Source organism: Chenopodium quinoa, unplaced genomic scaffold (genome assembly GCF_001683475.1).
Source record: "Chenopodium quinoa cultivar QQ74 unplaced genomic scaffold, ASM168347v1, whole genome shotgun sequence".
NCBI classification, from domain to species: Eukaryota; Viridiplantae; Streptophyta; class Magnoliopsida; order Caryophyllales; family Amaranthaceae; genus Chenopodium; species Chenopodium quinoa.
The window spans coordinates 5,226,529-5,298,617 of NW_018742738.1; the positions used below are offsets into that span (position 1 = coordinate 5,226,529).

Here is a 72,089-nt window from a genome sequence, read left to right on the forward strand (position 1 = left end):
AAAGGAAAAAAAAAGAAAAATATTATCATAAAGATGGTCAAAAGGTAATTGACAAATTGAAAATTGAGAGATCATTCCATTTATGATATCATTGCAATAGCCAATGAGATAATTTTGATCTAAAATTTTGTTAAAAGAAGGGTTTTCCACTGTATAGAGAAAATATGAAAATTTGGCCTACATGACAACTATTTGAATGTCAAGAGCCACCAATAGATAACGATGAACACTAAAGAGTGAAGCACCATTTACAACGTTTGGTGCTCACCATAAATTTTATCTGTCTCAAAGTTTCAATCAATTAACCGTGGTTAACGTTAATAAGAAAGATAAAGCAAAGGTTGAAAGGCGAGTAAATTAAAGGAGAAAGGTGAGTAAATTAAAGGAAAAAGGGTGTTAATATTTAAGGAGTTAAAACCTCTTTTGTTTATAGCCTGACTTGATTATCACAATGCTACTTGACATCTAAAAATGACAATAGGTCGATCCGAGTGTCATATGGCATACTGACATGTCATAGTGGCACATAGGCTTAACCACTTGAGTCATGTCAAAGTCACTTTTGAATATTTTTGCCACTAGATGAAAAATACCGAGTAGGCTCATCCATGGACTAGGTTTTACTTGTCTCATGGTGTAGACACCTAAAAATGTCTCCCCAAAACCAAACCCGATGATCAACGACCTTTCACCGCCATTATCGGTCGGGTTGAGTATTTAATCTTGGAGTTCTTAAATCCATATTTTCATTTCATAAACCAACTCAATTCCTATCCCATTTCCCCAAAACATAACTTATTTTCCTCTTTTTGTGTCTTTAAACCCAAACTAATTCATTTCGTGTCCTTTAAAATCATTCATTTCGTGTCCTTTTTATAAAATATTTATTTCAGTTTATTTTGGTCCATAATCTGGGTCCAATTATTAATTATTTGGGTAGGGCTTGAAAAGATCTTTCCAACGGTGTATTATAAGCCCAAATCCGAGTTATAACGAATAAGTTATGGCCAGAATATAAAGCCGAGCTCAAACTGAACCTAAGCCCACCTTAGCTACGACCCAATGATCATGTGGAGGGTCCAAATTATTTAATTTCATTCCTAAACAAATTAGGATTAATTAGATGCTTCTATAAGTTTCTAAAAGATCTTAATTATCCTTTTTGAAAAGATAAGATTAAAGAGTTTGAAATTGAATAAAACTTTTCTTTTTGAAAATCCTATTTCTATCCGAATTGAAAGACGATCAAAGGTATACAGATATTATTTTCGTGCCTCATAGTTTTTATCCAAAATTTATATGGTTGGATAGCCCTTGAAATTATCTTTCCAATGATATATTATAATATCAATTCCAAGCTATAACGGAAAAGATATGAATAAAATATCAAACTCTATACAAAACTGACACTGTCTCACTATTTCGGCCATATCTTTTATTCTACACATTATTTTAATCTGATTCTAATTAGATTAAAAATTAGACTTCAAGATCCCCAACGATATCTTATTTATCTTATTCCAATTTCTAGATCAAAAGATATGATAAAATAAAAACCGCAAAAACTACTGTTCATCGCAAGAGTTTTATCCGATTCGAATTCTTATCTTTTCTTAATTCTTCGACCCCTCTTTTTTCCTTATAAATAGAGGTCATATATTTCCCCTTTTTGAATCATCAAAAAATCTTGATCATAAAATCATTCTATTCTCTCTCTTTAGTCTAATTTCTATCCTTCTTATTCTCTCAAAATACTTCCCCTAAGCACTCGAAGGAGTTCATACAATACCCAAAGTTCTATACTTTAACCAAGGCGTGAAAGGTAGAATTAATTGAAGGTTTGGACCAAATCAACTCTAAATTTATTTAATTTAATTTCCATTTGATTTACTTTTATTGAAGTTACTAACAGTTTATTCATAATGTAGCAATTCAAGGAAACACGGAAAGTGATTAATTAATCACTTACTTACTCTTATTATTTTATATTGCTATTATCATGATTAGGGTTATGATTTGATTTGACTAACGATATTATTGTTGAATTGCTTCCAATATTAATGTTTATTCTATTATATTTATTGATCACAATATTGCATGTTGTTGGACTTAATGATTTTGATGATGACACAACCTCACTTACTTACAAACTAATAAGTGCTTGATTGTTTAAGTGTGTACTCAGTTACAAAGACTAGGAGAATGAAGTGTCTTGTAAAAATACCATGAGGAACAAGAAGGCCAGAAGCAGAGCTAGCCATAAAGAAGAGTTCCCTCACAGGAACTGGTGCTTTAGAAATAAAGACTGGAGAAGAGAAGGTTCCCTCAGGGAACATAAGCTTCAGAGAAGAAGCCTCATCAGAGAAGAGAAGTTCCTCCCAAGGAATAGAAGCCTCGGAGTAGAAGCTTCATCAGAGAACATGAAGACTAAATATATTTTTATATTTTAGGATTTATGTAAGTATAATATATTAAATGGCACTCGAAAAATCTGTGTGGAATTGGTCTAAAAAGATAAAATTGTGCATGCTAGTTTTTAGGAAAACGGTTGCTTTCTAAAACGTTTATCTTTTGAAAGGGATTTTATTCTGAATTTCGAAAATATCTTGTGCAAAAAGATTTTATTTTATTTTCTTATTTTCGAAAATATCTTCTGAAAAAATAAAATCACCATGTTTTCCAAAACTTACGGCCTACTCTCTCATGTTCTTCTTCAGTCATGGGTTTGCACATTAAGGAGTTCATGGTTCCTTAATTATAGGGACATGATCTTCTTAGTGGGTATGAGTAGTGGCGTAATGGTGTTGCTGCACAAAGAGGATTTTCCAAAGCATTTGTTGATCTATAAATAGCCATTGATTTCTGTTGGAAAAACTCACCCTTGCTCACATATGTTTTCAAGCTTCAAATCGAGTTAAGAGTCAATTCCACACAAGTTCATTAGAGTGTTCTTAATGTTCTTATATTAGAGTTTGTTTTTATTTCGAGTTGTAATTTGGGGAATGGGGAAGTTCGAGTGAACGTTTGTGTATGAGAAAGAGAAGTGAGAAAGAGAAGAGAAAGAGAAGAGAGAACTGAGAAGTGAGAAGAGAGAAAGAGAAGAGAGAACTGAGAAGTGAGAAGAGAGAAAGAGAAGAGAAGAGTAACAAGTTGGGTGACTTGTACCTCAGGGTCTCAAGTTCGTAGAGGAACTTGAGTTTGAGTCGTTAGCTTGTAATAGGATCACTTTGCGTATTATAGTGAAGATTCTTTTCTCAAAATCCCAAGTGGTCGTGGTTTTTCTATTTGTTAGGGCCAAGGAGTTTTCCACGTAAAATCTCTCTTGCATTCTTTAGTTCCTTTAGTTAGTCTTTCAGTTCCTTTAGCTAACTTAATTTTAATTCCACAAAAAGTTTGGCTAAATTCTCATACTACAATTCAACCCCCCCCTTCTAGTAGTATTCTTTGAAACAACAATTTGTATCAGAGCCTAACTTCTAGGAAAATCAGGAAACCCTGAAGAAGAAAGGTCTTGGAGAAAATGAATACTCATGAAAAACTCGAGGAAGGATACTCAACTCAGAGGCCCCCTATGTTCAACGGCAAGTTCTATACTTACTGGAAGAACCGCATGGAGATCTTTATCAAGGCAGAGAACTACCAAGTCTGGAGGGTCATCGAGGTTGGTGATTTCGAAGTCACCAAAACAAATGCTCAGAACGAGGTAATCCCTAAGTCTATGTCTTAATATGAAAAAGAGGACTTTGATAAAATGGAAATAAATGCTATGGCTGTGAAATTGCTCCACTGTGGACTTGGACCTCACGAACACAATCGTGTTATGGGGTGCAAGAACGCTAAGGAAATCTAGGATTCGCTGCAGATTACTCACGAAGGAACTAATGAGGTTAAACGCTCAAAAATCGATCTACTTATGTCTAAGTATGAAAGATTTGAAATGCAGCCTAAGGAAACCATTCAAGAGATGCTAACCCGATTTACTAACATCATAAATGAGTTGGTTTCCCTTGGTAGACAGATTCCTACAGATGAGCAGGTTAGGAAGGTTCTTAGAAGTCTTCCACAAGATGAGAGATGGAGAGCTAAGGTGACAGCCCTTCAGGAAACGAAGGACTTTACAAAGTTCAATATTGAACAACTAGCAGGTTCTCTCATGACTCATGAGCTACACCTTGGAGTCAACAATGAACCCATGAGGAACAAGGGATTGGCTCTTAAGGCTGATGAGGAGGAAGACTCAGAAGTGGATGAGGATGAGGCTGCCCTAATTGTGCGAAGATTCAAAAAGATGTTAAAGAAAGGCCGAACCTCAAGGAACTTTGGGAAAAAGACCTCAAATCCAAAGCCTGACTACAGCTGCCACAAGTGTGGATCCCCATATCACTTTATCAGAGACTGTCCCCTTTAGGAAAATGATAAAGGGAAAGGAAAGGCTAAGGAACAGGGGAGAGAAAAATTCAGCAAAGCAAACTATCAAAAGTCAGACATGAGGAAGGCCATGATAGCAGCCTGGGGAGACTCAGAAAGTGAAGAAGAAGATAATAACCAACCAGAAGAGGAGACAGCCAATCTCTGTTTAATGGCCAAATCAGATGATGAAAAGGCTTACCTTGAGGAACTCCAGAAAGAGGTATTTCTTGATCCTAAACAGCTTAAAACTCTCTCTAAAGATATCTTGATAGATATATGTCTAGAAGAAGAAGAATTCTTTAGAGATACATGTGTGAAGTTGAATAAATGTGAAAAAGCTCTTAAGGTTTGCAAAGAACATGGTGCTTGGTTGGAAACAGCCTATGCCAAGTCTCAAAGCAAACTAAGAGAACTTGATTTTAAATACAAACACATAACTGAGATAGCTGATAGAATTAAGAATGAAAGTATTCTTCTAAATGTTGAACTAACTCAGTATAAGATCATGAATTTTGATATCTGTTCTAGAAGTTCCTCAAGCTATCAGTTGCTTAAATTCAATGTTGATTTTGAAAAATGAGCTTTCCACTTTAAAAACCCAAAAGGATCAACTTGAATCGGAACTGAATGCTAGAAAGGATAGAAGTATTGACCCAAAAGTCATACCTAAGTGGATAGCTGAAGCTCAAAAAAAAAGAACTGAAAGCCTTGGTTATATGGCCAAGAAGAAAGGTAAGCAAAAGAAATATGTTGAGCTTCCTAGCATGAAGGTATGCACTTTTTGTGGTAAGACTGGACATCTCTATGGACAGTGTAGGATAAGAGAAGAAGCTGATAAAAGAAATGTAAAACAAATGTGGGTCAAGAAAACTGATATTGCATCCACGTCTAAGGAACCCAAGGAAACCTGGGTTCCTGATCCTAATGCTTAGTTTTCTTGCAGGTCCTAGTGAGAGGGAACAACTCGTGGTATCTTGACAGCGGTTGTTCAAAGCACATGACAGGTGATAAATCAAAATTCCTCTCACTAGAAGACTACCCTGGAGGAACAGTAACCTTTGGGGATAATAAGAAGGGCGAGATCATTGGAAAAGGCAAAATTGGAAGATCTAAATCTCATTCCATTGATAATGTGTTCTTGGTCGAGGGCTTAATGCACAATTTGCTCAGTATATCACAATTCTGTGATAAAGGAAACTCTGTAAGTTTTACTTCTGATTCTTGCAACATCATCAACAACAAGTCAGGAAAGGTTGTTCTAGAAGGAACAAGAAGAGGGAACACTTATACAGTTGACCTCAACTTAATCCCAAGGAACAACCTTACATGTCTGAGTGTTGTTGAAGATGATCCCCTACTATGGCATAAACATTTTGGACATGCTAGCTTTTCATTACTGGACAAGCTGAGGTCAAGGAACTTGGTTGTAGGACTTCCTATTATCAAGTTCCTACAGAACAAAGTTTGTGATGCATGTGTGAAAGGCAAGCATGTTCACTCATCTTTTAAATTGAAGAAAATGGTAAGCACTACAAAGCCTTTGGAATTAATCCATATGGATTTGGGTGGTCCCATGAGAATTCAAAGAAATATGTTTTGGTTATTGTTGATGATTATTCTAGATTCACTTGGGTTATTTTTCTTGCTAGTAAAGATGAAATTTTTAACGAGTTTGTTGCTTTTGCCAAGGAAATACTGAAAATCAGTGGTCACTCCATAGTCCATCTCAGATCAGATCACGGAACTGAATTTGAGAACTCAAGATTCGATGAGTTTTGCAGGGAAAATGGCATGAATCATAACTTCTCAGCTCCAAGGACTCCCCAACAGAATGGAGTTGTAGAAAGGAAAAATCGAACCCTTTGAGGAAATGGCTAGAACGATGCTGATTGCAAGTGGATTGCCAAGGAACTTCTGGGCTGAAGCTGTGAATACAGCATGTTACATCCTTAACAGGGTAACAATCAGAAGTATCATCAACAAGACTCCGTATGAACTTTTCAGGGGAAGGAAGCCAAACATATCTCATCTTAGAGCCTTTGGTTGTAAGTGCTTTGTACATAACAATGGTAAGAAAAACATAGGGAAATTTGATGAAAGAAGTGAAGAGGCCATATTTCTAGGATATGCCTCTAATAGCAAAGCTTATAGAGTTTACAATAAAAGCTCAATGTGTGTTGAGGAAAGCATTCATATAATCTTTGACCAAGTTAACCAATTTGTGAGTGTGCAGGAACTAGAAGATGATAATGATTTTGAAATTGGATTGATAAGAGACAGGGATGAAGAAGAGACTCAAAAGCAAACCAAAGAAAAGCAGCTTGCTCCAGAAGAGGAACATCAAGAAAATGGAAAGGTTCCTCAACCAGATGAACTGGTGAATGAGGAACAAGCAGAAGAAGCAGAAGGAACAGAACCAAAAGCTCCTCAAATTGGAGTTCCAGCAAAGGAATTTCAACCCAGGCCATTCAGGTATCGAGGTTCCCATCCAACTGATCTAATTATCAGTGATATAGGAAAAGGAACTCAAACAAGATCACAAATGAGGAACTACTGCGCATTCCATGCATTTCTTTCCATTCTAGAGCCAAGAAATCATCAAAAAGCCTTGGGAAATGCTGATTGGATAGTTGCCATGCAAGAGAAACTAAATGAGGTCGAAAGGAACAAAGTCTTGCACCTTGAGCCAAAACCTAAGGGAAAGAAAGTAATTGGGCTCAAATGGGTGTTCAGGAACAAGCTTGATGAACATGGCACCATTGTAAGGAACAAGGCTAGATTGGTTGTGAAAGGCTACAACCAACAGGAAGGTATTGATTTCGATGAAACCTTTGCTCCTGTAGCTAGATTAGAAGCTATTAGAATCCTAGTAGCTTTTGCTTCTTTTATGGGTTTCAAACTCTATCAAATGGATGTGAAATGTGCTTTTCTAAATGGCTTCTTAAAAGAGGAGGTTTTTGTTGAACAACCTCCAGGTTTCGAAAATCCTAAATTTCCAAATCATGTTTTTAAGCTTGATAAAGCTCTCTACGGGCTTAAACAAGCTCCAAGAGCCTGGTCTGAAAGGCTTTCAAAGTTCCTACTGAAAAATGATTTCAAAAGAGGAAAAGTAGACAAAACTCTTTTTCTTAAATCTCGAGGAACTGATTTTTTAGTTGTACAGATCTATGTAGGTGATATTATATTTGGTGCTACTAACAATGATTTGTGCAAGTACTTTGCTGAGCTAATGGGTGGTGAATTTGAGATGAGCATGATGGGTGAATTAAATTTCTTCCTTGGACTTCAAATAAAGCAAACAGCTGAAGGAATAATGATTCACCAACAGAAGTATGTCAAGGAACTTCTGAAGAAGTACAACATGGAGAATGCCAAGACAAATCATACACCTATGGGAACAGCAACAAGACTTGATGAGGATCCACAAGGAACAAGTGTGGATCAAACCACTTACAGAGGTATGATTGGTTCATTGCTATATCTAACAGCCAATAGGCCTGACATTTCTTTTAGTGTTGGATTGTGTGCTAGATTTCAGTCTAACCCTAAAGAATCACATCTAACGGCTGTTAAGAGAATTCTGAGATACCTCAAAGGAACAGATGACCTGTGTCTATTCTATCCTAGAAGTGATGACTTTATGCTTAGAGGATTCACATATGCTGACTATGCAGGTGACCTAGTAAATAGGAAAAGCACCTCAGGTATGGTTCAGTTCCCTGGCTCTTGTCTAGTTTCTTGGGGTTCCAAGAAATAAAATACTGTTGCATTGTCTACTGCAGAGGCTGAGTATGTAGCAGCAGCTGCTTGTTGCTCTCAAGTCCTCTGGATTAAATAACAGTTGCGTGACTTTGGTATTAAAGTTAATTGCATTACTATCTACTGTGATAACACTAGTGCAATTTGTATATCTAAAGATCCAGTCCATCATTCAAGAGTTAAGCATATTTATATAAGGCATCATTTCCTTAAGGATAATGTTGAAAAGGGTTTAATTAAATTAGATTTCTGCCAAACTGACAATCAAATCGCAGATATATTGACTAAACCCTTGAATAGAGAAAGGCATGAGAAGATGAGAATGGAACTTGGGATGATTAAGTTATACTGAGAAAAATGCATCAAGTTCCCTCAGGTATGAAACTCAAACTGACGTGCTTAAACTATTGTATATTGTGCACAAGTGTTATATGTTTAATTACATAGTTAAGACAGGTTGTGAGCAGAAGTAATGTTTACTAAGGGCATGTAAATTTGAGAGTCATAGAATATGAAAAGTCCAAAATTGGTTGCATGAGCCTTGTTGATTTGTTCCGTGTATCAAGTTGCATTTGCAAGTGTTCTTTATTGATAATATTCAAAAGATAAAATTGTTGTGTTTACCTATCTTTCAAAATTCAAAATTCTTTTTATCTAAACACAAAATTCGGATGAATGCATCTAATTTCATCATTATCTTTTATTCAAAAAGTATCCCACTTACACTACTCTCTTGAAACACGGTTTGCGTTTCCCTAAGCAATAAATATAAGTGTCAAATCAACTAAATTCTCTTCACCTCCCAAGCGACATCTCACTTATTCACTTCACCAAGTTACCTCCACCATAAAAGCAATGTCAGCCTCCTCAAAACTCACTCCACACAAAAATTACCTTTTCTCTCATCACTCCGATCAAAATTACTCTCCAATGTCTGTCTCACCAAAAACCCAAATTAAAGCCGAAACAAACACAAACCCTACCCAAGACAACACCATGGAAATCATCCCGGAAACACAAAATCCTGAAGCCTCCAAGCATGAATCTCCCACTGATTCTAGCACTTCTCGCAAAAGGAAAGCCGAAGACATGCAAGAAGAAATCGAGAACATTCCGGAGATGGGTGTCAACTATCGAGACAAGCCTGCTTCCATGAAGAGGCTGGAGAAGATCAGTGACCACTTTGTGACAGGTTTGGCACTTAATTTGCCTTGGTGTAGATCTGTTAAGCTCTATGAATTGCTAGATTTGTTTGAGGCTCAAAATTGGGTGAATTTGTTGAGTGAATGTTTTAATCGGAGTCTATATATTGATGCTATGAAGGATTTCTGTAAAATCTTTATGTACTCTAAAGGTGTAATTCGTTGTTGTGTGCTTAAGAAGGATATTGAGTTTGATGCTATGTATTTTGCTGAGTTGTTTGATGTGCCCAATACTGGTTATGATATTTACTTCAAAAATAATGTGATAAGGAACCCTCTTCCTAATGCCAATATTGATGAAATAGTGGAGTATTTAGGTGGTGACCCTGAGGAAACCTACATAAACCACAATAACCTAACCCCTCTCGATAAAATCCTGTTAAAATTTGTGTTCAATGACATAATCCCTCGTTCTCAAAAGAGAGACAGTGCCAACAAGCTTTATTCTATCCTAATCTACTGCCTAGCCAAAAAGATCCAAATCAACTTTCCCTCCATCATGATCCAACACCTTTCCCACTGTGTTCCTAAGGGATGGAAGGTGGGATATGGTAACCTACTCACCTATGTATTTGAAAGCTTTGGTATCTCCTTAACTGTTGTTGAACCTCTGCCACTCAAAAACACTGAGTACATACAGCCTATATTCCTTGAAAACCATAAGTTGAGGGTTGTAGATGGGTGTTTTGAAGCCGTGCAGGAGGAAAAGGAGAAAAGACCTAGGGAAGTGAGTGCACCATCTAAGGGGGAAGATGAAAGGATTGCTGCTGTGGTTGAAGGATTTGTTCAGGAAATTCAGGAACAATAGGAGGAAGAGGAAAAGCAGGTGGAAGAGGTCATTGAGACAGGGGGAAGGAAGAAAAGGAAGAGCTTGAGGTTGATAAAGAAAAAGGAGACCTCTGCCCCCATTTGCATTGATATCTCAGGGGTGCAAGAGGATTTGCAGAAAGTCACAAACTCACCCTTGCTCACATAAGTTTTCAAGCTTCAAATCGAGTCAAGAGTCAATTCCACACAAGTTCATTAGAGTGTTCTTAATGTTCTTATATTAGAGTTTGTTTTTCTTTCGAGTTGTAATTTGGGGAATGGGGAAGTTCGAGTGAACGTTTGTGTATGAGAAAGAGAAGTGAGAAAGAGAAGAGAAAGAGAAAAGAGAACTGAGAAGTGAGAAGAGAGAAAGAGAAGAGAGAACAGAGAAGTGAGAAGAGAGAAAGAGAAGAGAAGAGTAACAAGTTGGGTGACTTGTTCCTCAGGGTCTCAAGTTCGTAGAGGAACTTGAGTTTGAGTCGTTAGCTTGTAATAGGATCATTTTCCCTATTATAGTGAAGATTCTTTTCCCAAAATACCAAGTGGTCGTGGTTTTTCTCCTTGTTAGGGCAAAGGAGTTTTCCACGTAAAATCTCTCTTGCATTCTTTAGTTCCTTTAGTTAATCTTTCAGTTCCTTTAGCTAACTTAATTTTAATTCCGCAAAAAGTTTGGCTAAATTCTCATACTACTTCAACCTCCCCCCCCGTCTTGTAGTATTCTTTGAAACAACACATATTTAATGGGAATATGTAATTGAAAATCACACATAATAAGATAATTTGGACAACCGGTTTAGGTTCCTTTTTAATCTTGTTATTAATTCAAGTGATCACGATATTTTAGAATAATATGTTGCATTAATATTAAACCAATTTAGCTTAATAATAGGTTGAAGCAAATTGAATCTTTGTTTGTATGCATTTGAGATCGCAGGAATCACTTTTCACAATAAGAATCGAGTAGAGGCCAATACGGGCGAATGTGACTCCATGACTCACTTCGTACCATCATCCCCGATCCTCCTTTCGTGGTTCCGAACCATATGGAGTTAGTAATCTCATGGATTATGTATTGGGTGTAACCTTCACGGGTCAATCGTTGTTGCCTATCGTTGTCCCTTTATCGTGGTTGCCTTTTATGATCCGTGAACGGTTTACAAGTTCCTTAAAAAACTTGTTGGCGGCTCCCTACTTTCCTTGTCCGTAATCGTATTATGTCAATTCCACTTCCTATGAGTGCCAAGCATATTCACAACATGCTTAAACGTAGGCGCACTTCGAACGACGCCTACACATGGAAAAAACCTACATCCATCTCTACCAACATCAACACAATATTGACTTTAACCAAAATCTAAACCGGACAATACTCGTTGCAAAACCAACTCCAATAATTGGAGTCTTAGGATGTCAATTCGGGTACTTGGGTGAGGTTTGATCAAAAATGTTTTTTTTAGTCTTTTTTTTTTATTTTTTTTTAAATTTATGCTGGCAATTTATAAGATGCACCATTGTGCATAGAAGATACATGCACCAGTCCCAAAACGACAGTGTTTCATCTATTTTTAATTTCTTTTTTAACGTCACTATTCTATTTCTTGCAAGAGATATTTCCATATTTCCTCTCTCCTTTTTTTCCTTCTTCTTTGATCAAATTATTTCCTTAATTTCTCTCTCCTCTTTTTCTCTTTCATCTATTTTCTCTCTCCTCTTTTTCTCTTTCATCTATTTTCTCTCTCCTCTTTTTTCTGTTTTTGATTTTTTCACTTTATTTCGGTTATTATCAATGGAGATTATTGAAGTACATGATGAACTTGATATTTCAGGTTAGATTATTGATCTATTTTATTATTTTTGCTTCGAAATTAAGTTATATTTCGTTCTTCTTATATTTAAATCTTCTCTTGTGATTGATTTTGCAATAGAAATTGATTGTATTATTTTTTGATTAATTGATGTTGATTTTGCAATTAAATTTTGATTTTATTATGTTGATTAGTTGTTAATATGTTTTGAATTATATGTTTTATTTTTTCTCTCACTTTTTTTTGTTCATACTTTATAATTATAAGTTTAATTTTTCTGCTTTTATTGCTTTTTCAACAATTAATATTGATAATATAAATGTTTTATTAATTGATCATATTTTGTAATTAATTCGGTTCATATGATTACTTACCGCATAATTTATGTGATCAATTTGAAAGATATTCATATATTTTAGTTGATATTTATTAATTATTGATTAATTTGAGATCTAATGTTAATTAAGCTAAAAGTGTGTGTTGAATTTGATTGTTGATTTTAATTGATTATTTTTTTTTGGATGATTTTCAGCTTAATTTATTTTTTAATTGTTGAATTGATGTTTTAATTTGTATTTTATGAATATAATTTGTTTATATCATGTTTTTGAACATTTTGTTCATATAATTCGAGTAACACACTTTCCATTGTATATATTATCAAAATTGTTATTAGCGGTATCATATTATGAATATTGTTTCTATTTTTATGAACATTTAGGTTACATTAATGAACCTTTTCGTTTTACATAAATCTCTGAGTATGTATGTATGCTTTTTAGAAAATAATTGTAAACGTAATTATGAACATTTTTCTCCTGTATTTGAACTTTATTGTTTTATTTTTGAACTCCAGTAATGGTTATTATGAATTGTGTTTGTTTATTGCAGTTATAAAATATGAAGTTATTTATAAGGAAAGTCTAAAGGCGGAGCAGCATTCTGAGCAGTGTTTTCACGTGCAAAAGTCTTTGAATGATGTTCAGTGGTTTGTGGTTGGGTTCAAAAGGTTTTGTAGGGGGTTCAGAGATTTTTGTAGGGTATTCAGTGGCTTGTGGTTGGGGTTCATAAGTTTTTATACGAGGTTCAAATGTTTTTGTAGGGTGTTCAGTGGTTTGTGATTGAGATTCAGAAGTTTTTATAGGGGGTTTAGAGGTTTTTTAGGGTGTTCAATGGTTTGTGGTTGGGGTTCAGAAGTTTTTATAGGGTGTTCAGTGGTTTGTGGTTGGGGTTCAGAATTGTTTGTAGGGTGTTTAGTGGTTTGTGGTTAGGGTTCAGAAGTTTTTGTAGGGTATTCAGTGGTTTGTGGTTGGGGCTTAAAAATACTTGTAGGTGGTTTAGAGGTTTTTGTAGGGTGTTCAGTGGTTTGTGGTTGGGGTTTAGAAGTTTTTGTAGGTTATTTAGTTGTTCGTGGTTGGGGTTCAGAAGTTTTGTAGGGGCTTCATAGGTTTTGATAAGGTGTTAAGTGGTTTGTGGTTGGAGTTCAGAGGTTTTTGAAGGTGGTTAAAATGTTTTTGAAGGGTGTTCAGTGGTTTGTAATTGGGGTTCAGAAAATTTCCTAGGGAGTTAAGAGGTTTTTTTTAGGTTGGTTCAGTGTTTTCTAGTGGCTTATCAAAATTTTTTTGGGGCATATCATAAATTTATGGGGGCTTTTGGGGGATATTCAAAAGTTTCTTTAAGGTGTTCAGTATTTCGTCTATAGATAAATATTAAACAACAAAAGAGGAAATACACAACATCCAAATAAATTATTATTCATACCAAAATACTTGATCAAATTTATACATAAATTATTGTTTCATACAGCACATATATATGGACATAAAAGACAACTTATATGAACATCAAACAGGATATATATGAACAAAAATATGAGAGATATGGAACGATTAACATCAGATTTGCTAATTTTATTGCACAATCCACCAATTGGTCAAAAATATTAAAAGAAAAAAAAAGGCAAATTTTCATTTTTTTGACAAAATACAGGATACTTCATATTAAAATGGATAGAGAAAGTAGAGTTTTCCCCATTTTTTTGTTGAAAATGTTAGAGCTTCCAGTAATTTAGAGGTAGAAAAAGGAGAATTAAATTGTTAATGAGTGAAACAAAAAATAATATATATATAAAAAAAAGGAGAGATTAAAATAAAAAATGGTCGTTTAAAGTTTTAGTTTAGATTTTCAAATAATAAAGAGAATATCAAAATTCAATGGTGAAAAAAAATGACTGGGCTTCTTTCTATTGGACGCGGGCTTCTGTTGGGCACAGATATGTTTGGGCTGGGCATGTAATACCAATTGATTTATGCTAAATTATTTGGTCCACATAGTACAATCTTAATATTCCTATTTTTTATTTTCCGAATCGATGCTGTCAGTTTTTGACGCCTGAAGTTAGAGACTAGGTTTGATCAATAATAAACTTCAAACCCAACCCCGACCAGCCCATTTTCACGAAACTTTTGCCACACATTAGTAGGAGAGAGAACGGGTGAAGAAGATACTATGGCGACGGTGGGAACGGAGACGAGGCAACCCAGGAAACGACGTCGTATAGTCTGGGACGTTGCCCCTACTGACATTATTCAGGTACTATTTTCGCTCCTCTTTTTTGGATTTTAGGGTTTAGTCTTCTATTTTCCCCCTAATTACATGATTTCTGATTATTTTAGATACCCTTGAATCAAATTTTTGATATTTTTCTGGAGAAAATTTACAGGAATATCAGCCAATTGCTGAAAATAATTTAGTGGAAAGATATGTAACGCCGCCTACAAGACAAGATGATCGTGGAGGGCATTATGTTTTTTCTGTCGGCGAGAATTTGACTCCAAGATGTAAGCTTTTTCTACAATTTTTTATTTTTAATTTTTGGGTTTATTTTTATTTATAAAAATTGTGAAATTTTTGTATAAATTTTCACTCCATTTTACAAATGATTTCATGTTGTTTGCTCCAATGCTCCATGACAGAAATTCTTGAATAATTTGATTTGAATTTTTTTTTTATTGTTATTTTAGTTGATTTTGGTGTTGTCGATAAAAAAAAAAGAAAAATATCACACTAATGTAAAGATAGTTGTTCGAGAGTGAAGATGTAATCAAATGAAGCTAAATGGATTAAATTAATAAGGCGTAGTTTCTTTCAGTTAAGGAGGTGAAATATGACGTGAGAAATATCAGGGAGTGTTTGGTTCAGCTCATCAGGCGTCAGTGGCGGATCCGGGGGTCCAAAATAAACTTTCTAACTTAATCATACCAATGTACGAACAACAAAGTAAAGAAATGTCATGATACACCGAAATTTACAAATTGTTTTCAATAATACAAACCAAATACATTCATAAGGGGGAAAACAAAGTAAAAAAAAAAAATTACAATTGTTCTCGTCGAGTTTTCATTTCTTGAAATCGCTTCATAATATCATCATCACTAATTTCAAGGAAGATGTTTCTCTCTATGAAAGTAACCTAACAATCGTTTAAAAGTTGATCACCCGTGCTATTTCGTAACTTATTCTTCACATAATTCATTGAAGAATCATCACCAACTTTATGAGCAAATAAACCTATTGGAACACTTGACACTTTTTTTGTTTCAACTAACTTCATGGAGAGTTCACTAAGATCATTTAATCCCCAAAATCTATCATCTCTTCTCATATCAGTAATATAGTTCCCTAGTTGATCATCAAGGCTTAACAAATCAGCACTTGAAAACTCATCTTCATAATACTCGGCAAGTTTTAGTATCTTTTGTTTATCAAAGGAAGAGAAAACATCAACGGGACTTAAAGAAGCCATGCAAACAAGTAATTCCATACTAACCTCATCAAATCGATTATTAAGCTCTTGTAGTTGAAGATCAATTACACTAAAAAATACTTCAATTCAAAAATGATGCATATTAGTAGTATCCAAACGACCACTTTTTTCCTTCCCGGAGGAGTATACACACCATTCATATCAAGAACACTAATGCCATTTTTCTCACAGAATGTAGTGGTTGTGGTAAGGAAATTATCCCACCCACTTTCTCTCATGTCTTGCAATCTTTCTTTAGTCAAAGAAACAAGTGACATGGCATTAACAATATCTTGATCTCCTTTTTGCAAAGCCTTATTTAATTCATTTACAATCCCAAATATTGTTTTTTACAATCCCAAATATTGTTTTCATCAAGTGGATCATGAAAATAAAATCAAATGACTCAATTGCAAAACTCACATTATCCGCTTTTCGAGCATCATCAGAATTTCTAGCATCATCCCCAATTAAATCAAGCACCTCACGAATTGCAGGATACAAAGCAATCACATTTACCATCAATTTATAATAAGATCCCCAACGTGTGTCACATGGCCTAGCTAAGGCAAGTTCTTGATTCTTACCTTTTCCACTTTCACGTTCACTATTTTCAATAGCTTTAGTAACTTTTTCAGCTTGTTTTCCCCTAAGAACATCATTTCTCTTACAAGATACTCCAACAACATTTAACAAATCACCAAGTGTGTCAAAAAGCCAACCACAATCTTTGCTTTTCTTAGAAACGGTAACAAGAGTCAATTGAAGTTGGTGAGCAAAACAATGAATGTAATATGCAGAAGATGTTTCATTCTTGATTAAAGTTTTGAGCCCATTAATTTCACCCTTCATATTACTAGCCCCATCATATCCTTGCCCCCGAACTCTAGACAAACTTAAAGAATGTTCATTAAGCAAAGAAGGGATAGCTTCTTTAAGAGACAAGGCAGTGGTGTCCCGAACATGAACAATCCCAAGAAACCGTTCCACTATCATTCCTTTCTTATCAACATAAGGCATACACAAAGCCATTTGTTCCTTTTGAGATGCATCACTAGACTCGTCGACTAAAATGTCAAAATTATCGTCACCAATATCATTCACAATTGCTTTAGTAGTTTCTTTAGCACAAGAATTGATAAGATCTTTTTGAATTGAAGGATTAGTCATTTGATTATTCCGTAGAGCATTTTTTAAGACTACATTTCCTACATCTTCATTTTTTTCAGCAAACCATTGTAAAAGTTCAAGAAAATTTCCTTTATTATTTGAATCTTCACTTTCATCATGGCCATGAAATGCCAATCCTTGGCGCAAAAGAAATCTCAAACATTGAAGTGAAGTAGTCAAACGGACTCTATAATCATGTTGCTTAAGTTTCGATGGACGTTTTTGGATTTTTTATGTCTTCAAACTTTTGTAAAGCTTGATTATGAGCACTATTAACCCCACCAATATGTTTCCTAAATCTAACTGGCCTATTCCTACTTCTAAATCCATTAACAACAAATGCATCCCCCCTGCAGCTTTAGAAATTTCATTCTTAAACAAATAGCACACAAGGCAAAATGCAGCATCTTTTGACTCACTATACTCAAGCCAAGTATATTTCTTAAACCAAGAACGATTAAAGCGACGTAATGTACCTCCTCCGAAGTTTGATTGAGGAAATTTGTGAGTAAGTGGCTGACAAGGACCTTTCTGTATATATACTCTCCTCACTGCATCTTGGTCCATCGGATGATACTCCACAATTTTTCTCCTTTTAGCTGGATCATGTGGCAATGAAGTAACATCAAGCTCACTTTGTCTCTCCCTTGATGCAAATGTTGTACTCCCATTGGTAGTAGGTATTGATCCCGTTCCGGTATCCTGAGTTTCCGGTGTGTTATTTGATGGGGATGAACACTCTTGCTCTGTTTGAGTTGTTGGAGGTTGAGTTGGTGATGAAGAACTTGCCTCACTTCTTTTGGATTTTTGAATAAACCAATCCAAAGTTCCTTTCTTTTTCTTACGGGGAGGACTACTCCTATCATCAACCATCTTTCACTGATAGAAAAATAGAGTACTCTAAATAAGTAAATAGTCATAAACAAACTAATAAAAAAAAATCAGTCACATTTGCACAATTGACAATTGCAGGGTATTAGAATTTAGAATAAGACAATCATTCAATTTCATGTAATTTTAATCAATTACCTAAGTTAATCACTCACACACAGTCACTTTAATAGTCTAATTAGTACTCTAAAGTTGAAATCTACAATCTAAATCAATCAAATACACAAATTAATTCTACAAAGTACAAATTAATTCTTGAATCTTGATTAAACATTTCAAAGTAAAGGCAAGAAGTATATAAATTTGTACAATAAGGAAAAATTAATTTACCTTAATACCTTGTATTCTTGTATATTAATTCAAGTGTAGACAATCTGCTGCTTGGAGAAGTCGGAACTCGGAAACGGTCAGCGGCGACGAACTTTTCCGGCAGCAAACTAGTGAACTCAGGTCGGCAAAACTAGCGGTGAGGTTGGGTTAGGCGGCAGTTGGGCAGTAGTACTAAGTAGATCTGGGCATTTGAGCTATTGAGGCATTTGAGTTAGAGAGAGAAAGTTGGGTAAGGGTTGAAAAGGGTGAGTGACTGTACAAGAACTTTTAAAAAAAATTTTTTTTAAAAAATATTGCTTTTTATGTACCCCAATCACGTGAAACATTTAGGAGAATTGTAGAAATAAGGAGTCCACTACTTGTTTGTAGTTAATGTGCCAGACACATTTAGAATGGGGATTCGATTTTTTGGGCCTTTTTTTTTTAACTAGCTTGGGCTTATGTACCTGATTTTTTTTTATTTTTTCCAAAATGGGGCTGCAATTGCTCACCATAAGGGCTTAATAGGTCCGCCCCTGTTAGGCGTTTTTAATAAATAATAAGTGGAACTTCATAGAAACAGGAACGCCCCCTGTCCTGCCCCCAAAAAATGGTTGTCAAAGAGTGGGGAGTATGTTCTTCTTGCCTATTGTTTTAGATTATGATGTAAGCTGGATTTCTGGCTCTTCTCTGTGATAAAGTTCCCACGAGGCCATAACTGGTGCTGCCTCTTACATATAAGGTGGTGAATTATGTCTTGAGAAATGTTAGGCAGTATTTGATTAAATTGAGCAGGCACTGCCGCACTGTGATTTAAACAAATTAAGGGAAAGCAGGATAGGAACAATAAGTTTACTAAAGGGTATGGGAAACATGATGTAAATGATCTCTAACAACTCATTCCTTCGTTTCTTTTTTCTACGATTGATACGATGCCATATACGAAGTACGTTATGTTGTATTATTGCTGCTTTAATTGTCAATTTCTTCTGACGTAAATTTTGGGTCTATGTCAATTGCTTTACAGATAAAATTCTTAGCAAGATGGGTGAAGGTTAGCTGTCAAATGTTCAAGTGCCTCTCAGATGTTCCATTTTATGATTCTGCTTGTGTCATCTTAGCAAGCTGCTCGTACTGTAGGCACATTTGGACGAGTTTTGGAATGTCTGGACAACCAAACACAGGAACATGTTGCAATCAAAGTAGTTCGAAGCAATTCAAGGTATCGCGGTGCTGCAATGATTGAAATTGATGTGCTTCGTCATCTTGCTGAACATGATAAAATTGGATCTCAGTATGTACTTCTGGCCTCTTGAAGCAATTTTTTTGATTATCTGGAGCTGTAAATTGACTGACAAAGCAGTTATGTAGCTGCCTTAAAAGTAGGAAATTCGACACTTTGCTGTGGTCACATGGCTACTGTCTTCTTACAACTTGTTACTTTCTGGATGCAGTTGTGTTCAAATAAGGAGTTGGTTTGACTATCGTAATCATGTCTGCATTGTAAGTCATCCACTTTTCTTAAATTGTGCTTTTACCTTTTTTTCCTTTTTCTTGTCAGGTTAACATACAGAGGGTCTGTTAAATTGTGTATCTGTGAGGAAGATGCTGATATTGCTTCTATGTGGATATACTGTTAATTGATTCCAACATTAGATGGCAATGAATTCTAGATTAATTTGGATTTGCTTATCAGTATTGTCTTTTCTGACTTCTTTTAGACTTGTGTTTCTTCAGTGCTTTCCCTTGAAGCTGCACCTTGATTTTACTTTCTGGCTCTATATGTCATGATTGTTGTACTATTTATTACTTTGCTAATAGCTGATAAGATTGCTTACAACTTAATGGAAACACCCCCTTTTGGATGCATTTTGATGGTGTTGTCAGGTGTTTGAGAAGCTTGGACCAAGTTTATATGATATCCTAAAGAGGAATAAACACCGCCCTTTCCCTGTTGACCTCGTTCGAGAATTTGGACGTCAGCTTTTGGAATCTGTATCATGTGTGTGGATTCTTCTTAACCTTCTGGCTACCTTCTTGCAATATATACTTTACCCCCAATTTATTGACTACACTTCTCCTGTTTTGTTTTGTTCAGGAGCCTTGGTCATTTAACTATCATCTTTGTTAATTTTGTTTGCAATGCTCTATCATATGTGACAGATATGCATGAGTTGAACTATATCCATACAGATCTGAAGCCAGAAAACATACTTCTAGTCTCTTCTGAGTGTGTGAAGATACCCAACTGGGAGGTATTTAGCCCTTTTATGATTGATAAATGGTGCCATTGTAGATTGTTGTTGTCCTTAGTGTCAATACTAAAACAATAATTGTCATGGTACAGAAAATGCCTGCAGGCGAAATGCATTTTAGCTTCATGCCAAAGTCAAGTGACATTAAGCTTATTGATTTTGGTAGTACTGTATATGATAATCCAAATCATAGCTCCACTGTTTCCACCAGACATTACAGAGCACCTGAAGTTATCCTAGGTAACTAGTTACTTTCTGGGAAAATGAAAGTTGAATTTGTGATGGTTATTTACCTTACTGTTTATATCATTTTAGTTCTAGCCACAGTTCACCCACATCTTTCTCTTCTTCTTGTGCTTTTTGAGAAGTATAGTTTTGAACTTTTTTATAGTGTATGGGGAGAAGGGGTGGAGGGGTTCACATTGATTGGCTATATAGTTCGGTGTGAAAACCATGAGCTTACTGTTGGTTTGTTGTTGATTGTCATAGCTAGATAGTTCATTCATACTGATATTTAAGGGTTGAGGTGGTGGCTTGTATCTTAAATGTTGTTTCAAAGCTCATTAACCCTTACACTGCAGAATGCAGTTGCCTGGATGATGCATAAATTGTGTGAAAATGTTTGTGTATTTGTGGCTTTGGAAAACTTGTTGCTTTGTTTATATGATCTTATGCTTTTACTTCTTGCAGGTCTAGGCTGGAGCTATCCATGTGATTTATGGGGTGTTGGCTGTATACTTGTTGAAATTTGTTTTGTGAGTCCAACTTCCTTTCGTTGGTAAAAAATGCTGCATCTATGGGCCATGGTGCTGGTCAGTGGAGATGATTTGACTCTCTTAAGTGTGTTTCAGGGTAAAGCACTTTTTCAAACTCATGAAAACCTAGAGCATCTAGCGATGATGGAGAGGGTGTTATATCCTTTCCCGCAATATATGATACAAAAAGCCACGTGAGTATCATTATAATCTTACAGTGTACTGTGGACTCTCTTGTTTAATACGAAGTATATATTTACGGAATTTTTTTAGAAGCCTGTCCCTGACCATGATAATGAGGATGATTGAATTGTTGTTTGTGTTACACTTTCATTTTGCTCCTCGTTGTCGGTTCCTTTCATCATCGCAGCCGGGGTGCTGATGTATATTTTAGACAAGGATCTCGTCTGAACTGGCCTGAAGGAGCAGTATCAAGGGAGAGCATCAAAGCTGTACAGAAGCTTGAGCGTGTGAAGGTTTGGATCATTTTGGCATCTTGTAGAGTTACGATCAGGGTTTTTTTAGAGTGTTGGACTGTCTAATTTTGCTGGTCTTGATTGTTGATTGTAGGATCTCATATCTCGGCATCTAAATAGATCGATTTCTTGTGTCTTCATTGACCTGCTGTACAAGCTGTTGAGATTTGATCCATCAGAACGGCTTACTGCCAGAGCAGCACTTAATCATCCATTTTTTAAGAAAGCTTAAACTTAAAAGGGCGTTTTTGTCTTGTGAGTTTGAAAGTCGCTATTTGGGAAGCATAAGCTTTAAGCTTTGAGGATTCCCTTTGCAATGTCTGCTTCAAGATTAGAATTGGCAGCTGCCTTATGGATACAAATGTTTGTAGGCTGAGAAATTTAACTGCAACAGTTGTGTATATAGAAGCACTGAAACAAAATTACATACTACGTATATGTGCAGATTTTTATTTAATCATTCCGATTGTTTAGAATACCTCTGAGGTAAATCACGGTAATGCTGCCTAAAAAAGTTAACACAAACAGCTATGAGAGTATGAGCAATGTTACTTCCCAAACTGTTGAGAGTTGAAGGGAATGCAACAATTTAATCAATGGTAATGCTATATGTAAACTTAAGGGCTACAAATAAGCATTAAATAACTTTTCTTATTTGGTACTTCCTCTTTTTATTTATTTATTTATTTTTATTTTTTATACACTTTTCTAAAATGAAAATGTCACAATGAAATTATAATTGTATTATTACTTTTATTTAAAGCTAATGGCTCACTTGATTATAATTCTAACAATCTCTTAACCCTATTTTATGTTTATTATCTCATGTGAGTTTTACTTTTTTTAAATATCGTGATATAGTGTGTTGCAATTTAAAAAAAAAACAAAGAAAGTATTAGTTAAAATATGCATGAAAAAGTCAGGTGCAAATAAGAAATATATAATGCATAAAAATAGTAGTACTAAAATAAAGCAAATAAAATAATATCTAATAGGTGAAAAATCTCAATTGCTACTTTTTCATATGTATATGAATGTATTGTAATTTTTTTAATATGATGAAATTAACCAACCACATACTCGTGGACTTATAACAAGTGCATAATCAATGAGAAGAGAATAACCACTAGATGAACAAATGACTAGTACCTCACATTCTAACAAGATTATTGGCGGTATATGTGCCCAAAAAAAAGCATCAATTTAGAAATCTCCTAAATTTGGAGTAAATGACTGAAAATATTAACTAATAATATATCTCCTATGGAATTGTGGAATTTTTAGTCAATCTTACTTATCTCTTTTGGCTTCGACATACACAGCCTGTTATGCCTACATAATTTCCATCACCTCTAAACACATTTCACTTTTGAAAATGCAACTAGCAAAATATATTCCATGTTTCTCTCATTCATCTATGAACCATGAAAATTATTTGACATCAATCCAGCATATCAATTATTTTATCTTTTCTCCTATGCTTTACCTTATTACAATTGCGCTTTTGATATTTGCCAGCAGGAATGTTAGGCACTTTGGGCACCATACCTTGGCTCTCGGAACGCCATAGACGCACGAAACCTAATCCGACACATGACAGCAATAGTCGTTGGATATTTTGTCCCGAGAAGCCTGACATATTAGGAATTCTTGCTTTTGACTCAGCTAAGTCAATGTCTCGTCTAGTCTCTCTTTACAAATCACTTTCCGATGCCGAGATATTTCGTTTAAGAAAAGAAGTCATCCGAGAGCAGGGTATCACATTTTTTATCTCGGGGGATGAGGGCTTTTTGTTAACACTTGCTTGTGCTGAACGACTAGAGGACTTGGATCAAGCTGCTAATGTTGTGTCACGCCTAGGCCAAAAGTGTACAGATTATGGTTTAATACGCTTTTTACATGTATACAAGGATCTTAAGAATGGGCACTTGGATATACACAAGCTAAATAATTACGGGTCGAGAGAGATGGAAAAGTCGGTTGAAAAAATGGAAAAGTTAATATCATTGACAGGTGAATTATATGGAGAGCTTGAAGAATTAACACATATGGAGGCATCAGAAAAGAAATTAAATGATTGGAAAAATAATTATAGCACCCACAACACAAACTATGATCTCTTTGATAATAAAATTTGTAATCAAAGGAAACTTGTACGTCATTTGAAGGAAGTTTCACTATGGAATTATTCATACGACAAGGTTGTTGGAATCATGGCGAAAATGGTATGTGTGCTATATGCTCGAGTTTGTACGCTTTTTCGGCCTTACATTTTCATATTGCAACAAAATAAAACCATGAACAAAAGGTTATCTAGTGATTCAACACCAAAAACTATAATGTCAGGTACGATTCATAAAAATCTATGTCCGAAAAAGGTACCTCTTATGCGGTTCTTAAGTAGTGATAGCAACGTTTTTATTAAGGAGGATGTGAAGTTACGCCTTGCGATCAGGCAATACAACTATCACCTCATTAACAACAACAACAAAGTGTTCCAGGCAGCCCCTCCCTCAACTGTTGGTGGGTCTGGATTGGTTTCTAGGTATGCTAGTGTTGTATTATTGGCTGAAAGGTATTTTAACTCGGAATCCCTAATAGGAGACCAAGCGCGTGAAAGCATGTACAACATGTTGCCTTCTCGCCTAAAGATGTATGTGAGGTCAAAACTTAAGGTTGCTTGGAGGGAGATTGAGAATAATATTTACAATGGTGACGCGTTGGCTGAAGGATGGAGGAAGGCAGTGGGCGACATGCTAGAGTGGCTTGTTCCGGTGGCTGAGAAAACGATTATATGGCAAGTCGAGAGGAATATGGAGAAGCAAAAATTCGATTCAAAACCTACTGTGCTTTTGTTGCAAACTTTGCATTATGCAGATTTGGAGAAAACGGAGGCAACTCTTGCAGAGGTATTGGTTGGGCTAAGTTTTATATATATTTATGAAAATCGAAGAATCTCTTGCATGGATACTTCATAAATATATATTATAAAACTTAGCTCTCTATTAGCCAATATACAACTTCAAATGAGCCTAATATAAAATACTAGTACAATTTTATTAGTTTATTATCTTCAAGAATGTTAAGCGGTCATACTTATATTAGGAAAGTGGCGGTTAGCTAAGGGGGGTGTATATGTTTATTTTGTTGTGATTTCATATTGTTAGTCCAACAGCTATGCACTATTATGTATGGTCAAATTTTTATTGGCCAATAACATCGCTTACAACATTATATTAGTTTAGATTTTTATTTAAAGACCTAATTATTGTTGCATTATTTAGTTAAGGTGATAAATCGTATGTATAACCAGAAGTTGTGAATGTAAGAGATCTCTTCATTATTCCTAATTGAGATTCCCGTGAGAACCATCATACTATGAAAATTGTATGAATTTCCGGACATGAGTGATATCAGAAAGAATCTAAATTACAGTAAGTGAGAATTAATGTCAATCGAGTGCTTGAGAGAGGAATGCAACCTTCAACTAGTGGAAGGCTTCTACTTGTATATAGCAAATCGGAAGGTTTCTACTTGTATATTGCAAGCCTGATTGAACTGTACATAATAACTGATATTTTAGGTTAGGGACTATACATATTTATTAGTGTTTCGGGGTTTTTTTGTGTCCCTTGGGAGAGTTACAACTCGAAGACGGAATTCGGCAAGGACGCCTGTACTTGCAAAACAAACGGAGCTCCGAATGGTCGGAGGTTCGCCTCCGAAGATTAAGTTAGTAAGGAATCGGAGTAAAACGTGCGGAAAGTAAGTTATCTGCTCGGATTCCGGGCTCAGGTGTTCTCTGTTTTAGAGAGCAATAAATGCCTTAATGATTAAGACGTATAGTTCTAGGTGTCAAAATTGCAAGGTGCCCCAATAATTGGGGGAATCTCCCTATTTATAGAGTCCTAGGAAAACGTGCCCTACCCTAGAGTTTGATGACCTAGGGATTAGGGTAGTGCCGTTTTGCGGTGCCCCTTGGAATTGGGGCCTTAAAGACCGCCATCTCCAGGGGGCATATCTGAGTGACACGTGTCGTATATCTAGGAGTCCATTTGGACACCTCTCAGAGGGACACATGTCGCTCTCTTATTGGTCCACTTGGGGGTATTAAATACCCCAAATTATTTGCCCCTCACAGGGATGACGTGGCATGCCACGTGACGCCTGTGACAGATGTCGGCCCCTGATTTGCCGAAATTTTACTTTTAATGTTGAAGGGAATCTAGGGTTTTTACCCCATGTTTTCACCCTATCTATAAACAGAAGGTTGACTTCTCCTTAGATTCACACTTGCGTGAATCTTTGGGAGAATCTTGAATCTCTAACTTTCAAAGACTTTGACTTCTTCAGCATCCGACACTCGGCCAATCGTCCACCTGTTTCAGCAGACATAAAGAGCAAGCGCCTCTAGTACCTTCTTCTAAGGTAACCGCCTGATCCTTTCTTTACTTAATTTTTAAATTTGCATTTTTCTTTTTCAAAAATGGTTTCTCAAACGCATCCGGCACGACCTAGGTTAGCGATCCTTTCTTTACTAGGAGTGCCGAATGCTCGTTTGAGGACTCCCCTTTGAGTACATCTCCAAATCCGACAACGTCTGTGCCCCTGCTGGACACCATGGAAAGAACAAAGCAGACTACTCAGAGGTATAGGACGGATGGTACATGGTACCATTCAGAGAGCTCAACAGTCTACTCGGATGGCTCCATTAGGAGGCCTGTCTCCGAGGTTAGCCGAGACTCTCCTAGCAATATTAGTACTCCGAGCTGCTCAATTTTAAGGGAGTCGGTGATGAACAACAATCTCCTGGGCCGAGAGGACCGGTGCCTGATGTTGAGATGGGGGAGGACTCCGCTGGCACCAGTCGGCGGGCCCCCAGCTCCAAGGAAAACTCCAATGATGACTCTGCGTCATCATCTTCTGACAGCGCCTCCGTTAGCTCGGAGGAGACACGGTCCAAACTTGCAGACACCCGAGAATACCTCTTAGTAGAGAAGGGAAAGGGCTGGGAAGAGCCGTCTGCTTCGCGACGACAAGAACATGCTCTCTATTTTTTGCACGTCGCCGAAAGTAGGCGGAAAATAATGACAGCCGAACTCCCTAAATTTCTTTCCACCCATGACATGGGACATAGTTATCTGTTGTCCGTGCCAGATGGTGATGACACACTCACCTGGCCAGAGAGGGCCAGCTATGGTGAACAATGCTTTGGATGCTACGGGGCGTCCATTCAGGCTTGACTACGCTTCCCTCTCCATCCGTCCGTGGAGAGAATCTTGGACGGATACCAATTGGGTGTTTGGCAACTATCCCCAATTCTTAGGTTAATATATTGGGCTACATTGCCGCCTGTGAGATGCTGGAGGTGGAGCCCAGTTTCGAGGCGTTTGCTCATATGCATTACTTGAGCAAGACTCCACACGCAAGTGGGGTCGACTGGTTTATTCTGACCAACCAAAAGGGCTACATGATGACCCTGGGGAAGGAGAATAAATGGAAAAGGTGGAGGTCTAAGTTTTATATTGTCTCCTCCCCTAACTTTCAAAGAAACAAGCGGTACAACCGCTAGATTAAGGAGCCGTCCCTCCTTGCTGGGAAGAAAGCCCTGCCGCCTGTCCCAACACTAGTAGAAAAATATAAATAGGCAACCCCCTAATGGCACCGGTTCAGGCCAAACCGGTGCCAAAAACCGGCCTAAAAATGGGCGGGTTTTTAAACAAAGAGAAGTGGCACCGGTTCAGCTCAAACCGGTGCCAAAAATAAAAAGGGCACCGGTTTGAACCGGTGCCTTTACGAACCGGTTCTTTAATTATTAAAAAAAACCCGCCCATATAAAACCCCCACAAACCCTAAAATGCCAGCCCATTCTCTCATCTCCTCTCTCCTCTCCTCTTTCTCTCTCCTCCGCCTCTCTCTCCTCCGCCTCTTTCTCTCTCCTCTTTCCTTCTTGCTCACCATCTCCTTCCTCTTTCCTTCTTGCTCACCATCTCCTTCATTTCTTGATCATTCTGGATCTCCTCCTCTTTTGTATCACTAGAAGACCAAAAACAAATCGAAGACAACAACAAATCGAAGACCAAAAAACCGCCCATTTTAATCGATTTCTGGGTTTTTCGATTTGAATTTTTTTTTTTTCAATTTCAATTATTTCGATTTCTGGGTTTCTTTTTTCGATTTTGTTTTTCGATTTCAATTTTGATTGTGTTGTTTTCGATTTTGAATTCGTTTTTCGATTTCGATTTTGATTTTGTTTTTCAAGTTGCATGCGGTTTTGGGGTTTTATTTTCGTGATTTTTAGGTTTTTTCTTGGGTATTTTTTTTCCATTTCAATTCTCTTTTAATTGGTTTTTTTTTTTTTCCGATTTTCATTTTTTTTTCGATCTCTGGGTTTATTTTATTTTTGTTTTCAATTTGTTTTAATCAAATTTTTAAACAATTTTGATTTTGATTTTTTTTTTTTCTAATTTCAATTTTTTTTCCGAATATGAGGTCGAAGATGGCACGCATGCATCATCACTTGCTTTCTTGCTTGCTTGAAGTTTATTTTATTTTCTTGCATGCATCTGGGTTTATTTTATTTTTATCTTTTTTTCGTACAATTTTTTTTGTTTTCTGGATTTTTTTCGATTTCTTATTTTTTTATGGGTTTATTCGAATTTTGTCATATTTATTTTTTGGGTTTTTTTTAATCGAATTTAAATTTATTTATTTTCTGGTTTTTTTTAATCGAATTTAATTTTATTTATTTTCTGGTTTTAATTCTGTTTTAACTGATAGATGTTCTGGGTTTTTTTTTCTTTTCAACTGATTTTCTTTTTTTTTTTTCGATTTTCTGGATTTTTTTTTTGAATTTTTTTCCCAGCTTAATTAAATCATTTTAATCGATTTATTTTGGTTGTTTTAATTGGTACAGGTACATGGATTTAGATCTTAATATTCATTTAGATGTTGCATGGGTTTTTTTGAATGTGAAGTCGTAAATTTTTATTTTGATTTATATTGTAATTTTTTTTATATGTTGTAATTTTTTTATTTTGATTTATATGTTGTAATTTTTTTATTGATCTATATTGTATTTTTTTTTGATTATATATATATTGAATATATTTGATTATATTGATTGTGATGTGCCATTTATATTTTGTATTCTCATTTTATTTTAGTGTATTTAATTTTTAAGTTTAAAAAAAAATAATAATTTTTTGACACTTTTGGCACCGGTTAGCCGGTGCCAAAAGTGGTGAAGTAATTTTTTTTTTTTTGTAATTTTAGGCACCGGTTAACCAGTGCCAATTTCAAGTTTTGGCACCGGTTTGAACCGGTGCCTTTTTAAACCACTTTTTGGCACCCCCCACATTGGCACCGGTTCAAACCGGTGCCTTAGGCCGGGTTTGAACCGGTGCCAAATTCATTTTTTCACGTAGTGCAAGGCGAGCGTAGGAGGAGATTTTGGATCGGGGCCGAGGTTTTCTGTGGCCGTCCGAACCAATGAGGAGACGGGGGTTAAGGAGGTAACCCCCAGAGTTACATTTTCCAATTCGAGTGGCTCTCAGACGGGACATATTTGGCCGGTTGTGGCCTTAGCTCTGAGAAGCCGAGAGGTAGTAGGCCGCATGCATTTTCATTGCTTAACTGCCTATAGTGATTATTATTTTGTCTGAGTTTCTAACTCCTTTGATTTATTTGTGCAGACATAGAAATGTCGAAGGTTCCTCCTCACAAGAAGCCGGCTGTTAACCCTGCAACCTTCTATCGTTCGAACGTCTCGGGCAAGCGGACGAACGAGGAACAGCCGCTAAGCGGCACTCCCCAAGTGAAGGTCTCTTTCATTTTAAATTGTTTAAATTTTGCATGAGATCACAACAAACATGCGAACTCTTTTGCAGGGTGGCTCAACCAAGCCTGCTCCCCCTCAAGAGCCAAACCCCAAGTTGCGAAAGCATTCGGGTGGCGATATCGGCAAAAGTCGTAAGCACATCGCCCACAAACCAAAGAAGGGGACTGGCGCCTCCACCCCTATCTAGACACCAACGAAGCTAAATACTCATCAACGAGTATCAAAGAGTGGCAAGCCACTCAAGCCACTCACTACTACTCTCAGCTCATCAGCAGGCGGCAGCGATTTCGCCACAGGGGAGGAGAAGGGTAATACATTCAACCATTCTTCATTTATTTAATTAGATAACACTGAAAGCAACTTTCCATTCTAAGTTCTTACTTAGCTTATTTTGTGTGTTTTTACAGAGGTTCCAGCGAGGCCAACTGTCCTACAAATGGCCAAGCAGCTGCTTAGGATGCTTGATCCTGATAACAAGGCGTCTGTTAAAGGAGTCGAGACCCTCGATCTAGACGCCATTCTGGCGCTTCTTTGTGAGGTAAGACTTGTATCTTTTGACTTGAGTAATGATTTGGCCGAATGTTTTCTAATTTCTTCCTTTTGTTTTGGCAGAATGCAGTCTATGTTGCGTGTGATTGGTCTTAAAAAGCCACTCAACGACAAGAACAAAGAGGTAAAGGCAGCAAATGCTCGGGCCGCCTCTTCCTTAGACAAGGCTCAATTTAAGATTGTCCAAAATGAGATTTTGACACTTGATATGTTGTATTCCCAAGCGTCGGCCTATCTGCAAGTCCAGCAGAATTTGGATGCGGTGAAGCGACGGATCAAAGAGCTCCAAGATGAGGTTAAGGGCCTCAAGAAGAAGTTGGAGCCCCTCCAAGAGGTGCATAACAAAGCTGAGAGCCTCGAGGGCCAGGTAAAAAAACTCAAGGGTCGGCTGCAAAACTAGGAAACTAAGCTCAGGGCCAAGTATAGGTCCTTGGATGAGGAGGAGAAAACGGCTTTGGTTAAGCAATTGATGGAAGATAATGAAGCCATCATGTGTGCGGTCTGGGCAGAATTGCATCCGTCCACCGACTATCAGACTTGGAAAGACAAGTTTGATAAGGCAAATGACGAGTTTAATGCCCGACTCTTGCGGAAAGTAGAGAAGGCGGTGGCCAATGCAGGGAATGAGGGGTCCAACTCCTCAGATGATTCGTCCTCTAAGGACGAGGGGGATCAGGTGGAGGAGGAAGACAAAAAGGAAGAGCAGTCGCCAGTGGACAAGGCGGCTCCAATGCTGAGAAACTCCCCTGATATTTTAAGCTTTTAGGTATCTTTTCTGCGGCTGGATGGCCAAGTATTTTTCTTTTTTGGCCGAGCTTCGGTCGAGTAATCCAATGGGTTCCTCATCAAATATACTTAATTTTTCCATAACTTCCCAAAAGATTGACCGAGGTGTATCACAGGAAGCGGAGGACGCCAGTTTTGACATAGCATCCGCCTGATTGTTTTCAGATCTAGGCACTTAACTTAGTTGAAAGTCTTCAAGTGTCCCAACTTTAGCTTTGACCGCCTGCAAGTATTTGATAATGGCCGGATGAGTGGCCTAATAATCACCATGGTATTGGCTTATGACCAATTGGGAGTCAGAGCAGGTGTCGATCTTAGTTGCCCCTGCCGCCTTGCATAGTACTTACGAATGCCGGCTAGCAGAGCTTCACACTCGGCCTCATTATTTGAGACCTCGAACTTGAACCATAGTGCATATTCATATTTTTTTCCCCTCAGGGGACTGAAAAATTATGCCTGCACCACAACCGTTCATCGTGGAACTCCCGTCCGCATACACTTTCCAAACCTGATCAATATTATCTGGCTCAGCTGACCTTGTCATCTTGACAATAAAGTCGGCGAATGCTTGCCCCTTTATTGACTTCCTTGGTTCGAAAGTGATTTCCAATCCCTACAACTCAATAGCCCATTTAAGCATTCGGCAAGAAGATTCCAACGTCGTCATTGGCCACTTAATCTGTTTGTCAGTGTAGACCATAACCGGATGTGCCAAGAAGTAAGGTTTTAACTTCTTGACAGCCATGTAAAGGGCGAGGCTAAATTTTTCGACTATGTGGTACTAAAGCTCTGCGTTCCTAAGAACATGGCTAATAAAGTAGACCGAGCGCTGGATACCGTCTCTTTCAGCTAAGTGAACAACGCTAAGGGAATGATCTGAGACAGCCAGATACATATAGAACGTCTCTATGGATAGAGGGCTAACCAACCTTTGCAAAGAGTGCAGATATGCCTTTAGTTTTAAAAGGCCACCTCAACATCTTCCCCTATTTAAATCTAGTGTTTTTCCTGATCGCCTAGAAGAATTAGAGGCACTTGTCGCCTGACCGACTGCGGCATCTCCTAGAGCCGCCAGGCAACCTATTAGCTTTTGTACTTCCTTGATAGTGCGGGGTGACTGCATGTCAATTACCGCCTGTATTTTTTCAAGGTTGGCCTCTATTCCTCTTTGGTCAATCAGGAATCTGAAAAACTTCCCAGACTTAACACCAAAGACACACTTTTTTGGATTAAGCATGACCTTGTGTCGCCTGAGTGTGGCGAATGTTTCTCGGAGATCAGCAAGGTGATCCGCCTGCTTTTTGGATTTGACTATCATGTCATCAATATGCGCCTATACATTCCTCCCAATCTGATTAATGAAGACTGTATTAATCATTCGTTGGAAAGTAGCAGGCGCATTCTTCAAGCTAAACGACATCACATTATAACAAAATAACCCTTGATCAGTGACCGTATTTTCTTGATATTTTTTCCACAGGGGAATCTAATGGAAGCCTGAGTAGGAATCCATGAAGCTCATTAAGGCATGTTCGGCTGTAGAGTTGACCAGATTGTCAATCTTCGGATGTGGATAACTATCCTTTGGACATTGTTAGTTGAGACGACTAATAGAAGAGGGGGGGGGGGAATTGTATCGAGTTCCTAATGTCTACTTTTGCGGAATAATAAAAAATGCATATAGGAACTTGCAAGAACATACAGATTTTACGAGGAAACCTTCCAGGGCCCAACTGGAAGTAAAACCTACCTTAGGGATTTCAAACACACACACTTCACTATAATAGGGCTAACACCAAGTTACAACCTATTAAACACAGACCTTTTTTTCACAAGTTCCTCACTGGACTTGCTACTTGATAGGACCCTATCCTACCCAATCTAAGCACTACACTTAGATTCACTCGTACTGCCAAAGTACAAACTACTTATACCACCTAAGTACAAAACTAACAGCTTCACCTAGAAGCTTACACAAACTGTATGTAAAGTAAATAACAAACTCACCCAAATAACCCAACTAATACAAATTTATGACACCTAGTATATGATAGGCAAGCTATGCACGAAATCCGAAACTAATATGACAATTTAGAAGCTTGGTAACCTTACTCAATTAGCACTGTGATTTCTCCACGCATAAACTCACAAAAACCATTTTACTCTCTACTATTTATACAAGTATGACTCGTATAGAAAGTAGGTTTTCTCAAAGATAAATAAGTTAACTTAACTTATCTTTAAACACGGTTTTATGTAAATCAATATAGAAGAAAATCTTTTTCGGAAAATAAGATAGAAAATATATTTATTAAAAAGAATTATCTTTTTAACAAACCGATTTTAAGAAACAAACTCTTTAGAAAATATTTTCCTAAAATCTATCTTTTATATTTTCCATATTAATTAATTTACCAAGCCAACTTGCCACGCTTCTAATAAACTTCGTGCATTAACCTACTTAACATATTAACAATAATCTAGAAGATAAAAACCTTAACTACATTGAATTGCTACGCTGCGCCTTTGTACAGGTGAGTTACTTGGGCTCCAAGCTTACTAAGTTCCACCAGATATCTTAGGCTTGTTGTCTTCAAGTTCCTGTTAAGGAACTCAGTTCTTGTTAGAGAACTCTTCCTCTGTTTTGTTTAACTCTTTAAATAAAAATCTCTTCATGTCTTCTTAGTTCCAGTTACTTCTTCCATCACCATGATCAACTTCACCTAAACTAATCAAACACTTAAAAACCTTTATTAGTTGAGTTTTCTTTAGTTTAAGTTCCTCATCATCAAAACCTTTAAGCTTCAACAATTTCCCCCTTTTTGATGATGACAAACTTAAGCAAACTCTTAAAACAAGTTAAACAAAATAGAAGGGCGTATTTTTGTATTTTTTGATTTATTGACTAAAAATACGAAAACAAGAAAGCAAAGATAAACAATAAAAAAACATAAATAAGATTAAGAAATAAACTAAGCTACTTAGCATCATATCAGAGAAATTTATGATACTTTCTCAACTAGAACCCAGAACAACTTTCGCTTCCAAGTTTTCTTCTTCTTTTCCCCCTTTTGGCATTATCAAAAATTCTTGCTTTTCAAGTTTATTAAACATCTAGCCACAGCCCCACAAGCAATTCGTCGAGTGTTGGAAACTGAAGGCAACGCTGCTAACTTACCTTAAGCAAGTTCCACTTTCCTGCATAAGTGTTCAAAACATACAAATACACACAAGTATAGGCAAAGTTCCAACTATTCATTAAAAACCAAAAGATTTAACATCCTGCTGAACAATTTAAAAATATTACAGCCAAAATTAATTGTTCAAAAAATAAAACAGAAATTGAAATTGTTCATGACTTCAAAGTGAAATAGGCTAGGCTAATAAAAAGGTTGGAAAATAAGATTGCAGAGTTAATTCTTAAGAAACTCCATAATTTGTCTGCTATCTTCCTTCTCTTTAGCAGCAAAAGGGTCAAATCGTTCCTCAAGACTCCCAATCTGCTGCTGAAGCTGCAGTTTTTGATCCTTCAGAAGCTTGTGTTACTGCTGCACAGACTTTATTATCCTCTGAATGCTCTCAGCAGATTCTTTCACTTCCTTTTCATCCAACACCAACCTAACAGTCAATTTGGCCACCTGTCCATCCAGATCCCTGTCATCAATATTCAGCTCAACTGGCTTCTCCATACTGGTTTGAGGAGCAGAGCTTGTTGATAATCTCTTGCTCTTCCTCACAGGCTGCTCAGCTTCTTCCTTTTCTTTTCTTTTTCCTGTTTCTTTCTTCTTTTTACCCTTCTCTAGTTTCTGAATCTTCCCATTAACCATCTCCAAGCTAATTCCCAGTAGAGTTTTCTCATTTATCACATTTTCTGGTTTCTCCTCCAAACCTCCATACTTTCCCTTACTCCACAACTTTCAAAGACTGTGGACAGGATGGCTCCATATCCAACCTTGGTTTTACTTGGAACACAATGTGCCAAGTGCTGAAACATAAGTGAGGGAAAATTTATCTTTATTTTCTTTGATAGAAAAAAACCACAACCATGTCCATTAGGCATGCTTCCCCTTTCTTTGACGTACGAGGCAGAATGGTTTTCTTTACTAGATTGAACAACAACTTGTTCAATGGACTTAAGTCATTGTGACTCATAATGTTTTCCCCCCTTTTTCCTCCAAGAGCTTTAACTATGTCGTCACTCAAATGCTTTCCTACTTTTACACTTGCCTTCCCTTTGATGTAGGTCTCATATCCATCAATAGGAGTTTTCAAAATTTTGCTTAGGGTTTCAAAATTGAACTCAATTTTTACCCCATCAATTGCTCTAGATATAACTCCCCAATTTTGCTTCAAAATTCTGAGAAAACTCAGTCATAGCAATTGGGTACATGTAATTATTAGAGGCTTTAGACAACAAATATACCCAACCTTGGAACTTAATTAAATCTAGAAATTCTAGAAACCGGGCTTTTCTACACCAAGTCAAATCAATGCGATGACCTACAACATACCTTCCTGCTAATGATTCAAGTTCAGCTTGATCAATGATCACTTCATCTTCTTCCTTCTCAGAATTTTCTCCCTCCGAGTGCTCTAAAATTTCAACAAAATCCTCAACTTCTTGAATGTGTTCCTCAACTGTCTTTCTCTTCTCTTTTATCTCCTTTCACTCTTTCATTTTCTAAAGAACTGAGTCAGACGTGAATTCCTCTGATTCTGCAGGTTTAGGGTTTTGAGATGGAGAGGATAGGTCGGGTTTGGCTTGAGGTTCTTTGTAGGACACTAAGGAAATATATGTCACTTCTTCTTTTTCCTAATTTTGGAGGTTGTGAGAGCTTTCGGAGGAACTAATTGAAGTGATTATAACCATGGTTATGTCTTGAAGGGGTAGAAGTTTGTAGAAGGTTTTTCACAGTGGGTAATTTTTATTTGACAGTGATGATGTAAAGGTGGGTGAAGATTCCTTTTGTAGTAAATGAATCGGTGTGAAGGAAATTAAGGGTTTTTCACTCTTCAGTCATTAATTGAACAAAATCAATTAATATTTCAAATTTTAAATTAACAGGATGAATTTACCAAAATCCTTTTCTTTCCAAATTCATTTAAATTTAAAAAACTTTCTGAAAGTAAAACCACACAATTGGCACACGCTTTCTACACATGTGCAATGTACATAATTAATAACTTACACAGTTAAGGGTTTTAATGAACTTACCTCTAGTAAATAACAACGGTGACACTTCAGCTATGTTTAGCACACCAAGATTGTGCTCAATGCCTTTTGCTCTATTTACACTATTTTTTACTTTGCCATATCTTGGAACTTCAGAAGCAATCAATTCAGCTTGATCACCCCAAGTTCCAATCTCCATTTCTCAAATCTTTCTTTGCTAAAGGGCTTGGTTAGAATATCTGCAATTTGATTTTCAGTATGATAAAATTCTAACTTAATATTCCCTTGCTCCATATTATCTTTTAAAAAGTGATGCCTAATGTGGATATGTTTTACCTTTGAGTGTTGAACTGGATCCTTAGAAATACATATAGCACCGGTATTATCACAGTAAATAGGCACACATTCAAAAATAATAACAAAATCTCTAACCTGTTGCTTTATCCAAAGTACTTGTGATCAACATGCTGCTGCTGCCACGTACTCAGCCTCAGCTGTAGACATTGCAACTGTGTTTTGCTTCTTGGAACCCCAAGACACTAAACAAGGTCCTAAAAACTGTACCATACTTGAAGTACTTTTTTTATTGACCAAATCACATGCATAGTCAGCATCAGTAAAGCAATTTAAATCAAAGAAGTCACTTCTAGGATAGAAGAGACTTAGATCATCAGTTCCTTTTAGATATCTAAGGATTCTCTTTACTGCTTTCAAGTGAGATTCCTTTGGGTTTGCTTGGAACCTGGCACACAAACCTACACTAAAAGATATTTCAGGTCTACTAGGTGTTATATAAACTAAAGAATCTATCATACCTCTATACATAGATTGATCAACACAAGTTCCAGTTGGATCTTCATCGAATCTGGTTGCTATACCCATTTCAGTGTTATTAGTCTTAGCATTATCTAGCTTGTATTTCTTGATCAGTTCCTTGATATATTTTTGTTGATGGATCATGATTCCTTATTCAGTTTGCTTGATTTGCAATCCAAGGAAGAAGTTTAATTCTCCCATCATGCTCATTTCAAATTCTCCACTCATAAGGTCAGCAAAATACTTGCACAAAGATTCATTAGTTGCACCAAATAAAATATTATCAACATAAATTTGTACAACTAATATTTTAGTTCCATTTGATTTCAAAAACAAAGTTTTATCTATTTTACCACGTTTAAAACCATTTTGCAGTAGGAACTTAGACAATCTTTCATACCATGCTCTAGGAGCTTGCTTAAGCCCATAAAGAGCTTTGTCAAGCTTATAGACATGGTTTGAGAATTCTGGATTTTCAAATCCAGGAGTTTGTTCCACATAGACTTCTTAATTTAAAAATCCATTTAGAAATGCACATTTAACATCCATCTAGAACAACGTGAATCCCATATAAGCAGCAAAAGCAATAAGTAAAAAAATAGCCTCTAACCTGGCCACTGGCGCAAATGTTTCTTCATAGTCTATCTATTCCTTCTTGTTGATTGAAACCCTGAACCACAAGTCTTGCTTTGTTCCTGACAATAATACCATGCTCATCTAGCTTGTTCTTAAACACCCACTTTAGACCTATAGTCTTCTTATCCTTGGGTCTAGGTTCCAGATGCCAGACTTTATTTCTTTCAAACTCATTTAATTCAGCTTGCATAACATTAATCCAGTCTGCGTCAGTTAAAGCTTCAACATAGTTCTTAGGTTCCGTAGAAGAGAGGAATGCATAGAATGCACAGAAGTTTCTAAGCTGAGATCTAGTCTGAGTTCCTTTTGTAATATCACTCATGATTTTATCCACTGGATGTGATTTTTGATATTTCCATCGCTTTGGTGTAAAATCCTTGACTAGGTACAACCGTTCTTGATTATTGTTGACCGGTTCTTCTATAGGAACTTGATCTTGAGTCTCAGTTGGAACTTCAATAGGATGTTCCTCAACCTGATCTTGATTTTGCTCTTGAGGTAAAGTTCCTGGTGCATTCTCCATTTCGGATTCTGCATTTGCTTCTGGATTCGTTTCTTCTACATTTTCAACTTGTTGCCTCTGCAATGATGTTGATTCCTCATCTGGATCTGGCTTGCGCACAAGTCCAATTTCAAAGTCATCATCACAATCCTGTACATCATTTAACTGTTCAGTTTCATCAAATATAATGTGTACAGATTCCTCAGCACACATTGTTCTCTTATTATAAACACTATAGGCTTTACTATTTGAGGCATATTCTAAGAATACTGCCTCATCACTACGTTCATCAAACTTTCCCAAGTTCCTTTTACCATTGTTATGAACAAAGCATTTGCATCCAAAAGATAAAAAGTAAGAAATATTAGGCTTTCTCCCTTTGATTAGCTCATAAGGAGTTTTGTTGGTGACGGCTCTAATAGATACTCTGTTAAGAATATAGAAAGCTGTGTTCACTGCTTCTGCCAAGAAGTTCCTAGGCAGTCCACTTGAGATCAGCTTTGTTCTGGCCATATCTTCAAGGCTTCTATTCTTGCGTTCCACAACTCCATTCTGTTGTGGAGTCCTTGGTGCAGAGTAGTTGTGGTCCAATCCATGCTTAGTGCAAAATTCATCAAACTTTGAGTTTTTAAATTCTGTTCCATGATCTGATTTAAGGTGAATCAATGGATTACCTGTTCTTCTCTGTTCTTTCTTTACAAAAGCTACAAATTCATCAAATGTCTCATCTTTGCTAACAAGAAAGAAAACCCAAGTAAACCTTGAAAAGTCATCAACAATAACTATTACATATTTCTTACCACTTCTACTTTGGATTCTCATAGGACCACATAGATCCATATGAATAAGTTCCAAAGGTCTTTTGGTAATTTCTATTTTGTTGGACTTGAAAGAAATTCGAGTCTGCTTTCCTCTAACACAAGCATCACACACTTTGTCATACAGGAACTTAATGCAAGGAAGTCCTTCCACTAGTTACTTAGATCTAAGTTTATCAAGTAAAGTAAAGCTTGCATAGCCAAATCTCTTGTGCCATAATAGAGGATCATCCTCAATAACACTAAGACATGTTAAACTGCTGTTAGGAACCTCACTAAGATCAACAACATATGTGTTCCCTTTACGAGTTCCTTCTAAAATAATGTTCCCAGTGTCATTGTGAATGATTTTGCATTTATTGGAAGTAAAGCTTACAGAGTTACCTTTGTCACAAAATTGTGAAATACTTAACAAGTTGTGTTTCAGACCCTCGACTAAAAATACATTATCAATAGCATGGGAACTTGACCTTCCTACCTTGCCAATAGCAACTATATCTCCTTTCATGTTATCACCAAAGGTCACAGTTCCCCCATAGTAGGCATCCAGTGAGAGAAATCTAGATTTGTCTCCAGCCATGTGCTTAGAACAACCACTGTTGAGGTACCAAGTGTTGTCCCCCCTCACTGGAACCTGCAAAAGAAATCATACGTTAGTGTCAGGAACCCAGGTTTCCTTGGGTTCCTGTGTAATAGCAGCAGGTTCATTCTTCTTGATCCAGATCTGTTCTACATGTTTTTCACTTTTCTGTGTACTCTTTTCTTTCTTAGGACACTTAACCTGTTTATGTCCTGTATTTTCATAGAAATAACAAACAATACTACTAGGCAGGTTAACATACTTCTTTTCCTTTTGGAACTTCTTTTTGAAACCCAAACCTTCTGTTCTTTTGGTTTGAGCTTTGGTGATCCAATCTGGAACTCTGTATTCTACAGGTTGTTTGCCTTTCCTGGCTTTCTCAAGTTCCCCCTCAATTCTTGCCTTATCCGTTCTCAGATCTTCCAAATCAAATTTTAGTTTTTCAAAATTCGGATATTGTGCAAGTGGAGGAACTTCAGAATCAGGAGCATCAAGACAGAGTTTCATCAAGGATAGTTCCACATTTAACATTATGTTATCATGTTTCAACCTGTCTATAATTTCTTTCAGATAATTATTATCATCAAACAGACTAAAGAACCTCTATTGAATATCAAATTTCATATTATCAACCCACACTAGTGGAAAAATACATATTCGTAACGGGCAAAAAAGGCTTATCCGTAACGGGCAGCGAGCGTTACGTATGCCACCGTTACGGATAGCCAGTGTTATTTGTAACGGGCAGTGTCCGTTAGAAATAACCCGGTATTCGTAACGGGAAGTTGAAATGCCCGTTACAAATAACCCATTATTCTTAACGGGCATTTTAACTGGCCGTTACGAATAACCCGGTATTCGTAACGGGAAGTTGAAATGCCCGTTACCAATAACCCGTTATTCTTAACGGGCATTTCAACTTCCCGTTAGGAATAACTTATTATTAAAAAAAAAACCCTGCATAATTTACTGGGTTGTCGTCATTTTGTGCTTTATTATTCAATAAATTTTTTTATTTATTCCACAATTTTAATTAGTATTGTTGGCCACAAAGCTAATAAATCAAGAAACAACAATTTTTTTTCCTTAGAACACTATATACATAATTGGTGCTGGACTAATAGAACACTAACAACAACAAATACAACTGAACAATAGAATTAGAAAACAACATTCTTCTTCTAGACCAGCGAACAGTACAGGAACTGGCAACACTGTTTGCCCCTCACCTAACTCTCCTCCATCAACTCATACACCTCTTTAAAAGGAAGGCCTCAGGATTTGATGAAGCTGCTTCATATTTTAGTATGCCTGCTCATTAAGCAAAACAACAATCTCAACCCGTGTTGACTCTAGAACATGTAACAAGCACCTGAGAAACAAAGAATCATAGATAAACTCCTTAAACTACCAAGATAAGATTGAGTGATCAACCTAAGAAGTGTCTGTGTGCAATTTAACTAATTGTCTTTTTTTTATTTCTTGTTTTCTTCTAGGATAGATTTGAGAAACTCAAGTACCATTGTAAATCTTGCGTGATAGAAGGAAAATGAACATCAACAACAAATTAAAAAAAATAAAAAGCAAAGATCTCATTGCATGAATATGAAATAAAATAAGCCAGGAAAGTCAATGTACAACAATCTTGGTAATTTGTATTCCAAAGTGGTATCAAACAAAGAATAAGACGAATGAGGTAATACCTCATGAATTCAAAGGTAACTTTATTTGTCTGAGAGGAAAAAAAAAGAGAGAATTAACACATTGTTGAAAACCATAGTCATAACAAGCAACAAAAAAGATAACAGAAGAACTAGTCAATGCATCATGCATGAGCAGTAAAAGGTACTATAACACTAAAAAAATTTTATAACATCCCACTTACAATCTTTTATTCGCAAAACCAGATCTAATAGATTAAGAAGGCAGCCACTCTGTAGGTTTTAAAGAATTTCAGAAAATTTTGGCATCATACTTTCTGCATTATGGACAGCTAACAAGGTAAAAATTTACTTCACTAGTTTAAAAAACTTTCATTCCACAATCACAGCAATAGAATCTAGTCATCTCATAAAGCATGATAAGGTGTCACCATATAGTAATCAAGACCAATTATGAAGTAGAAGCCTTTACATAATTTATCATCTCGGAACAGGATGGTTCCATACTTACAAACTATTCTAGTTAAGTTTGGCTTTAGATATAAGAAAATGAGCAGAGAGTTGCAACTTCATAATCACGACATAAGACCGTCTAAAATATACATAATATAAACACTTATGAAGTTCTCTATAGTAAAATAAGTTTAAGAACATATTTCTTGACATCCAGAAGTACAAATTTTTATGATAATTATTTGCCTCAACATGGAAAGAAATGATTCTCTAATTCGATTCCCAAACTCAAGTTCTTTGCCACATAAAAAATGCACTAGGAATACAATGAACATCTGCTTCACTAAAAAAAGGACAACAATGTGTCTCCAGTAACTCCAAAATATTGTAGACAATGAAACCGTGAAGAATGATTAGATTTTCTATTGAGATAGAAAGATAGATAGTGTGCTCAGAAATCATATCTACGGGTGAAGATGTGGTTGGCCTAGTCGTGAGCTACAAGAACTCAGTTTGATCAAAATTCATCCAAAGCTCCACTTTAAATTAAATGAGTTCAGCTGAAAACAGCTAAGCTCTTCTAAAAAGGATCATGAGAAAGCTCAAGCATAAGAATTAAAAATAATATCTCACACAAAACCCTATTAAATCAGCGAAAAAAATATAGGTACTTCTAGAAAAGCCCAACATAGAGTCCATAACCTCAAATCAATGATATGTGGTTAGTTGTCTTTGTGAATACAGAGGTTACAAAGAATCCCCCGCCCTCCCCCAAAATAGCGTGCACATACACACTCTGTACCAATTCAACAAACCCAGCACATTCAACAACTTATTTTAGGGAGTGAGTGAGAGAAAGAGATTTCATACAGTACTCGACCATCAGTTAGTGGCTTGAAGTCTGATATCATAGCACTTTTAAATCCCACTCGTTGGGTTGAAGATGATCTTTTATTTCCACTATCTAACAATTTTTGCAGAGTATCATCAATATGAGAAAAAAAAAGTAATTATTATTTTTTATTTTACCAAATAAATCATGTTCACCAAGAGAGTGAAGGTATGGAAAAAGTACTAGATATTTGTGATATCAATAACTGGTGAACATAGTCAAAATGACAAATTTTGTTGAGTTACCTTTCTAGTTGCCCAGAACTCATCCTCTGTCAAAATTTTACCAATTACCAACTGTTTATGAAGTTTCATAAGCTCACTGCAAAAAATAACCAGTATCCATATTCAATAAACCTTGTGGGAACAAAACATAAGAAAATGAGGTTCCGTTGCTCTCGTCATGGTAATTTCTTGAATCAACGGGCCTTCATGGCTCCGATCAGTACAAATGGAAATTCTTCGACATTTAAACATTGTTGGTCAGTTACTTGTCTTCTTGTAAAAGTTTTATTTGTCGCTCCATTTCTTCTGAACTTAATTGAGCAGGTCCTTCAGAATCCTTTTTGGGAACATCTGGGTGCTTTTCAAGGGCCTTGGCCGTTCACAAAGTGTCATGCTAAATATCATCAAGACCAAAAACTTTAACCATACCCCTACATTTACAGTGACAAGAATATAATATATATATATATATATATATATATATATATATATATATATATATATATATATATGCCTTCCTTTTTTATCATAAAAGATTGATATCAAATTGGCTCAATTGACCAAACAACAAATCCTTCCACTAAACGTTGTATCCTATACCCCGTGTCAAGCATAGATATTCTCATATAAGTCTTTCATTCGCATTGACATCTGGACATCAACATAGACTAATCAATATATCTAAGAGAAAAATGCACTATGATTAACACCAGCATTTAATCAATTTAGTATACACATGATATCTAAGAGTATCTAATTAACAGAAGATCTAGCAAAGTTCTACCTAATTTGTATAGCTCAAATAGGGGGAAAAGATAACATAACCTAATTTGTCACTTGTGCTGCTTTGCAAATAGATATGTGCACACCAATTAGTGACTATTAGCTAGGTTCCAGATAATAACATAGCAGAAATTAATATACTTGTAAAAATCGATCTTGCATCACATCTGATTTATAAGTTAGAAAGTCACTCTTTGCAATGTTGCACCAATCATGCATGACATAGTTAATTTTCAGCAAAATTGTAACACCCCAATAATTCTCTCTTAAAAACCTGTGAGAAACCTGTATATAACCTGAATAATTTCAAGAGAATTACTGGTGTGCTACCGCCACGTGTTCAAACGTTAAGGCTATCTCTGAAATTTGCAGCGGAAAACCAAAACAGTTTTAAATAAACCTCAAAACAAAGGAATTAAATCAAAATAAGTATTACAAGTTGGAACCATTAACGCCCTTATTCAAAACCCAATAAAAGTAGTAAGTGATTAAATTCAGTGTTCAAATAAATTCAAACCCAAAAGAATTAGTGTCAACTAAAATCGAATTAAAATAAATTCAAACTTGCAAAAGAAATAATATGCAAACAACCAACTCTCTACTCAAGATGTCACAACCCTGATGAATGCTGCATGTGTAAGAACCTGTGGTTATTCTGCTCCCCAATATTACAAGTGTAAAAATTGGATCGTCACAGGGTCATTGAAAGGCGAAGGCCATGACCAAAGAAAGACACACACAAAAGCACACAGTCAGCAAAGCTGAGTACATACAAGCTGCGAAAACAAATTAAGAAAATACCTAACATGCTACTAATATTCAAGCACAAGCATCATTAAATATAGACTCAATTCATGACTCGATTATTAAATTTATTAAGACCTCACTAGTTAATATTAACTAACTCATTTATTTATTTCATTGGATTTAGCAATAGACAAGGTTGTCCAACCCATGTCCCATTTGGAACATCAATAAAGAAAAACCCCATGCCTCCTTTCGGAAACATCAATAAACATCCCACGACCACGGGCGCGACTCCGTGACCGTAGTTAGTATGAGATCTCACCTAACTCCTAGTTTTAGAAAAATAATATTTGAAATAGGAGACTCGTAGATCAGACGGCCTTGATAAAAGTACACGGCTAATACCCCATGTACCCCAACCCCTGATTGTCATTACTCCAGATGTGCACCATTCTAGAGTTTTATTGCTCATCCATCTTGCACTTTACGTGATTTATAGGTTTAGACTTGGTGATGACTCATATACATTTCAATACAAACATCCCAAACAATTCAATCAAACATGGCAAATTCTCAATTTAGATTCTTGATTTATTAGTGATAAACAACATTTATTAATTATTCCATTACTACCTTAGTGTATAAACACCTTGAGTGCATAAGGCACCCCAAAACCTTAACCTTGTCTTACAAGACTTGAATTTCTCCTTTACTCATCCTGTTTACATAATCATGAATGAGTAATACTTTGATCTATACACCAATCACATACCTTTGCTTTTAAGCACACCTTGCATAATTAAAGCACAAATAATACTTGCATTATAAACTAGTGCACATAATTTGAAATTCACAATGTATAACCAGAAAATTTAACCCAGTCAATCCTATACATGATACTAAGTTCTCGATCCGTCCTTAAACATGCACCTACAAGCAAGGTTTCGTAACTTGTACGTACCTTGTGTAAACAATTCGGTTGGCCACTTTAAAACTAGAAGTCGCCTTCTACAAAGTCCTCTCCTAAACCAAACAATTAGAAATAAATCAATACCAAAGCTATTAAAATTACAGCAATACTAAACTACTTTAAAACCTCTTAAATCATCAAAATAAGCCTTTAAATTGTCCCCAAAAATCAAAGTTAGTAATCTAACATCCCAACTTTTAGTTTATATGTTAGAATTATGAAAATATAGTGTTTTATATCAAATTACAGCAACTTTAAAGTGGGTAAATAAATCTGGAAATTTGTTTTAAATATATAAAATAACCCCATAAGCATAACTACTTGAATTAGTCATTATATAGCAAGTTAATGTGTTAAAAACCCAAGGATATATCAATTCAATGCAATTAGAGGCTTCAAAATAAAAGGTATGAAATCTGAAAATTATTTTTAAAGTTAGAATATAAAGTTCAAAGCTTTTTCAATCACAAAATACTCACAATAATTATTTTATAGGTTTAGAAGCATAAAAACATGAAATTAACACTACTTGTTCATAAAAATTGAAACTTTAATAAATCTGAAAATTTATTTATGATTAAGATAATTATATTTTAATGTAATTTAAACAGAGTATGATTTGATGACTTGATTAATACGTTATCAAGCCCTAAAACATGAAAAATCAATACTTTAAACCCTAAATTCATACATATACCAAATCTGAAATTTTCTATAGTAATTTAAACATGTCAAAACTCATAACTTCATAATCTTTTGCAACCCAAGTATAATATTAACCCATAATAACAATCCTTTAGCATAAAAATTAAACAAAGATTGCAACTTTAAATCAATTTAATAAAATAAAGAGAAGTAAAGAAAAGGGAAGAAGAAGAAGAGGCGAACTGCAAGGGAGGCGTGACTGTGCAGGCGGTGGTGGCCGGAGGTTGGGGTGTGCAGGCGGCCGGTTGTTCGGATGGTTGGTGCAGCGGCAGAAGCTTCAAGGAGTTTTTTTTTTTTTTTTTTTTCACTGTTTGCTGCTCGTGAATGAAGGACAAGGAGGAGGAAGTGAAAGCTGCTTTTTTTTTTTTTTTTTTTTTTTTTTTTTTTTTTTTTACGTGAGAAGGGGGAGAAGGGTAAGGGTTTTTGAGGGTTTTATTTGGGCTTTGGGTTTCCTAATTAGATTAGGAGTAATATTTGGATTTTGGGCTATAATGTTAAAATTGTTTGTAAATTAGTTAAAAACATATTAGTTTACTTAAATCTTTTCATAAAAAAATAACTTATTTAACGAAACAGACATAAAAATATTTTTAAGAATAATATATTAATAAATTATAATTAAGTTAAAGATATGGGGGATTACAATCTACCCCTCTTAAAAGAAGTTTCACCCTCGAAACTTTACCCAAAATCCATAGTTCCTCAAAAGTATTCAAACTTATGCGTTTTGTATTGCTGTAAATTGCTTGATTCTCAACAAACATACTTAACAAATCAAACTTTGTACTTAATGAACTCATAGTTGGCTAAAGTTTACATACTTCTTATTGTATGTAAACGCGATAATGATGCATAATGATAACCAAAACATGCAAAAACGTGCAAAATCAAGCAATAAATGGTATAATTGAGGTAAAAGCGCGAAATTACATCGCATTCTTCCCCCCCTCAAAAGAAAGAGTTACGCCCTCGTAACTCACCTCGTCAAACAACTTGGGATATTTGTTTTTCATCTCTTCCTCGGCCTCCCAAGTAGCCTCTTCGTATTCCTGGTTTGACCAAAGGACTTTCACTATCTTCACATCTTTGTTTCTAGTACTACGCACCTTGTGGTCAAGTATCTTGACTAGTATTTCTTCATAAGTTAGAGACTCATCTAGTTGAATAGTCTCCGGCTACAAAACATGGGTTTCACTAGGCACATACTTTTTCAATTGGGAAATGTGGAATACATCATGCATTTTCTCGAACTCCATTGGCAAGGACAATTTGTAAGCCACTTTCCCCATATGTTGGAGAATTTCATACGGACCCACATATTTTGCACTAAGCTTCCCTTTCTTGCCGAATCGCATCACACCTTTTGTTGGAGAAACCTTTAGAAATACTTTGTCCCCAACATTAAACTCATCATCTCTCCTCTTCAAGTCAGCATAACTCTTCTGTCTATCTTGTGCTGCCTTGATACGCGACTGGATTAGTCCCACCTTGTCCACCATATCCTCAATGAAATCTGTACCCAAAGTAACCCGTTCACTATAATCATTCCAGCAAACTGGGCTTCTGCACTTCCTTCCATACAATGCTTCAAAAGGAGCCATCTTGATGCTTGCATGGTAACTGTTATTGTAGGAGAATTCGATCAAAGGTAGGTGATCCTCCCAATTTCCTTGGAAATATAAAGCACAAGCTCGCAACATGTCCTCCATGGTTTGGTTTGTTCTCTCAGTCTGACCATCGGTTGCAGGGTGAAAGGCAGTACTCATCTTCAATGTTGTCTAAAGGTTCTCTTGCACTTTTTGTCAAAACTTTGATAGAAACCTCGAGTCTCTATCTGACACTATGTCCTTGGGAACTCCGTGCAACCGAACTACATTCTTCACATAGACGCTTGCTAGCTGATTCTTTTTTCAGGTTTCTTTGATAGGAATGAACATCGCTGACTTAGTAAGTCTGTCTACAATCACCCGAATCATGTCATTCCTAGTACGAGTCCTTGGTAAGCCTGTCACAAAGTCCACAGATATGGAATCCCACTTCCAACCTGGTATTTCTAATGGTTTTACCTTTCCCATGGGTCTTTTGTGGTCTATCTTCACTTTCTGGCACGTTAGACATTTGGATACAAACTTAGCCACTTCTCTCTTCATATTCGGCCACCAATAGAACTCCTTTAAATCCTTATACAACTTATCGCCCCCAGGGTGAACTGAATATGGTGTATTATGGCACTCCTCCATGATTTTCCATTTAATATCCTCACACTTATGTGGTATGCACCATCTTTCCTTGTATCTCAAGCTCCCATCCTCATGAATCTTGAATTCAGTCTCCGCACCACTAGTCACACGATCCCTAATATTCTGAAACGACTCATCCTCCAGTTGCTTTTATTTAATCTCCTCAAATATGGAAGGTTGGATGGTTAAAGCACCCAGTAATCCCTCTAACTCTCCTTTGTTGATAACCTCAAGGTTCAATCTCCTCATATCTTCACACAAATCATTGGCCACAATCAAAGTATTGACATTATGACTCGACTTTCTGCTAAGGGCATCCGCAACTACATTCGCCTTTCCCTCGTGATACTGGATGTGGACATGGTAGTCTGTAAGATACTCCAACCATCTACGTTTCCGCATGTTCAAGTGATCTTGGGTAAAGATGTACTTTAGACTTTTATGGTCCATGAAGATCTTACAAGAAACACCATAAAGGTAGTGCCTCCAAATCTTCAAAGCGAATACAACAGCTGCAAGTTCCAAGTCATGGGTAGGGTAGTTGACTTCATGTTTCTTTAGTTGTCTCGATGCGTATGCGATCACCCTTCCATTCTGTTGTAGGACACATCCCAGACCATGCTTTGAGGCATCACTATACATTTCGAATCCTTCTATCCCATCAGGTAATACCAGCACTAGTGCAGTGGTCAATCGCTCTTTGAGGGTTTGAAAAGATGACTAACAACTCTCGTTCCACTCAAACTTGCTCTGCTTCTTCATAAGAGTAGTCATGGGTCTGGCTATCCTCGAAAAATCCTTGACAAACCTTCTATAATATCCAGCTAATCCCAAGAAGCTACGAACATCAGTCACATTTTTAGGTGTAGGCCACTCACTCACCGCCTTGATCTTCGCAGGATCTACGGATACACCCTCCTTCGAAATGTAATACCCCAAAAATGAAACTTTCTCCAACCAGAACTCACACTTGGAAAACTTAGCATACAACTTGTTCTTTCTAAGAGTTTCAAGGGTAGTTCTCAAGTGCTCATCATGTTCTTCCTCATTCTTTGAATACACAATAATGTCATTAATAAAAACAACTACAAACTTATCCAAATACTCATGAAACACTCGGTTCATCAATTCCATAAATATGGCTGGTGCATTGGTTAACCCAAAAGGCATGACTGTTGTAGACACCTAAAAATGTCTCCCCAAAATCAAACCCGTTGATGAACACCTTTCACCGCCATTATTTTTCTAGTTGAGTATTTAATCTTTGGAGTGCTTAAATTCATGTTCTATCCAATATATTTCATGAACCAATCCAATTTATAGCTCATTTCCCTAAACCATAACCTATTTTCCACTTTTCGTGTCCACATCGCAAAACTGAGAAAAACTGATTTTATGGCTATATAATTTTGATCCAATTATTATTTTGTTGGATAGGACTTTAAATAAGATTTCCAACCATATATCATAAGCCCAATTCCGAGCTATAACGAAAAAGATATGAGCAAAACACTAAACTCGGCCTAAAACCGACACCCTTCCACTAAAACGTCCATATCTCAAAATCTACATATCATTTTGACTTAATTATAATTGGATTGGAAATTAAACTTGATAATATTTCCAATTATATATTATATGACTTATTCCTAGTTACGGATAAAAAGTTATGATTATTTTAAAAATGGGTAAAAAACTGAAATTACCGCGCAACAGCAAAAATGCCGCGACGCGGCAAAAGCTGACGTGTCACGGGGCTGATTCCCGTCACACGGTGCCCATTTAAGTATTTCTGCACAATTTTCTCCCGTGTCACGGGATTTTGCACCGTGTCATGGTGCAATTTCCCGTGTCACGGTGCCTATTCCGTGACACGGGGATATTACGTGTAATTTCCGTGTACTTTTTACACCATGACACGGCATACTGCACTGTGCCACGGTGGACAATGTCGTGTCACGAAATTTCTTCCCGTGTCATGGGATTGCTCCGTGTTTTCTCCGCGTAATCCCTAAACGCGTTTTCACTTCCCGTAACCTAATTATTTCCCGCGTCACTCAGTTTTTCCCCGTGTCACGGAATCTTCCCCCGTCTGACGGTGCCTGTCACCGTGTCACGGTGCTCTTTGCCGTGACACGGTATTATTTTGTAGGGATTTATCTTTTTAGGGTTCCGCGTGTTCCCTCTGCTCATTTTCCCTATAAATAGGACCCCCCTTTCTACAGTTCGGAGCACTAATAATCGTTCTCTCTTACTTTACACCAAAAATTATTCTCTTCTTCCTCTTTAACCTAATTTCTAGCCTCCTTATTCTTCCATAACAATTCCCCTAAGCACTCCAAGGAGTCTATACTTAACCCGGGGTTCCGTCCTTAAACCAAGGCGTGAAAGGTACAAATAACTGAGGGTTTGGACCAAATCAACTATACTCTTTATTTAATTTAATTTTCATTTAATTTATTTTTTTTATTGAAGTAACTAACAGTTTATTCATGATGTAGCAATTTAAAGGAATGTGCTGAATGTAAGTAGTTAATTAAATTTATTACTCTTAGGTTATTTTATATTTGATTTGACTAACGCTATTATGGTTAAATTGATTCCAATGTTAATGTTTATTTTATTATATTTATTGATCATCATATCGCATGTTAAAGGGAATATGTAATTGAAAATCACGCCTAATAAGATAATTTGGACAACCGGTTTAGGATCCTTTTTAATCTTGTTATTAATTCAAGTGATCACCAATATTTTAGAATTATATGTGTGCATTAATATTTAACCAATTTAGCCAAATAATAGTTTGGAGCGAATTGAATATTTTGTTTGTATGCCTTTGAGATCATAGGAATGCTTTTCAATATAAGAATCGAGTAGAGGCCAATACGGGCGAATGTGACTCCATGACTCACTTCGTACCATCATCCCCGATCCTCCTTTTGTGGTTCCGAACCATATGGAGTTAGTAATCTCATGGATTATGAATGGGGTGTAACCTTCACGGGTCAATCGTTGTTGTCTATCGTTGTCCCTTATCGTGGTTGCCTTTTTATGATCCGTGAACGGTTTACAAGTTCCTTAAAAAACTTGTTGGCGGCTCCCTACTTTGCTTTGTCCCTAATCGTATTATATCAATTCCTATTTCCTAAGAGTTCCAAGCATATTCACCACATGCTTTTAACATAGGCGCACTTCGAGCGACGCCTACAACTGTAAACTCGTAATGTCCATACCGAGTTCTAAAGGCTGTTTTTTGAATGTCTTTATCTGCAACCTTCAACTGATGGTACCCCGACCTCAAGTCAATCTTCGAAAACACGCTTGCCCCCTTTAGTTGGTCAAACAAGTCATCTATCCTAGGTAGAGGGTACTTATTCTTTACAGTCACATTATTCAACTCTCTATAATCAATACATAGCCTCAAACTTCCATCCTTTTTTTTCACAAATAGCACAGGTGCTCCCCAAGGTGATGCAGTGGGCCTAATGAACCCCTTGTCTAATAACTCCTACAATTGAGCCTTTAGTTCACTCATCTCAGCCGGTGCTTTGGAGATACGTGCAGCTCCTGGAAATAAGTCAATGGTAAAATCAACTTCCCTCTTAGGTGGCATTCCCCAAATTTCTTCTGGAAAGACATCTAAAAACTCATTCACAATGGGCACATCCTCCACCCACCTATTCTCACTCATACCCAAATCTTGAACACAGCAAAAGTACAATGGACATCCCTTATTCACTAGCTTCTTCACCTTCATAGCAGAAATGATCCTAAAACCTTTAGGCTTCCCTAACCGTCTATAGGACACTTTCTTACCCAAAGGATCACTCAGTTGTACCCTCTGCATCTCATAGTCTATCTTAGCCTTGTATAAACTCAGCCAATCCATCCCCATAATTACATCTAAGTCCCCTAGGTTAAACTCAATAAGGTCTGATAGAAAGATAGCTTCTCCTATTTTTAAAGGCAACCCTTTGAATATATTATTACAATGAACAAGTTTTCCCGTAGGCAGACTGACTGACACATCAACATGACTCGATTCAGTTAAGTTTAACTTACGCACAACAAAAGTAGAAATGAAAAAATAAGCTGCTCCGGAGTCAAATAGAGTGTTGAAAGAGATAGATTGGATAGAAAAAGTACCAGTAACTACATCCGAGGACCTCTCAGCTTCTCCCTTTCTCATCACAAACAAGCGGCCGGGAGTGTTGTTTCTTGCCTGATACCATTGCTGTTGTTGCCTGAGTTGTTGCTGTTGCCATTGCCATTGCCAGACCTGTTGTTATTGTTGCCACCATTCCCAAACTTCCCATTTTGACCATTTCCCCTATTCCCCTGGTTGTTGAAATTATTAGGCCTCTGCTGGGTGTTCCCACCATTCCCATTATTTCCCTATTGTCTCTGTTTGGTGTAACACTCATACTCCCTGTGTCCCTTTTTGTTACAGAACCTGCAGGTCACCAAATTCCCATCACAGTCTCTCCCAGGGTGGTTCCTTCTACACTTCTTACAGTGGTAGGTTCTCTCTCCATTGTTAGCATTGGAAGAACTGCTAACATTCTGGTTACCCCTATCAAATGAGTTCCCATTCCTAGACCTCTTAAAATTACCCTGGTTCTCAAATTTTCCAAAATCCTTCCTTTTCACCCCAGCTTTAGCACTCGCACTAGCAGTCCTAGTATTCAGATGGTACAGATGGGCAGCTCTCTCATACACCTTGTCAAGGGTTTTGAAAACTTTTCCGGCTAGGTCCTTCTGTAACTCGTCAGTCAACCCCTGCTGAAACCTCTGAGCCTTTCGCTCTTCAATTGGTACTACCTTAGGAGCAAACCTAGAAAGGGTCATAAACTTATTATAGTACTCGGAGATTGACATGTCTCCCATTGCCAGGCTCATAAACTCCTGAGCCTTCTGTTTCTTCAGGAATGGGGGGTAAAACTTGTCCCTCAAGGAGGTCTTAAACACTTCCCACCCAAAGTTAGGTTTGGCCCTAACGGTCACAGCATTGTCTCTCCACCAGATATCAGTCTCGCCCTTAAGGTACATAGCGGTCTGGTCCACTTTCATACCCTCAGGACAATTGAGTGCCACGAACGGCTTATCAAACTCTCGAATCCAGTTTTCTAGGAAAGTAGGGTCAACACCTCCCCTAAAAACTGGTGGTCTAACCTGGGCCAGCTTCTTAAACATTTCAGCTTGGGGGTCGACTTGATCTCCCCGGTTTTGGATCACATTTTCAGCCAACAAACGAATAGCATCAACTAAGGCAGTGTTCTCAGCCATTCTAGCTCTATGCCTGAAATAAAATAAATATGCACTCGATTTTAAACGAAACCCAAATACTATTCACACATATTCATTGAATCACAATATTACATTTATCACATAAATTGGTTCAAAAGGGCACCTTGAGATTGCACCCCCTTGTCCCAAGCAAAACCACACAATATAAGCACGATTCATACGCAGGATTAAAAAAAAATTCCCATCCCGCGGCACTCTTATTAAGTTTGATCATAGACAAAGAGGTTTCCCCAAAAAGTATATGATTACAAAAATTAAACTTGCTCTTGCTCACAAATAAAAGTGAAATGAAGCTCTTAAAATTAAAATATCAACTTCTTATTATAACTTATATAAAGGTATCAATCCCGAATAAAGACTCTGTAGCACTAGCTACTTATTAAAATTAATCATCCAAACCAGACTATAATGAGGTTCTAATAACTATTATCAATGGCAAATGCCTTATTCATGCTAACTCTACCCTAACAAAAATAATCCTCAAGGTATCACATTACTATTCTTATATCTCTTCTCATTGTAATTATTAACATCAAAATCAAGATCATTTTCGTCATCTGAGTCTTCAATAATAATTGACTTGTAGAGCGGATTTGGATTTCTAGTAGCTCTCTTCCCAGCATTTGGATCTTTAGGTGGTGGTTGTAACCATTCAAGCTCATCCTCATCTGGAAATTCAATAAGAGTATAATCATGGAACATTCTTTGGTAGGTTTTAATCTTATACTTCTTATTCTTTGCTGTTTTAAACTCATGTAAGTATTGTTAGTCTTCCTCATCTGGATTAGTTGGGGTCATAATCTTTTCAAACCTTTCCACAGTATCGTCACTTCGAGTATCACTCTCATCCTCATACACAACAATGGGGTTGTTCCTAATATCATTACTCACGCTTTCAGACGTGATTACTGAGTCGCTCATCCTTTTTCTACGTTAACCCTACGCAACGAACATTTAAAAAGCATAACATAAGCACATCATAAAAATAAATCAATTAGAATATAATTATAACATGTTAAATAAATAAGAAAATAACACTTTATGTGATAATTAAATGCAAGAAAAAAAAATATGTATGATGTATGCATGCATTCCCTTCTTAAGTCTACCCAAAACTCACCAAGTAGACAAAATAAATTTCAAATTTGTTTTAAATAAAATGGTTTAAAACATACTTAGTTTCAAATGAATAAAAAAAATTTTTGTCATTAAAATTAAAAATTTAAATCATTGAATAGGCGCCTAAGTCATACTAAGCTAATTGGCTTTAGTGGTAATTAAATCTAACCTAAGCTCTGATACCACTTTATAACTCCCCAATAATTCTCTTTTAAAAACCTGTGAGAATCCTGTATATAACCTGAACAATTTCAAGAGAATTACTGGTGTGCTGCCACCACGTGTTCAAACGTTAAGGCTATCTCGGAAATTTGCAGCGAAAAACCAAAACAGTTTTAAATAAACCTCAAAACAAAGGAATTAAATCAAAATAAGTATTACAAGTTGGAACCATTAAGGCCCTTATTCAAAACCCAATAAAAGTAGTAAGTGATTAAATTCAGTGTTCAAATAAATTCAAACCCAAAAGAATTAGTGTCCACTAAAATTGAATTAAAATAAATTCAAACTTGCAAAAGAAATAATATGCAAACAACCAACTCTTTACTCAAGATCCTACAATCCTGATGAATGTTGCATGTGTAAGAACCTGTGGTTATTCTGCTCCCCAATATTACAAGTGTAAAAATTGGATCGTCATAGGGTCATTGAAAGGCGAAGCCCATGACCAAAGAAAGACACACACAAAAGCACACAGTCAGCAAAGCTGAGTACATACAAGCTGCAAAAACAAATTAAGAAAATACCTAACATGCTACTAATATTCAAGCACAAGCATCATTAAATACAGACTCAATTCATGACTCGATTATTAAATTTATTAAGACCTCACTAATTAATATTAACTGACTCATTTATTTATTTCATTGGATTTAGCAATAGACAAGGTTGTCCAACCCATGTCCCATTTGGAACATCAATAAAGAAAAACCCCATGCCTCCTTTCGGAAACATCAATAAACATCCCACGACCATGGGCGCGACTCTGTGACTGTAGTTAGTATGAGATCTCACCTAACTCCTAGTTTTAGAAAAATAATATTTGAAATAGGAGACTCGTAGATCAGACGACCTCGATAAAAGTACACGGCTAATACCCCATGTACCCCAACCCCTGATTGTCATTACTCAAGATGTGCACCATTCTAGAGTTTTATTGCTCATCCATCTTGCACTTTACGTGATTTATAGGTTTAGACTTGGTGATGACTCATATACATTTCAATACAAACATCCCAAACAATTCAATCAAACATGGCATATTCTCAATTTAGATTCTTGATTTATTAGTGATAAACAACATTTATTAATTATTCCATTACTACCTCAGTGTATAAACACCTTGAGTGCATAAGGCACCCCAAAACCTTAACCTTGTCTTACAAAACTTGAATTTCTCCTTTACTCATCCTGTTTACATAATCATGAATGAGTAATACTTTGATCTATACACAAATCACATACCTTTTCTTTTAAGCGCACCTTGCATAATTAAAGCACAAATAATACTTGCATTATAAACTAGTGCACATCATTTGAAATTCACTATGTATAACCAGAAAATTTAACCCAGTCAATCCTGTACATGATACTAAATTCTCGATCCGTCCTTAAACATGCACCTACAAGCAAGGTTTCGTAACTTGTACGTACCTTGTGTAAACAATCCGGTTGGCCATTTTAAAACTAGAAGTCGCCTTCTACAAAGTCCTCTCCTAAACCAAACAATTAGAAATAAATCAATACCAAAGCAATTAAAATTACAGCAATACTAAACTACTTTAAAACCTCTTAAATCATCAAAATAAAGCCTTTAAATTGTCCCCAAAAATCAAAGTTAGTAATATAACATCCCAACTTTAAGTTCATATGTTAGAATTATGAAAATATAGTGTTTTATATCAAATTACAGCAACTTTAAAGTGGGTAAATAAATCTGGAAATTTGTTTTAAATATATAAAATAACCCCATAAGCATAACTACTTGAATTAGTCATTATATAGCAAGTTAATGTGTTAAAAACCCAAGGATATATCAATTCAATGCAATTAGAGGCTTCAAAATAAAAGGTATGAAATCTGAAAATTATTTTTAAAGTTAGAATATAAAGTTCAAAGCTTTTTCAATCACAAAATACTCACAATAATTATTTTATAGGTTTAGAAGCATAAAAACATGAAATTAACACTACTTGTTCATAAAAATTGAAACTTTAATAAATCTGAAAATTTATTTATGATTAAGATAATTATATTTTAATGTAATTTAAACAGAGTATGATTTGATGACTTGATTAATACGTTATCAAGCCCTAAAACGGAAGTTGAACTGGTACCTGTGGATAAGGTTGGAAGAATTCTTAGAACAACACAGCACAGTCAACCCCATTTGTTAGAACAACTTCCTTTGAGTCTCTGCACCTTTCCTTTTTTTATTGTTGCTTAAAATCAATACTTTAAACCCTAAATTCATACATATACCAAATCTGAAATTTTCTATAGTAATTTAAACATGTCAAAACTCATAACTTCATAATCTTTTGCAACCCAAGTATAATATTAACCCATAATAACAATCCTTTAGCATAAAAATTAAACAAAGATTGCAACTTTAAATCAATTTAATAAAATAAAGAGAAGTAAAGAAAAGGGAAGAAGAAGAAGAGGCGAACTACAAGGGAGGCGTGACTGTGCAGGCGGTGGTGGCCGGAGGTTGGGGTGTGCAGGCGGCCGGTGGTTCGGATGGTTGGTGCAGCGGCAGAAGCTTCAAGGAGTTTTTTTTTTTTTTTTTCACTGTTTGCTGCTCGTGAATGAAGGACAAGGAGGAGGAAGTGAAAGCTGCTCTTTTTTTTTTTTACGTGAGAAGGGGGAGAAGGGTAAGGGTTTTTGAGGGTTTTATTTGGGCTTTGGGTTTCCTAATTAGATTAGGAGTAATATTTGGGTTTTGGGCTATAATGTTAAAATTGTTTGTAAATTAGTTAAAAACATATTAGTTTACTTAAATCTTTTCATAAAAAAATAACTTATTTAACGAAACTGACATAAAAATATTTGTAAGAATAATATATAAATAAATTATAATTAAGTTAAAGATACGGGGGATTACAAAAATTCCTCATAAGATAATGTCAGACACCGAAAAATATATAATTAATGTCAAAGTTCAATTTTAACTTACTCACAAAATCCCGACACATATCTCTATCGCCGAAGTTCTCAAATTAAAATATATACCCTTCTGATCCTTCACACTAGAAACAAAGATAACAGCAGAATAAAATAAACAACTTCAGATACCAAGAGTAAATCAAACGATAAAGATTCTGAGTTACATAGAACAACAAAGCCATTTTTATGCTGATAGAAAGAAGGCATGACTACTAGTTTATGTTAATTGTATTAGCTGATTATTAAGTAGTAATAACTTTATTCAAACTCAGATTAACGAGGTATTAGCGGATACTAGTAGCGTTTCAACAAGTGTATTTTGATCACTACCCAAATTAAATCACAAAATTTGCAGCTAAACCCTAATTCAATTGCTTAACAAAAATTAGCAATAATACCAAGAAATTAATGATATGAACAAGAATAAACTTACAGAAGCACTTGAAGATAACGTACAGAAGATCTATTCGCAACGAACCACAACAACACGTATATAACAACAAGATCTCTTCGCAACGAACCACTACAACACGTTAATGACCCCTTGGATCTATAAAGCAAATTAAAACCCCCAATTTAACCGTTTTTTTCTCTGAGATTGATGGAGGAGAAGAGAGAAGGACTAAGTTCGACATGAGAGGAGAGGAGAGAGAGAGAGAGAGAGAGATAGAGAGAGACTGGGAGGAGAGGAAAAATGACGACTAATGGTGAAAGCCGTGAAACCATAATAAAAAGCCTAATGGGCAAAGCCTGATGGGCTCCTCTATAAGTTGGGCCAAGTTTGGGCATTTGTATCGGGCACATTACGACTGTTACGTGTAATATAGTATTTGTAACGGGAAAAATAGTGTCCGTTACGAATACTTATTTATTTGTAACCGGCACTAATTTGTCCGTTACAAATACTTATGTATTCTTAACGGACACTATTTCGTCCGTTACAAATAAATAAGTATTCACGGACACTATTTTTCCCGTTACGAGTATCTTAATTGTAACGGGCAAAACTTTGCCCGTTACAAATAGCTTGTTACGAATGAGATTTTTTCCACTAGTGCAGTCACTGTTTTCTTTAAAAGTGACCAAAGCTTCATCACTTTGTTGTTTAGCTCTATGTAATTCTTTCAATTCTTCTTGAATTTCCAAAACAGCAAATATTAATTTTTCTTGAGAGAAATGTCTTAGTTCTTTTTGAGAAAACCATACCTCAGATTCTAGTTCCTTCACTTTTGCTTTTTCATCTGTGTTTTCCATCAAACATAGATGGGTAGTTTCCTCTGACGGTTGATCTTCCTCCTTCTCTGAATCCAAATCTCCTCAGGCAGCCAACATGGCTTTCTTCACATTGTCCTTGGTGAAGTAAGGTTTATAAATCTTGACTTCTTGGATTGCTCCTTGCCCTTTGTCTTTCCTTTATCACCAACTGGTAATGGACAATCTTTAATGAAGTGATCTTTAGACCCACACTTGAAACAAGTTGTGTTTCTGGAACTTGTATACTTCTTGTTCCTATCAAACTTCTTGTAGTTCATCATCCTTTTAAACTTTCTTACTAGCATTGCCATTTCTTCCTCATCAGCTTTCGATTCCTCTGAGTCTTGAGCCTTAAGATCAAGACTCTTGTTCTTGGAACTTTCAGTGTTGGAACTCAGGTGAAGTTCATGAGTCATCAATAATCTAGCTAGCTGTTCCATGTTGAACTTGGTGAAGTCCTTAACTTCTTGCATGGCAGTAACCTTGGATCTCCATCGTTCATCTTGTGGTAGGCTCCTTAAGATCTTTCTAGCCTGTTCATCAATAGGAATGTGTCTGCCAAGGGAATTCAATTCATTAATAATATCATTGAACCTATTAAACATTTCCTCTATAGATTCCTTTGATTGAATTTTAAACCTTTCATATCTAGACATTAATAAGTCAATCTTAGAACGTTTAACCTCATTTGTACCTTCATGAGTTACCTCTAATAGATCCCAAATCTGTTTAGCAGACTTGCATCCCATGATACGATTATGTTCATGAGGTCCAAGTCCACAATGTAAATACTTTATGGCTAAAGCATTTAATTCAAGTTTCTGATAATCTTCTTTATCATAATCAGATATAAGTTTAGGATCTACCTCGTTCTTTTCATTGGTTGAAGTTATTTCAAAATCACCAGTTTCAATAACACACCAAACCTGGTAATTTTCTGCCTTGATGAAGATGTCCATCCTGTTCTTCCAGTAGGTGTAAAACTTACCATTGAACATAGGTGGACGTTGGGTGGAATACCCTTCTTCAAGTTTCTCCTTGTAATTCATCACTCTAGGAACTTACTCAGCAAAGTTATGTACTTACACGTGAGAACCTTGCTCTGATACCAATTGTTAGTTGAGACGATTAATACAAGAGGGGGGGTGAATTGTATCGAGTTCCTAATGTCTACTTTTGCGGAATAACAAAACAATGCATATAGGAACTTGCAAGAACACACAGATTTTACGTGGAAACCTTCCAGGGCCCAATTGGAAGTAAAACCTCGACCCTACCTTATGGATTTCAAACACACACACTTCACTATAATAGGGCAAACACTGCAAGTTACAACCTATTAAACACAAACCTTTATTTCGCAAGTTCCTCACTGGACTTGCTACATGATAGGACCCTATCCTACCCAATATAAGCACACACTTAGATTCACTCGTACTGCCAAAGTACAAACTACTTGTACCACCTTAGTACAAAACAAACAGCTTCACCCTAGAAGCTTACACAAACTGTATGTAAAGTAAATAACAAAATCACCCAAATAACCCTACCAATACAAATGTATGACACCTAGTATATGATAGGAAAGCTATGCACGAAATCTGAACTTAATATGACAAGTTAGAAGCTTGGTAAACTTACTCAATTATAGCACCGTGATTTCTCCACGCATAAACTCACAAAAACCTAAAACCATTTTACTCTCTACTATTTATACAAGTATGACTCGTATAGAAAGTAGGTTTTCTAAAATATAAATAAGTTAACTTAACTTATCCTTAACCACAGTTTTATGTAAATCAATATAGAAGAAAATCTTTTTCAGAAAATAAGATAGAAAAGATATTTATTAAAAAGAATTATCTTTTTAACAAACCGATTTTAAGAAACAAACTCTTTAGAAAATCCTTTCCTAAAATCTATCTTTTATATTTTCCATATTAATTAATTTACCAAGCCAACTTGCCACGCTTCTAATAAACTTCGTGCATTAACCTTCTTAACATATTAACAATAATCTAGAAGATAAAAACCTTAACTAAATTGAATTGCTGCGCTGCGCCTTTGTACAGGTGAGTTACTTGGGCTCCAAGCTTACTAAGTTCCACCAAAGATCTTAGGCTTGCTGTCTTCAAGTTCCTTTTAAGGAACTCAGTTCTTGTTAGAGAGCTCTTCCTCTGTTTTGTTTAACTCTTTAAATAAATATCTCTTCATGTCTTCTTAGTTCCAGTTACTTCTTCCATCGCCATGATCAACTTCACCTAAACTAATCAAACACTTAAAAACCTTTATTAGCTGAGTTTTCTTTAGTTTAAGTTCCTCATCATCAAAACCTTTAAACTTCAACAATTTCCCCCTTTTTGATGATGACAAAGTTAAGCAAACTCTAACAACAAGTTAAACAAAATAGAAGGGCGTATTTTTGTATTTTTTGATTTATTGACTAAAAATACGAAAACAAGAAAGAAAAGATAAACAAAAAAAAAAACATAAGTTATTGTAATCAACGCACATGCGCCAAGTACCATTCGGCTTCTTTACAAGCACACCATTTGCAACCCAATCAGGGAAGTTACAAGGCCGAACGAACCTATCGTCTAACAACTTTTTTACTTCGGTTGTTGCCTCCTGACTTCTTTCCTTGCCGTGTGAAGAAACCAAAATGTGTCTCCCCAAAACCAAACCCTGTGATGAATACCTTTCACGTCATTTGATTATCGAATGAAATGAAAGTGTGAAAAGTCTAGAGATGTGGATGTTTTATTAAAATATCTCTCTTTCTGTTTTCAAAAATGTTTCTTCTTTCACTTTATTTATGAAAATAGACAGTCCAATTTGGTTCGGTCCATGATAAGGTTCTAATAATAGTGTAGTTGGATTAAGCTCGAAAAGAGCTTTCCAATGATATATTATAAGCCCAATTACGATGAATAAAGAGGAAGTTATGGATTAAATTAGATTTGGCCTAAAATGATTTTACATGTGGCCCAATGATCTAGAGGAGGGCATATTAATCATTATTCCTAATGTTGTTAGGATTTTTTTTAATTTTCTAGAAATATATAGAAGGTTCTTTTAATTCTAATGAGATTAAAATTGATAATTATATTTTAAAGAGTTTTATTTTGAATATAATATGTGATTTGGCACGAATATGATTTTAATCTGCTTAACGCGGAATTAGCTGCTTAATCGTATTAAGAAGATGATTCCACGCACAAAGCACGTTTTAATTTTGACTTAACGCGAGATGACAAAGCTGTTGCCTGGCGCTAACAGCTGTCGTCTGGCGCTAACTCTTGTCATTGGCCACATGAGGTATTTTATTCCGAATATGACTTGATTTAATTCTGAGCTATTTTTTCTATAAATAAGGTTCGTATCTCCTTGTGTTTATTCATTCACTACCATCATCTCTCTCTATTCTCTCTCTAAAAGCTAGAAGCTTTGTCTCTCTCTATTCTTTTTTCTAAACCTTCCATCTCACAAAATTCCACATTCATTAGGTCTAGACACACCTAGCCAAGTTCGAAATTTCCTACGCCCTAGACGCGAAAGGTTGATAATTTCTGAGGGTTTGGTCCCTAATCTATATTTCAATTATTTAATTTAATTGTTTATTATTTTCATTGAAATTACTAACGTGTGTATTTTGTTATTAGAAAGAGATATGAGGCATCGAAGTAAGTAATTTAATTGTTATTCTTTTGATATAGAAACCATGCTTAGATTATTTTGTTGATTCATAGTATCATTTTAGGATATTTTATTGCTTCCTAGTATCATGTTTAGGATAAACTAATATTTCTAATATTATATGATGCTTCCTACTTATTTCCTAATATCATGTTAGGGTTGAAGCTTTAATATTTAATGTTTAGTAACATTTTAGGGTTTGTGTAGACACCCATTTGTGTCTCCCCAAAATCAAACCGGTGATGAGTACCTTTCACGTCAAATCATAATCGAATGAAGTGAAATTGTGAAAAGTTTAGTGTTGCGGTTGGCTTTTATTTCTATTCTTTCTCCCTGTTTTTTAAAACCTATTTTATCAAAATAGCCAATCTAGCTTAGTTTGGTCCATGGAAAAGGTCCAATTATAGTGTAGTTGGTTTGGGTTCGAAAAGAGCTTTCCAACGATATTATAAGCCCAATTCCGATGAATTATGAGGAAGTTATGGCCAAATAACTAAACTGAGCCCGATTTGATCTTTATATGCGGCCCAATGATCTAGAGGAGGGCCTATTATGATTTATCATTCCTAATGCAACTCGGATTGATTATAGTCTTCTAGAATCTTCTAGAAGGTTATTTTGAATCCTAATATGATTAGCATTGATAATTGAGTTTTAAGAGTTTTATTTAGAATAAAAGAAGTGTTTTAAAGGAAATTACAGTTTTACCCTTCGTACGCTTAAATTTTATTGAAATATGAAAACGCGTGAAAAAAACTCCTTGCAGCACCGCACCATAGGTCGTCTGGCAACAGGCCTGTCGCTGCAGCGACAGAGGTGTGTGTGGCGATAGCGTCTTGTTTTATTCTTTTCGAAACTCTGATTCTTTTTTATCATATTCCGGCTGATTTTCGTTATAAATAGCCTCCTTAACCTCCGTTTTTAATGACCAACTCTCATCAAGAAAATCTTGATATTCTCTCTCTCTTTTTCTTAAGCAACCTTTTTACAAATACAAAATTTCGCATTCACAAGACTTAGGCACACCTAGCCAAGTTCGAAATTGCCTTCGCCCTAGACGTGAAAGGTTTGATTTATGAGGGTTTGGTCCAAAATCTAGTCTTAACTTTCCCAAACCTTTATTTCAATTATTTAATTTAATTCTTTGATTTTATATTCTCCTTGAAGTTACTAATGTGTGTATTTTGTTATAAGAAAGTGATACGAGGCATCCAAGTAATTACTTTAATTGTTTTATTGGTATTATGATATAGAAATCATGTTTAGGTTGTTATTTTTATTCCTAGTATCGTGTTAGGATGTTTTTCCTAGTATCATGTTAGGATGTTTTCCCTTGTATCATGTTAGGATTTTTTTTATTGCTTCCTAGAATGATGTTTAGGGTGACAACAATAAGTTCCTTATATCAATTATGATTCTTGTGATGCTTCCTATTTTTTTTTTCCTAATATTCATGTTAGTATCATGTTAGGGTTAAAGCATTGATCTTTAATGTTTAGTGATATGCTAGGGTTTGTTATTAATCTTGTTAGTGTCATGCCCAGGATCTTGCTATTATTATGTTTTAACATGATTATTTTAATTATTGTGATTGTTAATTTGATTACAATGATTGTTATTATGATTATTATGTTGCTTGATACATGTTATTGCTTGTTCACGCCTGTTATGCATGTTTAAATTGAATTGGTACTTGTAATCAAGCTTAATAAGATAATAAATAATCTTGTTTAGGGTTAATATGATTATAATTCAAGTAATCTCCAATAATAGATTTGTTTGTGCATTAATATTCAACCAACATAGATAAACAGGTTTAGGGTAAACCTAATGATTAAATGTTAGTCAGAAAGCGCAGATGAATACGAGAAGAATAAAGTAGAGGCCTATTATTAGGGCATGTTCAATCTCTTTTAGGTTAGATTTGTACCTTCATCCCCAAACTTCCAGTCATGGTTCCAGACCTATTGGAGTCAACGATCTCCTGGATCGTTAACGGGTGTAACCTTCACCCTGTGAACGGTTTACAAGTTCCCAAAACTTGTTGGCGACTCTTTTGCTCTATATTTTTTCCCTTTAGACGCCACTGTACTTTAGTGTATGATCATAGTGAGGTTCAAGTTTGGGGTAATGCCTGAAATATTCCCTACAGTTTTTTGGCGACTCCACTAGGGAGGATTTCTGTTTTAATTCCTGAAATTTATTCCGGTAATGATTTAGAATGACTGGATGAGACTCGAAAATGTCTAAGTATTTCATGTGTGTAATTTTGATTAACATTATTGTCATATGAATAAAAAAGATCTCATTGGAAAGACCATCCGTAATGGGTTAAAAATATAGGATTTTTACACGTAGGAAATTTAAGGAATATCTTTCACAACTAGAATTGAAATAATGCTGCGAAACACTGGAAAATTTTACGAACACAGAAAGCTGCTGAGGCATGTAGGAGTTGGCGTCTAGAAAACAGAGCCTGTCGTCAAAGATATGGCTCTGTCACCGAGCGACAATTCTGTCGCCAGGCGATAGGGCCATAGCGCGGCGACAGTCCCTGTTGGCTGGCGTTGCGTTCTTCCAAAACCGAGCAAGAAATATGAGTTCTAATTTCGACTAGTTCTAGCACTGTTGGCTCGATTCTATTTCCTGATTAAGTTTTTCTCTTTTTTCTAAAACCCATATGTGTTCTACATATGGACATAACCCTCTGGGAATTCATGTTCCATCTACCTGATTGAATGCTCTGAGCAACAAAGGATACATCCGAGAATGTTGAATGCACAAACCATGGATCGCGGGGTCACTAATAAACAATATTCCAGGGAAAATCATAATAAACAATCATCAAGCATTGATTAATTAGATTATAAAGGGCTTTCGCTACGTATTATAATCACAGAGTTAATTTACCGGCATTAAATCTCATCTCTCGAATCTCTACTTAACCATTTATAAATTAGTCCGCCTATTGAAACTAAGCCTAAACATCAATTCTCATCTGTCGAATCTCGAATTAATATTGCTAAACTCATACAATTAAATCTTGCCAAACCTAATTGCATATCATTAAATCAATCAATAGGAAATTAACCAAGCATTGATAATCAACAATCACAAATTTACCCCTTCAAATTATTTATCAGATCCCCATAAACCCTAGAAATAAAACTACTCAAGCATAATTAAATCTAAACTAATCAAATCAATAAAGCAAGACATAATGAAAGAATTAAATAAAATAACTGAAATTAAACGAGAAGAAATCGTTACCAAAGGATATCTGGATTAATGAATGTAATTAAGAACAACGTTGAGAGAGAGTTTTAAAGAGAGAGAATATCCTAAGTAGAGAGAGAAAATCTAAAAGAGAAGGTAATAAAAAATTACGTACAAAATTCGTACTTAAACATCCCTAAAACAAATCCTTAAACAAAACTAATCAGGTCTTTAGAAAAACACGCGCCCGATCTGGCCCGCCCTTTTTACTATGCCTTTGCTGGTGTGCTGCGCCCGATCGAGCCTACGCTCACCCGATCGGGCGCGGCTTCTTCCTTGAGGCTGCTTTGCGCGCGCCCGCCTGATCGGGTGTATGCTTGCCCAATTAGGCCCGACATCTTCTTCGAGGCTTGGATTTCAATTGGGCTCGATTCCTCGGCCCAATCCGGATTTCCTCATCGGGTCTTGATTACTTGATTTAATTGCCCCGGTATCACATACCGAGCCCTTAATCACCGGCTCTCACCGGTCCTGGGCTTCAAAGATGGTCGTGTCCTCCTATTGCTCGTAGTTGCTTCGTGAAAAACCCGAAAATCGCTTTAAGTGTGCAATTTCCTACAAAACTCAAGCAAAACTACAAAAACACTAGAAAAAGCAAATTAGTAATAAAAGTGACCTTAAAGAGCCAAAAACACTACTAATTATGACCATGGGATGGGGGTAAAACACTATATGAATTGGACATATCAGGTCCCATCCACTCGCGCCAACCCTTCCAAAGGTAAGGCTTTCGCGCGGTGCATCCGGACTTATAAACATGGACCCTCTTTGACTAACCCATATCCCGAACTTTAGAGAACTAGAGCCATGGTTAGGTTGCAAACTCATTGCATCATATTGTTCCTACTTGACTAATTGTGTATTATTTGTTGTGCATACTCTATGTGTTTTTCCTAACCGTTTGTTTGAATTGTGTTTAAGCCTTAAATAAACTAATTGATGGCTAAAAGGACTTTGCCTAATTAAAGTTTAATAATTTAATCAGAATTGACATAGTACGACTTTATGCCTGTCCCGTAGAGTAAAAATACTGAAAGCAGTCCCAAATTAATGCTTCATTAATAGCGCAAAAGTTTGGGCCGCAGCGTTACACGCTGTTGTGCAACACCGAGCGACAACACTATCGTCTAGCGCTGCACTGTACTGTAGTGTGCGGCGACAGTCCTGTTGCTTTGGCGACAATTCAGGATTTTTCTTAAGTCATCACAACGAGTCTAATTAAACAGTTTGCTAATCAGTTCAATTATTTTGTTAATAACAGTACCTTTGTTTAGTCCTTAATTGAGTCTAGACACCAAGTCCCATGGTCTTACACAAGAGTCAAAGCATGTCACTTGCACTCACAGATAAAGCACACACTATTATGTATTTATACTTTGACCATGTCTAGAGAGTCTTGTATGCACGTGTTTTTCCGTTATGTTTTTAGGGGGGTAAGTCGGAAATTAATCCTCCAATTAAACCACTTGTTTGAACCATATACTTGATTCCCAAAAATATACACCCTATTTTTGCTTTTTTCTTTTTCTTTATAAACCTATAAAGTCAAAGTCAATTTGAGTCAAGTCATTAATAGAAAAAATGTTTTAATTTACAGCGCGTGGTCAAGAAAGTAAGGGCATTTGATCAGAGACAACCTTTTCGTTCAAGTACAACTTTTTGACAAACCAGTCGGTTGAAAAAGGAAAGCCAAGAAGATAATGGCGAGTCAAGAAGACCCTAACCCTCCAAATTAATGACCCTGTGAAGCAACAAAAAATTGAGCTCATGCAAGAAAACATGAGCAAGATATCTAGTGAATATTAAGGGGTCTCGATGGACAAGGAGCTTCTTCCGTAAAAGTTCAATGCCAACGACATCCCGAAATTGAAGGTAACTGATAACCCTTACTTTCATTTAAGAGATTTTGAAACAATAATGAATATTAAGGGTATTGATAGAAAAGTATTTAACTCTTTATTTTCCTTGTCTCTTGAAACCGTTTGCCAACAATGGTTCTTCTCCCTTGACAAAGAGAAAACCTCTACTTGGGAATCAATTGTAAACGCTTTCATTGATAGGTATAAATGCAATATTCAAGTTGAAACTGATCATAGGGAACTTGAAATACTTAAGCAAAAATAGAATGAGGGTTTCACTTCTTTCTTTAATAAATGGAGCGAAACTTCTGCTAGGATGATTGAATTACCGAGTAAAAAGGAATCCATGATGTTGTTTATCAAGAACCTCCAAGAAAAGTACTCCAAGCATCTTAAATATCAAAACAATCTACACACTTTCAAGGCCATCTATGATATTGGGATTAACATTGAAGACAACCTTGCTAAACAAAAAGATGCTAACAATAACTCCATCAGTGGCTGGAAAGGCAAGAAGAACGACAATCCTACTTCTTCCAAAACCACCCACTCAAATAATGTTAGCACCTTTAATTTGAGTGAAGTCCTCGCCACGAACAACTAAGGACAAAAGAAACCATTTAGGAGTAACTTTACTCCTATTGGTATGAGTTATGACACCGCATTCGATCGACTGAATGCAAAAGGTCTTATAACTCCTATTGGACCATTTGGGGACCCACCAGTTGAAAAAAGGACAGCTAACTAGAACCCCAATGAACACTTCAAATATCACCAAGGTAGGGGTCATCTCACAGAAAACTGTTGGAAGCGTAAGGAAGCTGTCCAAGATTTGATTGATAACAATAAGCTACCATTACCCCCTGCAAGTAAGAAGCCAAGTATTAACAATGAACCTCTCTCCCATTCCTTAGCTATATCTGATGAGGAAAACCGTGTCGATCCTTCATTTCTCATCAAACCTGTCGAAGAAATTCATCCTATCGAAGAAGAGGAGGAAACCTTTTTCGATGCTGTAGACACCCATTTGTGTCTCCCTAAAACTAAACCCAGTGATGAGTACCTTTCACGTCAAATCATAATTGAATGAAGTGAAAGTGTGGAAAGTCTAGTGTTGCGGTTAGTTTTTATTTCTTTTCTTTCTCTCTGTTTTTAAAAAATCTATTTTAAGAAAACAGCCAATCCAGTTTGTTTTGGTCCATGGCAAGGGTCCAATAATGGTGTAGTTGGGTCAGGTACAAAATGAGCTTTCCAACGATATATTATAAGCCCAATTCCGACGAATAATGAGGAAGTTATGGCCAAATTACTAATCTTGGCCCGGTTTGATATTTATATGCGGCCCAATGATCTAGAGGATGGCCTAATATTGTTTATCATTCCTAATGCAATTAGAATTGATTATAGTCTTCTAGATTCTTCTAGAAGGTTCTTTTCATTCATAACTTAATTAGCATTGATAAATTGACTTTAGTTGACTTTTTAGAGTTTTAATTAGAATAAAATAAGTGTTTTTAAGGAAAATATGATTTTGCCCTCTCGTACGACTAAATTTTATCAAATTAAGAAAACATGTGGAAATTCATTTCCAGCGCTGACGACAGGACCAGCGCCTAGCGCCATACCTGGCGTCTGGCGCTAGAGGCCAATGTTTGGCGCCACGTGCGTGTTTGACGCTGTGATCGTGTTTTATTCTTTTCGAAACTCTGATTTGTTTTTTTATCATATCCGGCTGATTTTCTCTATAAATAGCCTCCTAAAACCTCCATTTTCAATTATAAATTATCATCAATTCTTCTCATCAAATCTTATTCTCTCAATCACCAACTCTCATCTAGAATCTCTTGATTACTCTCTTTCTCTCTTTTCTAAACTAGCCTTTTGCATACAAAATTCTGCATTCACAAGATCCAGAAACACCTAGCCAAGTTCGAAGTTGCCTTCGTCCTAGACGTTAAAGGTTTTAATTTCTGAGGGTTTGGTCCCAAATCTCTGTTTCAATTATTTAATTTAATTCTTTGATTTAATATATTCCTTGAAGTTACTAACGTGTGTATTTTGTTATTAGAAAGAGATACGAGGCATCCAAGAAAGTGCTTTAATTGATCCATTGATATTATGATATAGAAATTATGCTTAGATTGTTATTTTGATTCTTAGTATCATGTTAGGATGTTTTGATCTTCCTAATATCAAATATGCTTATTCTGATTTCTATGATGCTTCCTATTGTCTTTCCTAATATTCATATTAATATCATGTTTGGGTTAAATATTTTATTTTTATTGCTTAGTGACATGCTAAGGTTTGTTATTAATCTTGGTAGTATCATGCCTAGGATCTTGCTATTAATGTTATGCTTTAACATGTTTATTATTATTATTTTTATTATATTATGTTCCTTGATATTTAATGTTATTGTTTGATCACACTTTTTATGCATGTTTAAAGGGAATTCGTACTTGTAATCACGCTTATTTAAGATAATTAATAATCTTATTTAGGGTAATTTTATTATAATTGAAGTGATCGCCAATAATAGTTTTATTTGTGCATTAATATTCAACCAACATAGATAAACAGGTTTAGGGTAAACCTATTGATTGCATTTTAGTTAGAAAGCGCACATGAATATGAGAAGAATAAAGTAGAGGCCTATTATTAGGGCAAGTTCAATCTCTTTTAGGTTGGATTTGTACCTTCATCCCCGAACTTCCAGTCATGGTTCCAGACCTATTGGAGTTAACGGTCTCTTGGATCATTAAGGGGTGTAACTTGCACCATCTGAACGGTTTACAAGTTCCTAAAACTTGTTGGCGACTCTTTCGCTCTAGCTTCCTTCCTTTTGGACGTCACCGTACTTTAGTGTATGATCACAATGGGGTTCATGTTTGGGGTCTTGCTTGAAATATTCCCTACAATTTTTGGCAACACCACTAGGGAGGATTTCTATTTTATTTCCTGAAATTTATTTTGGCAATGATTTAGAATGAGTGGATGAGACTCAAAAAGTTCTAAGTATTTCATGTGCGTAATTTTGATTAACATTATTGTCATATGCATAAAAAAGATCTCATTGGAAAGACCATCCGTAATGAGTTTAAACATAGGATTTTTACACGTAGGAAATTAAAGGAATATCTTTCGCACTAGGACCGAAATAATGCTGCGCGAAACTGGAAAATTTTATCGAGCACAGAAATCTGCCGAGGCATGTAGGAAATATCGCCAGAGAACAGAGTATGTCACTGAGGATTTGACTCTAGCGCCAGGCGACACTCGTGTCGCTAGGCGCCAAAGCCCAATTGTAGCGCTGGCGCCAAGTTTTTCCAATACAGAGACAGAAATATGCATTCTAATTTTGACCAGTTTTTAGCACTGTTTGCTCGATCCTACTTCGTGATTGAGTTTTTCTCACTTTTTTGAAACCCATATGTGTTCTACATATGGACGTAACCCTTTGGGAATTCATGCTCCATCTACATGATTGAACGCTCTGTGCAACAAAGGGTACATCCGAGAATGTTGAATTCACCAAACTATGGAAGCGAGTTTTTAATTCGCGGTGTCCCATCTACTCGCGCCAACCCTTTAAAAGGTAAGGTTTCCGTGCGATGCATCTGGAAAATTAACAATGGACCCACTTTGACTAATCCATATCCCGAACTTTAGAGAACTAGAGCCCTGGTTAGGTTACAAACTCATTGCATCATATTGTGCCTACTTGACCAATTGTGCATTATTTGTTTTGCATACTCTATGTGTTTTTCCTAACCGTTTGTTTGACTTGTGTTTTAGATTAAGTAAACTGAATAATGACTAAAAGGACTTTGCCTAATTAATTAATTAATTAATTTGAGTAATTAAAGTCTAATAATTTAATCAGAATTGATTTAGTACGACTTTAGGCATGCTTTGTAGAGTAATAATACCGAAAGCAGTCCCAGATCAACGTTCCAGCAATGGCGCCACTATTTGGACTACAGCGCCACACTGTATTGTGCAGCGCCTGGCGACAACTTTGTCGTCTGGCGCTACAGTCCTGTTGCTTTGACGACAGTTTTGTATGTTGCTCGAGTCATCACTATGTGTCTAATTAAACATTTTGCTAATCAATTCGATTATTTTGTTAACAATAATATCTTGTTAAGTCCTTAATTGAGTCTAGGCACTAAGTACCATGGTCTTACATAAGAGTCAAAGCATGTCACTTGCACTCAAAATATAAAGCACACTCTAATATGTATGTACACTTTGACCATGTTAAGAAAGACTTGTATGCGTGTGTTTTCCGTCATTCGAGTGAGGGAGCCCAATCTATTCCCATTATCTTCCACATTTTCTTCCATGTTGAATAGAGCTTAAGTCAAAATAAATAATAAAAAAGA

At 36.1% G+C, this 72,089-nt stretch overlaps 1 protein-coding gene across 1 annotated transcript; it reads left to right on the top strand.

Annotated features, from left to right (window-relative positions):
- Nucleotides 1–14,391: 14,391 nt before the first annotated feature.
- On the top strand, nucleotides 14,392–22,305 carry LOC110724160 (serine/threonine-protein kinase AFC3-like). The gene is made up of 12 exons (XM_021903553.1): nucleotides 14,392–14,575; nucleotides 14,706–14,823; nucleotides 19,186–19,212; nucleotides 19,299–19,452; nucleotides 19,613–19,661; nucleotides 20,046–20,160; nucleotides 20,322–20,413; nucleotides 20,506–20,653; nucleotides 21,104–21,168; nucleotides 21,265–21,362; nucleotides 21,539–21,644; nucleotides 21,739–22,305. Exons 1-12 carry the CDS (start codon nucleotides 14,492–14,494, stop codon nucleotides 21,874–21,876), a joined length of 1,194 nt encoding a protein of 397 aa, XP_021759245.1. The 5' UTR covers nucleotides 14,392–14,491; the 3' UTR covers nucleotides 21,877–22,305.
- The last annotated feature ends 49,784 nt before the right edge of the window (nucleotides 22,306–72,089 follow it).

Coding starts and splice junctions, on each gene's coding strand:
- LOC110724160 (XM_021903553.1), top strand. CDS start 14,492: ATGGCGACGGTGGGAACGGAGACGAGGCAACCCAGGAAACGACGTCGT. Junction 20,161..20,321: donor GCTTTTGGAATCTGTATCAT/GTGTGTGGATTC, acceptor CATATGTGACAG/ATATGCATGAGTTGAACTAT. Junction 20,654..21,103: donor AGCACCTGAAGTTATCCTAG/GTAACTAGTTAC, acceptor TACTTCTTGCAG/GTCTAGGCTGGAGCTATCCA.